Genomic DNA, 62,463 nt, shown 5'->3' on the forward strand with positions numbered 1-62,463 from the left:
TTTTTACTTTTGGGGTTTTTTATCTTTTATATATTTTTAATTTCTCTTTTTTCTTCTTGGTACACTGCCTTTAGATTCTGGCAGGGTCTACTGCATTTTTATTCTTGTACTACCTGTACTACCTCAACTCTTGAGTGTAGTCATTACTATGATATTGATATGCTCACAATCATTATAGTACCGATGAAGTACAGTAAACAAAGTAAACAAAATAATTATATAGAAGATTTAATAATGTAAACTATTCATTTATTAAAATTTCATTTCACTTTTTTATGGTATTCACCAATAGCTAACACTAACAATTTTAGTCGTAAGGTAAAAATTTTTACTCATCATTTTGGAATTGCATCATAAAGATATAATTTTGTAATACAATAATGCAATAATACATTAACGATAATACAATAATAATAATACCAACATGTAATACAGTTTAGAAATAATCAATCAAATTTACTTCATGCATCGTATTCTATACATATCCCTAAAAATGGGAAAAAAATGATATAATGTCATTTTAAACAAATAAACATCATCAAACCACCCGTTCTAAAGTTATACTAAGTCAATGAATTGAAGTCGCATCTAAAAATGAAAGGAAAACAACATCATTATTGAATATTGTTTCAAATGCAATTACTTACTGCCTATTCCAAGACATCATGTTCAAAATCATAAATTACCTCAGAAATCACTTTAATGTTTTATTCACTATTAAATATATTATATCAAGTCCAATATTTGTTATTTTGATCGGGCTATCTCATATATTACTATGTATTAGCATAATGATAAATTATTGGATAGTAACGGGAGTTTATTATAAAAATTGCATGAAACGGTCCCGTCAACTGATAATATTATTATTGAATGATTTAACCAAATAATAGTCTAATGCAGCACTACGTGCCGCTATTAGACTATTATATAGTTTTCCAAGTAATTGTAATGAAACATAGTAAATAAACCATAGTATAATGCTCTCTCTTCATCTCATTTTTGACTGTTCCATTTTTCTATCATCACGATGATTCTATTTCCCATAGAGCGTCTAAAATTTCTTAATTAATTAACTTTTTTTAAGCAAGTTTATTGTCCAATAAAATATAACTACGTAATTTCAGGTTTCGGTTAGGATTTCATGTATATATTTTTGGAACACGTTATTTTTATTTTCATAAATAAAATTAAAAATCATAAAAAGTCTACAAAGATTCTAATAACGTAAATAACCTATTTACTAATAATATTATTATTATAAATGATTGTTTATATAATCATATGCAAGAATACATAAATCATTGTATTTTTGAACTATAATATTATGTGACTTAAATTCATTTACTTCATCTTTTAAAAAAAATAATTCATCATCAAACTTATCATCATCAGAACCCGATTCTAAAATAGCCAAATATTTAACCTTTTCTTTCTTCATAATATATTTCTTTATACAAAATAAAATATTTTCACCTTTACCTATCACTATATTTCTAATTAATAATTTCTTAATAAAAGTATTTTGTGAATTTTTTAAAAATATTTCCAGATCACTTGTCTTAAATGAAAGGGATAAACATAAATATTCTAATTTAATAGGAAGAACCTGTCCTAAATTCTGTAATACAGTTGAACTTAATTCTTTATAATTAGTATAATTATCAATATCTACTTCAATAGTAATATAATTAATATTATGTTGATTATTTTCAATGAACAAATAAATATTATTATCATCATCAGGTATTCCTGAATCAAAATATCTAATCTTTTTACAATATTTCGTAATAAATTTAAATAATTGTCGTTTTGGTTCATCATATTCATCATATTCAAATCCAAAATTTTCTAAATAATCAATAAATTTCTGTAATAATAATTGCAATGATTCAAAATGTAATATTTCATTCACAAATAAAGATCTTAATTTAAAAGGTTTATTAACCTTAATAATTTGTTGAACAAAATCAGAATTTAAAGAATCACAATAAAGAATATGAATAGATTCTAAAACATTCAATTGATCAAAAGCCTCTTGCAAAATATTAATTATATTTTTAAAATCAATGAAACAAAATATAATTGTATTTAAAGTATTTGAACAATTAGAATTTTTTAATGATAAAAGTGAATCATGTGGATTAATATAATATCCAAATGAAATTTTTTTGAGATTATGTTGTGAAATAATTATTTGTGTTAAACAATTTTCAATTAATGATAATGAATGACCAATACCATATGTAGGAAAAAAAAAGATAATTGATGAGATTGAATTGCAATTAGAATATAAAAATTTCAAAAATGAAATAGTATTTTGAGGTGAAATAGCATAATGATCAAAATTTAAATTTCTGATATTATATGTAAGTTTTGGATTTTGTAAAATCAAGTCTATATTATCATTAAAATATCCATCACAACCATAATCTGTAATCATTACAACTTCAAAAGAAAGTAAATTTCCTTCACTTTCAATAAATACTTCAAATAATGACCTATAAACTAAGTTTCCTAACTCATTATTATATATATCCACTAGAGTATCAACCCAATATTTTATAGACTGACAAATTTTACTTGTATCTAAATATTTAATAAAATTAGGATAATTGAATAATAATGTACTATTTGAAAGTAACAAATTATCAATAATTATGTATTCATTAAATTTTGCTTTGCTATCTTCATTTAAAAAGCATAAATAAGTTTCAATACAACGATAATGTTGGGTAGGAATTGAAAATGGATCTTCCCATAATAATGGAATGGCTAAACGACACCATAATCTATTAACTAAAATACATGAATATAATGTTGATAAATCTTTTCTAAAATACTGTATAATTTCTTCTATTAATTCAGGTAAATCCCCTGAAAATATTTTCGAGCATGCCATGTTATCGGTAAAGTAGTTTACCTTCATTTCAAAATGAATAAATTTATTAATTTTCGGAGTTGTACAATTATTTGGTATTCCATAAAAAGGCAACAATAGAACCAAATATCATTCCTTTTTTATCACTGGTTTCATAATTGTACTACCTTTACAATTGTCACGTAATAGTGATCACGTGATCAAATACAAAAATTTGAATTTACTGTACATTCAAAAAGAGAATGAATGTTTGCTCTTACTATTTACTATCATTTATTAATCTTTGAAATAATATATATGAATAAACTTAAAATTCATTTAAAATTACAACTAGAATACATAAAAAATCATTTTTGGAAGTACCGTATAATTCCAACTTGTTAATTCAGTCAGTTTTCCTGAAAAAGTTTTGAACATGCCATATTGTAAAAATGAAAAGAAGTAATATTTTATATTAAAATTTCCAATCAAAATAATTATTATATGTTTCGGAGTTTGAGATCCCGTATTTGAACACAACAGATAGCTTTTAGATCACGCGACCCAAACGAGGATTTACTTGCAAAGGGATCCTTAACGTGTACCCGGGGTATAAGATATTATCCTATACCCTTTTCCTTCAAAATGTGGTACAATTATTCATTATTAGCCTCAAAAATTAATTGGGTGTTATTATCATTATTTTTGTAAAAATATTTGTTTCACGTGCGCGCGTGAAAAAAATGCAAAAAATGATTTCACAATATTTACAATATTTTAATTTCAAATAATACAAAGACTCAAAATTTTAAGATCTTTTAATTTTTAACATCTTAAATCAAATAAAGTGCTTTATAATTATATTGTTTATCAAAATTTTAATAAATGGATACAAAAAAATTCTAACAACATTTGTATAATCGAATAACTTTTATATTTGTATTGAGTAATTTATATTAATAATACGCTAGTATGATCTCATCATACTCTCAGCATCCAAAAAGTGAAAATTCCAGGTTATGGTAAATTTTTAAGAATCCAATAAGCGGTTTATTTTAAAGGCATCTGTTAAAGCCTGCTTGCCCAATTTTAATTAAATATTTATTGATTGACTCAATGGGTGAAGTGCTTGTTAATTTTCAAAAGTAGAATCAACTCTTCCACAAAATTTAAAGATCTTCATAAAGCAGGTATAGTAACTTCTTCTTCAATTTATTAATCATCTCTCCAACAAATTTCATCCAAATAATAATTAGAATATCTAAAAATAAAATAGCGAGATTGAACGTTAAAATTCATTATAAAATAATGATAATATAATTAACAAACCTTCATATCAGATCCACTAAAAATTTTTCCCTTTTTTACACGTTACAAATGGATTTGTTACGAATTGCATCTTGATATAAATATTTAAATTACAGAATAGTCGTATAAAATAAATGCACTGCCCTCCATTTTATATCCTAACTTGTAATATGTCTTATTCCTTGAAGAATAACAGGACCCAGAAATATATATATAGGGGTCAGGTGATGAAAAAAAATTTTTACTATGAGCTGTACGCATTTTTTCAGGGCCGGAATTATGATAATGTCAGTCGGTTACTATAATGGGAATTAAACTTCTGACTGGAATTATCGGAAATTATCTAAAAAAGGAAAGATTTTCATGATTTTTTTAGTTCAAAATACGCAAACTCAAACCTGACCCTTTTATATATATTTCTGGGTCCTTGTAAAACTGCAGATTATAATGCATCGGAAAATCCAAAAAACAGTATATATGGTGTTTTACCTTATATTGCCTGAAGTTTTAAGAGGGCAAAATTATACTAAAGCTGCTGATATTTATAGTTTTGGTATAATTACGTATGAGGTAATTTCTGGACTACCTCCATACCATGATGTAAGCCATGACAAAAATTTAGCAATAAAAATTTATCAAGGACTTAGACCAAGATTTAGTAATATTAAAGTACCTCAATTGATTGTGAATTTAGTCAAAAGATGCTTGGATGCAAATCCAATAAATCGACCGGAAACAGTAGAAATTGAAAATATTATATTTCGATAGTGGTCTGGTAATGAAGAATTACAAAAACAAATTAAACAAATTGAAGAATCAGAAAAAATCAATAATAGTCTACCAACTAGTAGTATACCTTTGACAAGATTATCATATGAAACTCATTCAGAAGCTGTTTATACAAGTAGATTACTTAATTTTAATAATCTTCCGGAACCAAAAAATTCAATGACAATATAATTAGTGATAAATTTTCAGGTAAATAATGTAATAATTTTGTAAATATGTAAATTTAATATAAAAAATATTAATATATTTTTATTTTACTAAATAGAATCTTTACAAATTGATATTTCTCAATTGAAAATTAATGAAACTTAATATAGATGGTAAATTTAAAACATACGGTATATTAATTAAACTCTGATTTTTTATTCGTATATTTAATTAAAAAATTCTATTTTAGGTTAAAATAGTAAATCTAAAGGTTAAAATATATATTTTGAGAGGTGATTTTCGATCAGACTATTTAGATTGCAAGTAACATTTTGCGTAGTTCGTGATATGTTATCGTGAGCAAATTTTCATCAATTTTTTTACAAATTTCTATTTAATTTACTGATTTGGGTATCTTTAGAATAAATGTCAAACTATAAAATAATTTAATCATACACAACTTTTTTATTAATTTATAGAGAATGACAACGGACTATATCAGGATATGCGATTACAGGGTCTTTCCCACTTGTAAATTTGAACAATTGAAAAATAATATTTTATATTAGTTTGAGACTTTAGAGGTATAAAAACTATTAATATTGAATTCAATTACCTCTTACTTATAGACAATTATCAAATCAACATTGCAATAAATACTATTAATCCGAAGAATGTTTCGTCGAAAATATTTATTTCAATAACACTATATCCATAAAAATTGTTATTTTCTCATTTATTATTAGGTGAATTGTCAATGTAAATAATTTCATCATAATGGTCACAATAAATGAGAAGTTGGCCTTTTTATAACGAATTTTAATATAAGAAAGATTTTTTACAAGATAAATTTAACGATATTCTTGAAATAAGCATTATTAAAGGTATCATGACATTCTTAATATTTTTGATATTATTGCACATTCAATGATTTATCATACTAAAAATTTGAATCTATGGTTAGATAGTTTTTTTATTCTAAGTAGTAGTTATCAATGAGGCAGTTTTTTTTTTCTGTTTCAAATAAATCTTTTAATCGAATTTAAGTAATGAATAAAATTACTTTTCTTAAATTCATTAGAATAGACAAAAAAGACATATGACTAGCCTAGTCTTTAAAATTCTAATGAAGTTTAAAGTTTTAGTTGTACTGAAAGATACGTTTGTATACTGAGAGATACGGAAAAATTGCACAATTCCGTATCTTATGTGATACGTTTTTCAGTACTCTCGCTCGGTATACAAAACGTATCTTAAGAGATACGGAATTATGCATTTCTCCGTATCTTTCAGTATACAAAAACGTAACTAAATGTATCTCTCAGTATACAAACGTATCTTTCAGTATAAAAAACTTATCTACTTTTTTACAGGGAGACTTTGAATTATAGATCAAAATTAATTAGGTCATTCTGTGGTATAGTGTATTTGGTGCATTAATTTGTGTTACAAAAAATAATATATACATTGACTTTTAAGAAAGTAATTTAATATAATATTTTTTCTGAAAAATAAAATATTTTTTCTTAAGGGGATCCTCAGAGACTAAACGTGGATTTGATTTGATGTTAATAATAATTGTGACAAAAAGAAAACAATATATAAACTTAAAAATATTAATAAGATGTTATTTATTTAATTTGCTCAATTACAAACCAATTTATTTATAAAATACAAATTTACATTACAATTTATAATACTATAACTATATATGCTATAATCAGTGTTGAGCAAATAATATAAAATATATATTGTAAATAATTGTAAATGTTCCGCAAAAATAACTGTGATAACCCAAGTATACTGAATTTCGTTCTTAAATATTTATATACTTAATTAAACCTTGCAATCTAAACATTCAGAGTTATCATTATATTTGGAAAGATCCTTTGTAAAAGGGTTAAGTAATCGAGATACATAAATAGCCTGTGGATGAGTAGCTGCTTGGTAATTTTTAATGGATGAAAGATTTGATTTTCTATATTTTTCTGCCTCATTAAATTGAACTTCAATTTCTTTATTTTCTACAATAAAAAAATCTACCCAGATGATTTATAAAATGATGTGATTAAATCATCTACTTCAATAATATTTGGTCTATTGTTTAGGTCTGAATCCCAACACTTTTTCATTAAACTAATATAACAGCTTGGCGCTTCTGGTTCATTTATTTCTGGCCTAACTCCTTTACAAATATCTAATGCAAGAAGATGATCATGTGCACGATCGTAAAAAGGTTGTCTTCCAGTTGCTACAAAATACATGATCATACCAAGGCTATAGATATCTGCTGCTTGAGTGTAAAGCTTTCCTCTTAACACTTCAGGAGCCACATAAGGCATAACTCCATAAATTTTTGTTTCATCTTCATTACCAACTTCTCCAAATAATCCCATGTCTGAAATTGATATACTATTACCAAAATTATATATCTTCTCCCTTAAAAATAATATATTTCCCGTATGAAAATCATGATGAATATATTTTTTTTGATGAATTTCTTCAAGACCACAAATAATATTATCCAATACAGATAATTTATCATGCCAATTGAAACATTCATAATTCTTATTTATCCAATTATTAAAATTTCCTTTTTTTGCATATTTGAAAACTATAATATATTCTTTTGTATTTGGATTTTGAGAGATTCCATATATACTAAGATTATTACTTCTTTTATTTATTGGAAAATTTTCGATCTATTAAGATAGGTAAATAAATAAAAAAATTTATTATTTATTATGGATTTTTAAATTAAATTCATAAAAAATTTTCTATAAAAATTACATACCTCATTTAAAAATTTATTGTTAATATTTTGTGAATTATGTAAACATTTTAAGGCAATTATTTTATTTGTATCACTTTTATATATTTTATTATTTTCATCATATTATAATAAACCATCTTTCCATTTTGCTGAATATACTGTAGCAAATCCACCTTTACCTATTTCTTTAATATTATTAAACTGATTGTATGGTATCCATTCAAATACTATATCATTATGATCATTTATTTTAAATTGCATTTCTTGAATAAAATCATCGATTATTTCATTTCCACTCAAACAATTTACTAAGTTTATGAAATTATTTTGAACCAAAATATAATCATTCGTATTTGGATTTTGAGATATTCCATACAATACAAGAGATACCCATATTTTGTTGAATATTTCTTAGCCTAATAAATAATAAAAAGAAATTAATATACTGTTATTAAAAGACACTATAAATATTTGTAAGAAATTTTATACCTTATTTATTAGGAAATCAATAGAATTTTCTGAATTATGTAAGTATTTTAAAGCAACTTCTTTATTTGAATCTCTTGTGTATCCACCATGATGATAATGCAATGGTCCATCCCTCCATACTGCTGAGTGTATTGTTACAAGACTGTTTTTGCTTGTTTCTTTAATGTGGTCAAATTGATAGTATGGTATCCATTCAAATATTGCATCCTCATAGTTGTTTATTTTTAATTGCATCTTTTGAATGAAATCATCTATTTCTTTATTTCCACTTATCCAGGTAAAATTTTTTTGGACTAAAATATAATCATTTGTATCTGGATTTCGAGATATCCCATATAGTATTTCACCAAATTTACTTGCTGAATATTTTTTTACCTGAAATATAATCATATAATAATAGAAATAAGTATAAATATATTTATAAGAAAAAAAATAACTTAAAATTTTATACCTCATTTATTAGAGAATCAATAGGATCCTGTGAACTATGAAAAAGCTTCAAACCAACTTTTTCCATCTCTTTACTATAAAAATTATCCTTCCATACTGCTGAATATATTGTAATAGAATTATTTTTGCTAATTTCTTTAATTTTGTCAAATTGACCATAGGGTATCCATTTAAATAATGGATTATTTTTGCTATTCAGTTGCATTTCCATAATGAAGCCATCAATTTTTCCATTTCCACTCACCCATTTTAGAACTAAAATATAATCATTTGTATTTGAATCTTGAGAAATTCCATATATACCACGATTTTTTCTATCAAACATATTTGTTAAATAATTTCTAACCTATATAATAAAATGATGAGTACTTATTCATATTATTAAGAATATTTATAAAATGTTATACCTTATTTATTAAAATGTCAACAGAATTTTGTGAGTTATGTAAATATTTTAAAGCAACTTTTTTATTAGCATCTCTTACATAAATTTTACATAATGGACCATCCTTCCATATTGCTGAATATACTGTTATAGGGCCATTTGTGTCTGATTCTTCAATTTCATTAAACTGATTGTATGGTATCCATTCAAGCACTATATCACTATTGTTATTAATTTTCAATCGACTTTTTTGAATAAAATTATCAATTTTTTCATTTCCACTGTCCCATACACAAATCCTTTGAACCAAAATATAATCTCCTGTATCCGGATTTTGAGAAATTCCATACAATACTTGTAATGCTTTATGTTTCATTGAATATTTTTTAGCCTAAATATAAACAAAAGAGATTGTAATTTACTAGTTTCAAAAAAATTACTTAAATATTTAAAGAAATTTTATACCTCATTTATTAAAGAATCAATAGATTCTTGTGAGTTATGTAAGCATTTTAAAGCAACTTTTTTATTAGAATCTCTTACATAAATTTTATCCCGTGTATCAATTTTCTTACATAATGGACCACCTTCCATATTGCTGAATATACTGTTATAGGGCCATTTGTGTCTGATTCTTCAATTTCATTAAACTGATTGTATGGTATCCATTCAAGCACTATATCACTATTGTTATTAATTTTCAATCGACTTTTTTGAATAAAATTATCAATTTTTTCATTTCCACTGTCCCATACACAAATCCTTTGAACCAAAATATAATCTCCTGTATCTGGATTTTGAGAAATTCCATACAATACTTGAAATTCTTCATGTTTTTTAGCCTAAATATAAACAAAAAGATTATAATTTACTATGTTTAAAAAAATTACTTAAATATTTAAAGAAATTTTATACCTCATTTACTAAAGAATCAATAGATTCTTGTGAGTTATGTAAGAATTTTAAAGTAACTTTTTTATTAGAATCTCTTACATAAATTTTATCCCGTGTATCAATTTTCTTACATAATGGACCATCCTTCCATATTGCTGAATATACTGTTATAGAACCATTTTTGTCTATACCTTTGATTTCATTAAACTGATTGTATAGTATCCATTCAAATACTATTTCATTATTGTTATTGATTTTTAATTGGCTTTCTTGAATTAAATCATCAATTTTTTCACTTCCACTTGTCCAGGAAAGAACCAAAATACAATCTCCTGTATCTGGATTTTGAGAAATTCCATACAATACTTGAAATTCTTCATGTTTTTTAGCCTAAATATAAACAAAAGAGATTGTAATTTACTAGTTTCAAAAAAATTACTTAAATATTTAAAGAAATTTTATACCTCATTTATTAAAGAATCAATAGATTCTTGTGAGTTATGTAAGCATTTTAAGGCAACTTTTTTATTAGCATCTCTTACATAACTTTTATCCCATGAAACAATTTTCTTACATAATGGACCATCCTTCCATATTGCTGAATATACTGTTATAGGACCATTTTTGCCTATCTCTTTGATTTCATTAAACTGATTGTATAGTATCCATTCAAATACTATTTCATTATTGTTATTGATTTTTAATTGCATTTTCCGAACAAAGTTATCAATTTTTTCATTTCCACTGGTCCAACATATAAGATTTTTTTCTATATATGTAAGAATGTTTGATGGATTTTTTTTAGAAGACATTATATAAAAGCTTAAAAAAAATTTATTAATAATATCATATTGTGACCATTATATATATAAATCACACGTAAGAAATTTGAACACAAAAATCCAAAAAAGATAAGCTTATGTAAGTATTACAAGTATTACATAAGCTTAGTAATAATTTTTTTTAAATGACTTAATCACATTGGATAACAAAGGTTAATATATTAAAGCCACAATCATTAGAGTATTCTCAATACATTATATATATATATATATATAAATTTTTTATTAATAATTTAATAATAAATATTTATATTTGAAAATAAATATAGTAGGAAATATTTTCACTGGTTGCTAATATATATAAATAATGTATATAAAGCTTACTTTATAATATTATGATTGATTTTATAAAATTATCTAATTAAATCATATTTTATATTTTGGAACTTGAACATTATTAAATTGAAATTTAGTGTAAGAAATTAAAACAGATATAATTAAAGTTTAACTTAAAATGATATATTCGAATTTTTTATCAACTTGGTTTATTATTTATCTTGTACATAACTTATTAAAATCTTTATAAAAATGCTAAAAACGAGCGTGAATATAAAAAAAAATAGCATTGAATCGCTTTATTTGTGTTGCGTGATCGACATGAATTTTGTAACTTTGAAAAAAAAAGTCAATTAAATTAATTTTTGCAATATCCCTTGTTGCATTTCAACAAAAAATATGTATAACAATTTTTTTATTTATCTCATTTATAATAAAATCATAAATCACTACATGATAGTAAATTCGTATTGACTTTGATGACTTTTGAATGACTTTTTGAAAAAAATTACGACATAGCATTCACGTGATTAAAAATAAACATATAAAAAAAATGAGAATATAAAAAAGGAAACTTTTTTTAATAATTAATATAATTTTTTTCATTGATAATTTGATTAAGAAATTAGAATAAAACAAGAAAAACGATTCAAACCGAAAAAATAAATTATTGTTATATTATTATTATTTTCGATTTTTTCAATACCGAAAAAAATTTTTTTTTAATCATAAAAGGCTTAAATAATAATATAATTAATATAAATAGACTATATTTTAATATGACAATTATTATCATTACAACACATCATCATTTGTTAAATACTACATAACAAAGGATAAATCGCATAGGAGATACAGTAAAGATAAATTTCTCGATGATGAGTACAATAATATCATGGCTGTAAATAGGAAATTAGGGATATGTTTTAAACCGATTTTAATATGCAATAAAATTACTAATTATCATTTTCACGCCGCGTCGCCGCGAGGACATTCTATTGATGATCATATTTTAAAACAAAAATGTTTAAAATCAAAAAAAAAAAGACTGTTATAAAATATAATGTTTTATGCATATGCATTAAATGAAAAGTATATATGCATTCACAATATTTATTAATATGACAATTAATCTTAATAATATAATTTCACTCTTTTGCTCTTTTGCAGTCATAGGATAGTATTTTTTGGATTGTGACATTGATAAGCTCTTTTTTGATCATCAGATTAGATAAACTTTTCATCAGTAAATAAAAATTCAACAGTCGAGACCAAATAAAGTATTGAACCAATCATTCTATGAGAAAATGATCTCATCATCACAATTAATGATCCTCATATAACCCTTAATAAAGTAAATACCGATTACCAATAAAATTGTACCTTAGTTTAACATCATCTTTAATCCCCATTTGATGATATTCCGGACCGCAGTAAATAAAAGTACTTAAGAATTTTATACACTAAAACAAGATACTATAAATATTTCAAAAATATTAATTGCCGCTGATCAACTTCATCTTCAAGAATTAGTTGATTATTTACAAAAGTATTTAATTAAAAATAAATCAGAATGGATTGAATAATATTTTGGACTTATTCATCAAATAAGTTTTCAATAAAATTTATTATTAAAGCTTCAACAATTTTGTACTGATTATATCGCTGAATTTCCCGAAAAAATGTTTAAATCGCTTAATATATCCCATATTATTACATTTATTAAAGTAGAAGGATCAGAAGAAATTATTGAAGAATTCATGTGATGGTGAATGGGATAAAACGAAAGATAGTTTTATATTTTCTTTTAAAAATAAGAATAATGTTAAAGTTACAATTTTAAGTCGTGTAAAGGATTTGGATCGAGCTTTATTTAATTGTGATGAATTTGGTCCTGCATTTGATACTGATCTTTTAGTATATGTGAATGATGATGATTGTTTAAATGAATATAATTCTAGTGGGTGCAAACAACGTAGTTATGAAAAAAAGATAAAGGATTCAATAAAATTTTCAATAGATGATTATGAAGTATTTCAAATCATGAAGTAAGAATCTTGATAATATGTATTGATGGAGTTGGATGAAATAAATCGTGTGTGTATATTACTATAAATTGGAATTGGTTTTCTTTTACGATGTTTTAATAAAATAAAATTCATAAGTTGGATAAGGGCAATGACATATATTAGCTAATATTTTAGGGGGTGGGGGAGTAAAAGAATATCTTAGGTTACACATAATATAAACTATGTGAAATGATTGGATTGGTCATAAAATCTTACCTGGGGGTGGGGGAGTAAACGTTACTATTAAAATAATATTAGCTAATATATGTCACTGCCCTAACTAGGTCTTTAAGTAATAATCTGTCAAATTCGGCCGCATTGAAGATTTTGCCAGAATTAAAAAAATATCTTAATTTTGGCGATCACAAGATTGTACGACAACCAAACTTTTCAATTTTTTTTTTTTCGAGTCGAGCGAAATATCTATACTGTACTTCTACTTTCGCGACTGAAATGAATAACCTCTGTCTCTATTTTTTGAAAAAAGGTTTGAAAAATGGTGAATACCAGGTGGGATTTGTAATATTACTAAAAGGCAATGTTTGCTCTCCTCTTACCACAAATGTTGATAAAAATAATGACTCAAAAAGTGAAGCTACGAAAGTTATTCGAACCGCAAATCCATGAACGATGGCAAAGCATATATGGCGGATATTTTGTTCAAGATGAAAAATTCTGATTTTTAGTTTTAAATAATTTAGGAGCTATGCATAATGAATAATACAATTCAACAATGCCTTCATCATCAAAAATGAGATTGATAGTGATATCATTTTGTTGAACTCCATATTGTTGAAAGGCGTTACGTAAACAAAGTTTAGTTTGAACACGAGTATATGAAATAATTAGAATTAATTACGCAGTTAAGGTATGAAGATTATTTTAGCGAATTTCATTTCGTTTTCAATTTTATGGTTTTGAGACTTAGTATTAATGAATTTACAGGTCTTATTAGGAAGTCGGAACCTTATACGCGTTACAGAGGATAATGTAAAGAATAAATTGGTTAAAGGCTTCACTCAGAATAGTTCATACGAAACGAACGAGGGTGGATTTACCATTATGGTATCGGTTACATATGCTATAAAAAATCTTTTATTTCTTATACCATTAAATAAGAAGAAATAATAAGATCTTGAAAAGAAAACCTTGGAAAAAGGCTCTTAGGAACGTCAAGTTTTATTAAAGGTGTGAAAAGAGTTTAGAAATAATGATTGGTTAAAGATAGAGCGCGTCGAGATAGATCCCTGAGAGTAAGAGGGTTAGTTCTTCTTTTTATTAAATTATTATTCTTATTATTCAATGGTTCTTCTTTTTATTAAGCTCTTCTTGTCGAGTCTGGAAAGGTCTCAGTTCTGGACAGAACATTTCAATAACAATGAAAGTGATGTTCCTTTATCCCCTTTCGGGTCTTTATAGACCTGACAAAAGCCATTTAATAAAAATTGAGCGCATATAATCTACAGTCATTACTCATTAGCGTCATTAGCGTCATTAGCGTCATTATAAACTACCCAAGAACACCACCAAAAAATTTTTTCGGTAACGTGACTTTGTACTACTAATCTAAAAATAGTAGATATATCTATGAAAAGTAATATTTTTCACAGTTCTTACTTCTCGCCCCAACTGTTTTGTATTTGCTTGTGTTTTTCCCTTGAAATATATATTATTCTTTTTTATTATAGTCTACTTTATTCTATTTCTTAATCTTATTGTATTTTATTTTGTTGTAAAAATAAAAATGCATTTTTTTTATTAAATACAAAATTTATTTACAACCTTGGGCTCTAAAGGTAAAATATCAAGTTTTGAATAATAATAAGACTTTCCATTTAATACATTATAAAAATTATCTTTTTATTACTATTATTAAATTATATACAGTAAATAACACGAAGATTTATCGTTAAACTTCTAAAATAATAAATAATTTATTCACTTATTTTAATTAAAAAAGACCAACAAAAAAATACTTGTAGATTTTATAAAAAAAAAAATTTAAAGAAACGTTTAATTTAAACATTTCTTATCAGTTATAGTCCTTTTCACTTTATAAAATTTAAAGATAAATGTTCCCTCACTTTATTTTTTTTCTTGAAAAAAGCCGCGAAAATTTTTCTAAGATAATGTTGTACAAAATAAATCTGTCCAATAAAACTCATCCAGTCACGTTACCGAAATTTCTTGGTGGTGTTCTTGGAGTAGTTGTCATTATATGGACAACATTTGACAATATATTTTATATATATATTGTAAATTATTGATAAGCTATGAACCCATGTAATCTATTTAATACATTTAATATCACTTTTAAAGCGATTTATTTGAAAATGAGATCAAATAAAACGAATTCAATACTTCTTTACAGTTGTATAATCCTAAATTAAAAAATGTAATACTCCACTTAAATTAAATTTGAATAAAGCTAATATATTGCTCACTGACAATTACTTCACCGTTAATATTTTCACCAACAAACGTTTCACATTTTTACATATATCTTTATATGAAATATGGAATTTTTTTTGTTAGTAACACGTTGTTATATTTAATAAAATACAAAATAACTACTACTATAGATTTCCTTAGGGGAATAGCACATACTTTTCACAATATTTTATTTTTTAATAAATGTATTAATGTTTTGTTGTGATGACCAATAACTAAAAAGTTTATATATATATATATATTTGTTAGTAACTCTCATCATGGCGGATTTATGAAGTACCCCAGTCATGTCAAATTAAATACAGTATTTTAGTCACCAAATTTCTATTTAAGTCCCAAATTTATTAGTGAACGGTCAAAAATGAGCTCTAAAAAATTTTTTTGTACCCCAAATATTGCGTCCAACCAATTTTTTCTCAGTGTTAAAGGCGCGTCATTATTTGACATTTTTTTAGGAAAAAAGCTTAATGTTTCCGTAAGTCAATTTAATTCCCGAGGGCGCAGCAGGGTTTTTGCCAAATTTCATAAATCCGCAAAAAAAAAATAAAAAAAAATATAATAGATATAACTACATGTTATTCTATCTACTAACCCGTCTAAAATGGAAGTAAGTATCAATACTTCAGTTATTAGATATAAACTAAATATCCAAAAAAGTTTTTATAATAAAATATCTCATATTCAATATTTATTTTTTATGTTGGTGACACGGTGAAGTGATTGTCGGTGAAATGAACCAGACCCGTTGCCAGCAACAAAGTACGCATAATAAAGTAATAACAAACAAATTATTCTTCATGATAGAATCACAGATTTATAACAAGTAATTGGTGTTGTTTTGAAATTTATATATATATATATACTTTTCTAGGGATAGGAAATGAATTTTTTGGAACTTTTGAAAAGAAGACGAACTTTATATGTATATATATATTTATATATTTTTATAAGGATAGGAAATGAATTTTTTTTTTGGAACTTTGGAAAGAAGTGGACCATATTTATAAGACTAACCACGGTAGAATTCGTAATAAGACAATAATTGTGTTTATTAAGTGTAAATAACAATATTAAACTTATGATAATAGGAGGTTAACGTCTATAATAGAAACGTGTAATATAAACGCATTTTTTAGATTTTGCTGATCCTGGCCGAGTTTTAACATTTGCCGAATGCCGGTGAATTTTTAAACTCTTCAATAGCAGATCGTAATGAAACGTTTCTTATACAACGTGGGACAAAAAAAAATTGATTCTTTGATCCAATTTTCAGGTCTCAATGAGAAAAATTTAAATTAGTTATTAAGAAATCTTGAATAATAATAAATGATCATAGATCATTAGTACACTTCTATTACAAGTTATTTACCAATCACTGTTTATTGATTTGATATATTATTATTTAAAGAAAATTTGAATGAATTTAATTGTATCAAATATTTGTAACGTATATACCTTCGTTTATAAGATTCATTATTGTCATTTATTATCTTTTTAAAATTCCCAAATACAAATACATTATACTCAAAATTAATTATTGACTTATTGACACAAAATTGTAGTAAAAGGAGAATCATAAATTGTAATAAAAATCAAACTGGGAGATTTCTCACAATTATTATGAAAAACTGGTAATGAGATTTATTATTATAGAAGTGGATCAGATCAACAAAATGTATGATTCTTAAAAGTAAATACATTTTTCGAAATTAAACTTACGACAAATTGTCTCATTATGAAGAATATTTAAAAGGGGGCTAAGTTCTTTTTCTAGAATGGTACTTTATGAAAATAACGATGATATTTATGATAATCCAGCAACCGAAGCGGTTATCAATTTTCGTTGGCAAAAAGCAAGAAATTTCTTTTTTTTTACTTTTCATTCGATTTCTTGTCTATGCTGCTTGTTTCGTATTAGTTAGTTGGGCATATTTGAATCATAGCATTATTATAAATGAAAGATTTTTATTTGCATTAATGGTTATATTCTATTATTTGGCAACTTATCAACTTATCACTGAAGCGTTACAACTCCAATATCGTGGATTTAAAAAATATTTTGGGGAAATATTTAACATTGTTGATATGGTTTCTATTATGCTTTCTGTTTCGGTAATGTCAATGATGCTTAGGAATTTTAATTTTCCTGATGGTTTTGGGAGTGTTGAAGAAATTGATATGAGAACAACAGTGGGAATATCATTCTCAATTTTCTTACTTTGGATTGAATTAGTAAGTTTTTTTCAAGCTTGCAATTATTATAACTACCTATGTTAATACAATTAATTGATTATAATTATAGATTTTCTATCTCCGCCCAATACCAGGTAAAAATACGTGAATTTTTTTTTAAAAAAAAAAACTACTATCGCCCAACGTTACAATATTAATAATTTGCTTTTCCTCTCGATAGGCATTGGAAATTATATTTATTATGTTATAATTATTTTCAAAACCATATTTCCGTTCTTTTTGTTTATGTTAATTGTGATGATTGCGTTTGCACATACAATGTACGAAAACTTTTTTTTTAATCTATTCGTTTCGTTTTAAATATTTTAAATTCAATTTAATTAATCTTCCTTATTCTATATAATTTATAGGTTTGTGTTACTTAGAAATCCTGTGCAAATTAAAACCAAAGATTCCACGTTCAGTGGAACTGCTACAAATTCTTTAACAAATGAGACGCTTAATGTTGAATTTAAATCCGATTTTGATCCTACTTCTGGTGATAATCCATTCACATCATTTTCTCAAGCAATAGTAGCTACATATTTTTGGCTTAGTGGTGATATGGTTCAAAGGGACGAATTTGATAATTGGGTTGTTGATGCATTTACTTTGATTGCAAGTATTGTTCTTGTAGTTGTCTTACAGAACATGCTGATCGCTTTTATGAGGTAAGGTTTTTTTCGTCAAATTATAGTCGCTCATTTATTTTATAATCTCTTTTATTTATACATTCGTTTGTTTTAGTGGTGTGTACGAAAATGCAGAAACTAAAGGTAGACAAACTCTATTACGACATCAAGCAAATCACATAGCGGATTATGAAGCGTTACATCACATTCATTTTTGGGGACATGAACGTGATCCTAAATATATTTATTATTTTGGTCATTCTAAGAATTTCGAAGATTGGTAAGAAACAAGAAAAGATCAAGGTGCTATTCATGAAGAACTTGAAGCAAAATCAACATTTATGAAACAAATATATAAGAAAAAATGTTTTGATGAACGTTCAATTATGAAATATAATGATTGTTTTAAATCAGAAATTAAAGAAATTTCAATTATAAAAAATGAATTGAATGATAAAATTGAACGTTTGAATAAAAAAATTCATGATCCAAAAAAGGGGACCGATGATGAGATTAAAAATGAAATTAAAGAATTTGATAATATTATTATTAAGAAACTTGAAAATTAATGAAAGTGAAAGACCCCTTTTCAACTAATGTACATAATTTCATGTATCAAAAAAAAAAAAAATTTATTTATTTATTTATCTATTATTTCTTGTATTTATTTGTATTTATTTATTTATTTTTATATTTATTTATCTAGTATTTCTTGTATTATTTGTATTTATTTTATTTTTTAAATAAAGTTTAGTTTGTTATTTATTTATTTATTCAATTTTGAAAAAGAAAAAAGAAAATATTAATAGTGTATTAACTATTAAAGAAACTTATTTTTGCAAAAGTCGCACGAACATTTGATGATGTCTTACGCTAGGTTGTTTAACAAAAAAAAAATATCATGAGATCAGGATTTATTACCAGAGTGCAAAAATCTATTCAAATTTTTGCCGGACTTTATCGAAACTTTTTGAGAAAATTTTTCATTGTAAACCCAAATTTTCGGACGTGGCGTAGCAAATTTCCGGCAAAGTTTTATAAAAATATCGGAAATTTATTAATAAATGAGAATATTAATTTTTCAATAATAATTCATTATTCCATTTTAATAATAAATATAATCTTTTAATATCATTGCATCTCTTATCATTATTACAAATAGTATGTATATGCACGATTGATATCGAATATCAGTAAAGAAAATTAGACCAAAAAAAAAAAAATTTGGCGAAATGTTAAAAATATATTGATTTCGGTCACATGTTTTGATGACCTTCCGGAATTTTTAGATCTTTATGGCCTTACCTTTTACTATACTTAACGAATTATTTAATTCTAAACAACTAATTTGACTACATTGTTTTTTTTTTTAATTAATTGTTTGAGTTACTAGGATTGCGTTGAAATTTGATTAAATGTTAATGTTATCCGTCAACCCGTCACTATGTTGTACTACAATTGTGAACAATTTACTACGCAAATCTCTAACCCCTAAGACGAATCAAAACGAATTTTTTTAACTCTAAAGAAAAATCGACCATAACTTTACCGAACCGGAAGAAGCATATATTTTTGACTAAAAAAAAGTAGCTAAAAATTATACCTTCAATATGATATACGTCATATTGCATTTAATATCATAATTTATTTTTTTATTTTTAAATCACAAATAAAGCGAACCGAGCTGTAGTAAAAAATTACAAAGACTCTATACACTAAAGTCTAAAGTAATTAAAACAACTAATAACCAAAACACGACTGACCCTTACGTGTTGCCACCTTGGTTGGAAAAAATGAAAACGCACAGGATCGGGGTAAACCTTCTCCTGGACGTGCGTATAATTGAACCGTATAATTGATGTATAGTGTCTGTAATTTATAATCACGTGATCTTATTCTAACTCGCCGGTGCAAGGTAATAATGTTATTCGGACACTGTAGTAACGATATAACGGAATAATTGAACAATGTATGGGACTTTTTTTCGATTTAATAATTCATAATTAATTTAAAAGTACTTACTGCTAGTTATAACTAATGGGTTACGGTACATTTCGCCGAAATCTATTTCACCGAAACCATTTAGCCGAAGCCATTTCACCGAAGGGATATTTCACCGAAGGGACGTTTCGCCAAAAGTGCTTTTATCGAATTCATTTCGCCGAATAGTCCATTTCGCCGAATTACATTTCGCCATATGGACATTTCGCTGAAAATGGTAGCGGTTAACATTTTAATAAAACTATTCATCGCGCAATGAATATAAAAATTAAATTACTTTTAGAGATTTTTTTTTCCCAGGATATCATCACTTTAAAAATTAAAATTCAAGTAACTGATATTAATTGTTAAGAAATAAATAATTTACTTTATTTTCCTGAAAACATTTATTCACGAAAAAGTAAGTAAATAAAGACTATTAATATATTATAAACAACGATAAAAATCAGCTAATTCAAAAATTTTTCTAGAAAACATTTCTTTATATATTTAGTATAAAAATAATAAAATAACCAATAATTTTTTGGCGAAATGTCCATGAAGCCAACAACGTTACGATATTACTGCGTTATTATTGTTATTATTTCATGTTTTCCCTTGTGATAAACCATGTGATTGGATGATCTACAATCACGTTAAGTGGTCGGTTTATTAATTTTATTGTGCCAACCAGTTCTGAATTCGAGTTAGTGAATCAAAGAACTCTTTAGACATAATTCTCACAATTGCCAATTAAAAAGAAATTAGAAATATTTAGTTTATTTTCAAAACAACACATGTATTCTTTTTCTGGACTTGTAAAAATAATAATAATTCATTTTTTTCGTATGATTGTAGATCGTCCAATCACATGGTTTATTACAAATAAAACATGACATGATGATGATGCGGCAATAGTAATTTATAATCCTATTTTTTAAAAAACTGGTGAGATCGTTCCACGACACTAAAAAGGAGGAATTTTATTTTTTTGGGATGTTAGGATGTTAAGGAGGGTATATGTAGTGGTATAGCGGGTGTGGAGGAGCTTGTCTGAGGAGGGTACTAAGATACAGGTTAACTCTAGGTTATTTTAAAAATTTAGGCAGGTGGTGGTGCTACTTGGGAGTTTACAGGCGTTTCCTCTCATAGTTTATACTCTAACCATATACTTCTAAAAAAAATTAATTACGAATTATTTATTTATCAATATATACAGATCATGATTACGTTATATTCTAAAAATATACACAATCAAAATTGCGTGAATAATTTAAGCCACATATAAAGTAACTATAAATAGATTAGTACTAATGAAATTGCACCATTTTTTATCACATATGGCGGATTTGGCTCATTTGATGATCGGAATGTCGATCATTTTGACGTTAGTTTTACCGCCCATATGATCTTAAAAAAAGACCTATAATTATTTAATAATGTATTTTTTTTATTATTGTTTAGTTATATTGTAATAAAATCGTAATTTTTTTCATAAATTGTAATTTTTTATAATTATTTAGTGATTCATAAATTTTTTTTAAAAAGACTCATTTAAATGAGAATACTGCAAATATCACAATTATGTATATACCTGACGAAAGTATCAATAATGATATCTTATAATAATATATAGGTATAATAAAATAAAAAAAAATATTTTTGTACATATTTACATTTTGAAGGTAAAAGGAAACTAATTTTTAAAATAGGATACGATAAAAAAAAAGCTTACATAATAAATCATAATAAATAAACGGTAAAAAATAAAATTAAAAAAAATTAAATTTTCGACGAGATTTTGCCGATTATTAAAATGCCAACGAATAATATTTCCGATACTTAAAAGACAGATATTTTTGCAATATTGAGTTGTTATGTAAGTTCTAAAAGGATTTTTGACAATTCTTCTTCTAACTCACAAGGAATATTGTTTGGAGTAAATTTTACATTGAAGATAGAAAATTGATTGACCTTATTTTGTTTTACGGGATTTTCATGAAAATTGTCAATAACCTCTTCTATCTTATCAAGGTTGTTCGTTTCCTTTGGACAAAGTTTTTGAGGTCTTCTCCTAGTTATTAATGGAGTTCCTTGTTCTGATGACATTATGAAACGATTATTATATTAAAGCTTATTGTGTTGAAAAATCGGAAAGTATATATGAATTTGAGAATGTTAACATGGTATTTATATAAATTTATTGTAGACTACGCTATAAATCAGCCATGAGCTTATTTATCGTTATAATTGGCTTTGTTTTCGTATGAAGAATTAATTTGTAATGACATATGTAATTATCATATATATCATTAATAAAGCTATTCAATAGCGCCGATTATTCAATTATTACGTCCTCTACGACTAATTTTTAAAATGAACTTAATCATCGGGGTAGAGATTTATGGTCAATTTAAAGTTAGTCTTAGCCGATGAATCATGATGAATCATTGATATCTGGTGATCCAAATGATAAAATTGCAAATTTCTAAATTTCTATTTGACATATTTCCGAAACTTGAACTTCTTTATATACTGTCATTTATAATCCTCATTAATACATTGTCCATTCATGATCATCGATTGTGGCGGTGGTACGATAGATTTTATCAGGAAATATTACTAAGAATAAATTAAGTATAGAAATTATGCCGGGAAGTCGGGAACCCACAACGTTATTTAAAAATAATGAGAGAATGCTGTGTTCACAAAAACATAAACGCTTTCCATTATAGGCTGCACTGTCTACAAAATTCTTTCCTTTATTCTCTTTCCAATTTCAATTTAATGATAACACAGATAAAACCTAGTTATGAATACCGGCCTTTTATTGAATACACAAAACTTTACTATGGTTGTCGGCAGATAACGCTATAATTAACTAAAACGTTCAAATCTCGAATAGGACCGCCGATGCAGGTCCTCATACTGATCTTTATTTAAATTTCAATATAAAGTTGTGTAACTATTTAACTGATTTATCCCGTACCATAAAGCCCTTTAATATACTTATTTTGACTAATTTTTAAAATAAACACGCAGCTAGTACTTTCAATATTCTGAGCAAATTGGGAATTATGGTTAGGTGAAATCTATTTCATTTCAAGATATGATTGGTGTTTTAAATAGAAATGATCTAGAAAATTTATAAATAGTAATTTGTTTGTTTTTGTCAAATTTGCTTTATCTTAAAAATAGTAAGTAAGATACTGTAGAAACCCACAACGTTACGATATTACTGCGTTATTATTTCAATTTTTTTTTACAAATGTGTTGTGATTATATGACTTTGATTATGCTACATAATTCAATCGAAGTAAAGTACTCATTTGAAAAATGAGAGTTAAATGACAAACTATAACAATACATGTTCTTTAATATTTCATTTGTCGGACTTGTAATCAAAAATTTTATTTTAAATTTCATTTTTCTTATTTTTCTCAAGTTTAACGTAGATCGTCCAATGGGATACGAATAACAGCCGCCTGAATAAAATAATTTTTTTTACGTATAGATAGATTTGTAATAACATATGTTTCTAAAAAGATAATTTATAATCCTATTATACGAAAAAAAACCTTAACTTTAATTTAACTTTACGTGTTAAACATTCAACAAAAGCGTGGTATTACAAAATAAAATTTTCTTATAATAAATAAATTATAATACTAGGAAACGGGAACCGTTGTGAGTCCGAAGCAAAATATCATAATTGTCCGGAGCGAAGCGAAGAACAATATACAGTGCCCAGAAAAAAGTCACAGACCAGCAGTAAATTACGATAATCGTTATAAAAATATACTTCTATATAAAGTTTTTTTTTTAATAATTAACATATCTTTTATGTAATAAGTAATGTTGATCATCGAATTGAATTGCGCTTACTCTAAAAATTTTATGAACTTCTGAAAAAAATTGATTGCTATATTTTACAAGTTATTAAATAAATCAGATTTTCAATGAAAAATGTATAGGTATAATATAACATTAAAAAATTTTGTTTTACCATGCTTCATTTTTTAAATAAAATTATTTATCGAAACTTTTGGCATATTTTTACAAAATTTCATTAAAATCAATGAGGTGATCAACAAGTTATATTCATTTTACTGTAATTTGCCGATCATTTGTCGATCATCATCAAATTAATTACCGAAATTAAACATTACTGACACATTAAATTCGGCCCAATTTTTTTTCATGAAAACTTAGGATTTTGATTATTATTTCTAGTTTTTTTTATTGTAATGAGAATTCAAAATCAATAATTTGTTCTTTAATTAAAATTTTATAAATAATAAATAGATACCGATCATCTTTGTTAAATATGTGTAACTTACAAACTGTTTCGTCTATTTTAATGATATTTTGCAGTAATATGTTACGAACTTTGATAAATAATTTTATTTAAAAATGAAACATAATAAAACAAAATTTTTTAATGTTGTATTATACCTAAATACTTTCCATTAAAAATCTGATTTATTCAATAACCCATAAAATATATCAATCAATTTTATTCAGAAGTTCATGAAATTTTCGGAGTAAATGCAATTCAATTTGATGATCAACTTTACTTATTACACAAAAGATATGTTAATTATTAAAAAAAAAACTTTATATAGAAGTATATTTTCATAACGATTATCGTAATTTACTGCTGGTCTGTGACTTTTTTGTATGTCTACGCACTATGAAAAAAAATCGATCATGTGAATTTCTCTGTCCATCACGTGATCATCCAATGAAATCACATCTTACCCAGTATCACCGACACTTTTTCCACCCCCACGTGATTTTGTAATATTCATCACCGGCATCACACCCCACCGCGTTTTCACTGTTTATATTTATCTCCCGTTTCCTAGTAAATAAAGATGTTAACATATATCAAGAATTGTAGCGATTTCTACTAATTAGCAGCATAACGCCTCAGAATTCCAGTAATTTTCTGCTGATTAGTAGCATAACGCCTGGACAGAGAAACTCATGTGATCGCAACTTTCTAGTACTGATTAGCAGCATAACGCCTTGGAATTCTGGGACACGTGATCGATCATTTGTTCATAGTGCTAGACATATATAGTCCTTCGCATTCGTTCCGGACAATTATAATTTATAAATAATTAATTAATGATATTAACTAGTTACGCCATTTTTTTAACGTCCCGTTAGTAGCGTCAAATTATCGTATGACGCCATAAATGACTTTTGCCATATGGATTTTTTTAGACTTTTAGACTTTATATAAACTTTTAACGTAATTACTTTTCAATTTTTTAGACTTAATATAATAAACTTTTGATGTAACTAATTTTAAACTTAATATACTTAATATAAACTTTTTTTATTTTTTATTTTTTTTTATTTGACAACTGCTTTTAAGTTTTGAAATTTAACATATCGCCATATAATTTTATATGGAGAAATGGATTGCGTGAAGAACTAAATATACCTAATACTAATAAAGAAATTAATAGTAATATGGAATTAAATGCTAGATTAGAGTAAATTGTTTACATGCTATCATTATGAATTTATATTTTTCGTTTAAATATTAGTAATAGTAAAATTGTATATAGAAAAATGTTAAATAATGCTGTTAATTAAAAGAAGCAGTAATTGTTATTATTTATTATTTTTAATTATACTGTATATAAACAATAAAAAATATGCTAATTTATTTAATATTTTTATTTGTTTTAATTATTTAATTATTTTTTTAATTACGTCAAACGTCAAAACTGTATGACATGACCACTAATGATAACGTGATAAAAACCGTACAATTCTTGTAATACATGTCGTCAACTTAGTTAATCGGAGTAAATCTCGGAGAGACAAATATGTTATGTTTCTTATCTATAACAAAAAGTAAAGAATGTATATCCTCTTCTGATTAGATTCGTGGACAGAATTACAATTTCATTTTATCGGGAAAACCATATAATTTTTCCCTACTGAATTACCGCTTAGAAGTATCGACTATTATTATAAGTCTGAAGCGAAAAAATTATTATTTGTCAGTACATAAATCTTTTGAGCTGAAATTTAAATTTTTTTTTCAACCAGAAACTCTACGCAATCATCAATTTTCACTCTCATCCTAAAAGTATAATGTCCGCTCTTGGAATTACGTATTAAGAATAATCACAATTATTCCTAATTATTCCTGCATATCACTTATTGATCTTTCGAAATTTACGATTCCAAGAGTTTCACTCTCTTAGCGAGACGATGATTTAGCAAATAAATATTAAATATGATAAGAACCATACATTATGAAATTAATGTTATTGAGTCAATTTTTAGCACAATCATGTGAATTCGAAACCATGCAGTCCAGTGATTCGCTTAAAACTTCTGGATCTATTGTACATTTTTTTTTTATTAATTTAATGAAATAATAATTATTTGTAGTAAGCTAATGCAAAATGTATTCATAGATACAGTATACATTGCTAGGAACCTCTTGTTTGACGCAAGCCTTCTGTATCCCCTATTACGCGAATTTTTGCTATTAATAGAGGGTGTTTAAAACTTATAAAATAATTAGGTATTGTTACACATCACATCTAAGATATTTGTTGGATTATTTAAATAATAAAATCAATGGAGAATATGACTTCTTTTTTGAGGGGTACTATACATGGGAGGGGTACTATGACCCGCAATATACGGTACTTGCATAAGCTATTTTTAAAATTTTTGTTATGAAATTCTAAATATTTTATTGCCCATCCTTATAAAAAAAATATTTATTTAAAATCCAATTGTAAAAATTAATAATAATTATCAATTCTCTACCTCACATGACGACTGCTCAAAAAGATCTACAAAGAAATTGCCAGTTACCCAGACGAACTCCCTGACTGCCGGACCTTCTAATACTAAAATTTGACCTCGTAACGAGTCTCAACCTTGTTTGATAACAAACAATTAAAAATAGTGTGAACAACTCCACCTCTTACAGTATTTACAGGTGGCGGCCTTGTGCCGAAAGAAAAATACGGTTAATTTACACAACCATCATATCTATATGATACTATAAATATCATTATAAGGGCTTGAACCCTTTATTCTCTATTTTTCTTTTGTAGAGCTCCCAGGTTTCTCTCTTTTTTTCTTTTAATTTAATTAACTAGTGTAGTCCTACTTTCTCAAATAGTTCCGAAGGGTGTGGTCCTATCTTGATGGGATGAGTTTAATTAAATACTTCGGTGCTAAATACATGTTATTTATAATAGATTTTAATTACCACTCTTTTGAAATAAAATAAAATAAAATAAATAAATAGCCTATCATCGGACTGAGTTAGCTGTAGGGATGTGGACTACTATATCATATCAGTTCGGTTTCGGTTCCACGAACTGGAGCGAGTTTGACAGAACCGAATTGACTATTGGTGAGTACTGGTCGAACATTCATAATCTGCACAAAATTTCCCTTTTTTGGAAATTTATGTAACACAACGTGATCCGGTTTGTTCGACTTCCCTCATGGAGCCGTTCGTTTTGCTGAAAAGTGGCTCCAACCCCGACTTGAGTCACTCCATTTGGAACTTGAATACAGTTAGCTGCGCGGAGTCCTGCTGTGATGTTGATCAATCGGACTGTTGCATTCATTTAAGCGATAAATGCGTCAAATTTTGCAATCTCATCTTTTGAGTCAGCTGGGTAGTCTTTAAAATTTTAATATTATGAGAAATAATTACTTCTGTGGTATCAGGTTATATATATTACGGACGAATAAAATCAGGTACTTCATATGAATCCGCCAGATCCATGTTAGGGGGAAGAGGGTAAATGTTTTTGAATGCGTAAGGATTCGCAGAGATCGGTAAGAACAAAGGATCTGATGATATCACTTTGTCCGTAGGGTTACTAGTAGAACCCGAATCCATTAAGGAATGGTTGTGTGATGTTGATGCTTTCGAAGGATTGGTCGGGGAGCAGACTTTCGCCTTGATGGTCAACTTTAAAGAAAAAAAAGGAACTTTGAAATTATAATCCTGTTTTTTAATGGATTTAGTTTGTTGCGTGTAACGTAAATGTTGAATAGATTTATCAATCAACTGCAATTGAAGAAATAGAAAACGATGACGTTTTCCTGTGAGAAGTTGTTGTTTTAAAGTACGCGCTGGTTTATTGTTGTCCATAGTAAATATGCGTCTGCATTTTCGTTTGAAACGTGCTTCCTGTTTGTTCTTTATTGAAGATTTAATTGATCGTTCGAATTGGAAATGGGCTAAACGCTTTTTGTACATTTAACGTTTGCCGTCTTTGAAGATGTAACAATGGCCATTAGCAAGATATTTAACGGTATATTGTTAAGCCAGTTCTTGTATGCTTATAAAAATAAGCGTATGGGTGTATGGTAAGCAGAAGGATAATTGAATAAAATAAGTGTATAATATTAATGAACGAAAAGTGAAAATAACTATATGTAAATATTAATAAATATATCACTGTCGATCAATTTACGAAGGTTACACAATAAAATAAAATGTAAAATTCAGTCAAATGCGAATACGGTATTGCACACACGGGCATATACACTCAGACGCAATATTGACTCACAAAATATAACAATTATGAAAAATAAACAATAAGATAATTTATTTAATAAATGCTTTATTAAAATATAACAGAATTATCTATCTTTAATACATAGAAAAATAATGCATCTATTTATATGTAAAAACACTAAGCTAAAAATGTTTAAAATGTTTAATATATGCCATATATACCATATGTGCAATATGTGCAATATATGCCATATATTTAATATATTTGATATATTAAACATTTCGAACATTGATCCTCCCGTTATATGACGTTGATCATTCAACAATAATTAATCATCCCGGAAATTACCATTGATCAACGATTATATCACGTGACTTCGTCGCATTGTTTTTCATCGTAACAATATTTGATTCCTAGTCATCTAGAATGAATATCTTTAACTAGACGGGAACTCCAATTTTTGTAGAGGGTGGTGACGTGATCTTGTTTGGTGTTAGCTTTATATTGTTCGGAGGATTGTGATTAATGAGTATTCTAATGAATTCTTTTTTATGTGCGCCACAAGCACATCGGTTGTTAGAATGACGAAAGGTGATGGGGTTCCGCATCTTACCCAAGCGCCCGGATCTTTTCTATCTGGTTTAAAATTATACAAGGAACGTTTATTAAATATCTTTACTGCGCCATAATATGTAAAAAAAAAAAATTTTTTTTTGAAAGGAGGTTTTTCTTTTTCCGATGCGATCAAAGTTTAAATTTGATCGGTATCAAAATTCACATGACTGCAGATCATCGGACCGGACTCATAAAGATGCTCGTAATTTGTTTCGAGTGGGTGGTTGACCGATTATCGTAAAATGTTTACATTCTGTAAAACCAGATGATTATTAAATAATGGTGGGAAGGGTGCGTGTGAGATGATGAACAGGTTAACATGTCTAGGTTATGTGCTACATGGGAGCCTACACTATTCAACGTTTTTAACTTTCAAGATGTTTTTTCTCGTAGTTGCCCTAAATATGTACTTCTAAAAAAATAAAAATTAATTCGTAATCCATGTAACAATCGGTGAAAACTTAAGGGCAAATAAAAAAAATTGGCTTTGCGATTATCTCGAGATCCCGTGATTCAATTTCGATTAACATTATTTTGATCGCTGAAATTAGGCCAATGGATCGTGAGATAATCATTAAAATGATTTTTTTTCAGAACATATCGGATTCAAAATATGGAATCCAGTCATCTTCCGAAAAAAATCGGTTTGCGATTATCTTGTGGTCCAGTGATCCAATCTCGATTAGTGTAACTCTCTACGGGATAATCTTACCACACCACCTCGCGTGTTACGAATATTAATAGTGTTGGTTACACTGCATAAATGGTGTGACATTTTATGCAAGTGACAAATAGAGATCAGACCAGTCGCTGATACAAATATAAACAACGCGTCCACCGCCATCACGTGACCAAATGACAAAATCATCACCTGTACTACGCGAGGTGGTGTGTTAAGATTTACCCTTCAGGACTTAATTAATTTATAATTCGTGATTCGTGTAACAATCGGTGAAAATCAAATTAAAAAAATCGGTTTTGCGATTATCTCGGCGATCTTTTTATTTTATAATATACGGGACACCGGACACCCATCATTTTTACTCCATGCCGAGAGAAACTCGGTAAGATTCGGTATAAATCAGAATAAAATAAAAACTACACACTCCAACAATATGGTTTTACTTTATTCCGAACTTTACCGAGTTTTACCGAATGTACCGAGTTGCCTCTCGATAACTATTGTCCCGTATATTATGAAATATCAATTTAATTCGGGTTTTCTTTCGATTAATAACGAAAGTTCGATGACAAATAAATAAAAATAAATAAATTTGAAATGAAAAGATCTATAATACTAGCGATAAATTGTTAATTACATGACTCAAAACTAGAAAAGGTTTGAAGTTATTTGCGAATAGAAAGCTAATTTTTTAAAAAGCAGTTTAAATAGAATACAATAAAAAAGTTTACATAATGAATAAAACGAAGTAAAAGTAATTAAAAAAATTTAAATGTTCGTCAATTATTAATTTGTAAAGGTTATTCGAATGCCAATGAGATAGTAATAATATTTCGAGTAGGCCGCCACTACTGTTCCACTGTTATATTTCACTACGAATCATTTAATTTACATATCCAAAGCTTCAAAGTTTTAAACATATCATTTTTTACGCGATACTTTGAAGACGGATACTTTTGCAATATTGAGTTGTAATTACTAATTATATAAGTTTTCTGAAAGAATTTTTGATAAATCGTCTTCTAATTTGCTAGAGACATTGTTTAAAGTAAATTTTGCATTGAAAATAGAAAATTGATTAACCTTATTCTGTTTTATGGGGTTTTCATGAAAATTGTCAATAACCTCTTTTATTTTATTGCAGTCGTTCGTTTCCTTACAGCCTGGGGGAAGGTTTTGAGGTTTTTTTTGAACGTGTGGAGTTCTTTGTTCGTAATTATTTTTTGATGACACTTCTTCTACTTTATTGCAGTCGTTCGTTTCCTTACAGTCTGGGCGAAGGGTTTGAGGTTTTTTTTGAACATGTGGAGTTCTTTGTTTGTAATTATTTTTTGATGACACCTCTTTTACTTTATTGTAGTCGTTCATTTCCTTACAGTCTGGGCGAAGGTTTTGAGGTATTTTTTGAACGTGTAGAGTTCTTTGTTCGTAATTATTTTTTGATGACATTGTAAAAAGATTGTTATATTTAAAATTTTAATTAGAAAGGCGACACGTCTTATATAGATTATTAATTGATCGACATTAAAAATTGTACACGAACACAAGGAAGTTTACGCCTGTCGATTAAAAAATTAAAGTTACGGTTTTTTATTTTTGATTATTATTATCCGTTATCATTTCTTTATTAGGCTTATTATACGCCCATTCACATGGTACTACTTTATCATTGTGTACACAGGTTTCCAAAAAAGCGATTCTTTTTAATCTTGGTTCCGGCGGTACTCTTAGTGCATCTCCGTTCTTTTTCATTTTTACCACCAAGTTGACATCGCCTTGTAGCGGTTTGGTTATTAGCTATTGGAGTTACTTTCGATTTTAGTTATTAATTTCTTTGTAATTTGTACTTTTGTACTGTAACCTCGTTCACTTTGTGAAAAAATTAAATAGGTTTCAATTTGTTAAATAAGTCATTCAAAACCAAACTTTGACACTTTAAGTAAACTTCCAGAGTAGACCTAAATACACATACTATATGTTACTTTTAAAATTGATTTATATAATCATTTTGTAAAGCCACGTGATGCGAGTATGAACACCATTAAGATTTCGTGAACATATAATTTTATTGGTTTTATTATATATGGTGCAGTTGTGGCAGCTCTGTATAAGCCTTATTTTACTTGGAGTTGGCTTATAACTCTTAGTTTAAATTTCATAGTGACTTGAACCAACTTGAACTGGCTTGGCTCAACTGATCTGAACCGATTGCTTGTCCTTGAACTTTTAATTATTTATATTAATTTAACATTTAATGTAAATAAAATTCAGCTGGCTTAAGCTTCTCAAGTTAAGCTGAGCCAAGCTATATTTAAATTGGTAGCTTGCAAGCTGGTACAAAAAAACTTGAGCCTAGAAATGGACTTGGTTTAAGAATGATCTATTGAATAATCTATTAATATTGTTTAAGCCATGTAATTAACTGCTAATTTAGATAAGGCTTTTTCTAAATTTATTAATTTATAAATTCTTGTATAGGTCATGTTCTTCAAGATATATATAACTACTGTGCTATTATTGTTTCTGCTTTAGGACTTTCTATTTAACCTACTATTACTATATCTTCTAGATTTAACTCTTTACCTTTAGAAAGTTCAATTCCTATTACTCCATTTTCAATTTCATCTTTTATTTCTTTAAGACTAGAATTAATAGCCATGACTTTTAAATGACTACACTATTATTATTTAATAATAATTATGGTCCGGTGCGAAAAGATTTGTACCTCACCAAAAAAGGGATGGATTTACGCCAATAAAAATATCGTATGACTTAAATAAGGTGGGCTGATATTCAAGAATTTGTTAGAACATATCCAAACACACATTCTCTCAAAAATTTTTTTCCATACCATGTATTCTCATTTCCTGAAACGAAATGGTGCACCATTAACAGATAACGAAAAATCAATGATAATTAACATTCACAACTATCTTTTGGGGGATAGCTCTACAAGTAATGATCATCATAAGCTAACATTACGCAAGCATATTGCTGAGATATTGGGTGTAGCTGAGGGTACAGTTGGAAGTGTGGTGTCGGACTGGTACAACCGCAGTGATGATACTTTTACACCACATAAAGTCCTCAGAAGACCTAAATTTCAACCTGATGAAAATGTTTCAGAACTTTTGCGTACAAAAATTTTGGATGCCAACAAAAAGGCTGAGCAACTTTCCACAGTTATCCTACGACAGTATCTTCTAGAACAAGGATATAATTTTCTAAATGGAAGCTTCTTCGAGTATTACATCACTTGGGTTATTATTTTGGCCAGGGAGAACGTAGAAACATTCTCCATGAGTCACCAAATAATGTTGCATACCGTTGCTGTTATCTTCGATTTCGTTTTGCTAATTTAGAAGGAAAAAATGATGTTCCACGTCGTCCAGAAGTCTTTCTTGATGAGTCTTACTGTCATTTACATCATACTTCACGCAATACATGGGTTCCCCATCAAGGTGTTGTTTTAGCACCTGGACATGGTCCATTAGTAGTAATTTTGGAGCAATTATTGTATTCCAAAATGGATCTTCCAACAAACTATATGGTGAACTTGTTCCCAACTCTGTTCACATTTGGGACCCAACAATTAAACCTCCTGGAAACTGGGGACGAAAAAGAAACAATGCTGATGAATGGGATAACATTCCCGATGTTGTCAAAGATGCAAATATTATGCCAAATCAAGTAGATTATCATGGAAATTTTAATGCAGAAATTTTTGAAGACCTTTTTTCAACTCTTTGTAAAGCACTTTATGAAAAATATGGACCTGTAAATATTCATATGGATGGAGCAAGTTATCATAAACGGCGGGTTGAAAATATTCCAACTTCAAATACAAAAAAGCAGGAAATAATTGATTGGCTAAATGCTCACAATATTGTTTTTTCTGATGAATTAAGAAGACCAGAACTTTTGGAGCTGGTTCAAATGAACAAAGAAAAGGTGACATTTGCTTGTGTTAAAATTGCAAAACAGTATGAACATGAAGTTTCATTTACCCCTCCATATCATTGTGAACTTCAGCCAATTGAAGGTATTTGGTCAGTTGTGAAGGGTGAAGTTGCACATTCAGGCCCACATCCAAACCTTTTATCTGTTCGAAATACACTTTTAAATGCTTTTAAAAAAAAATTACATCACAGGTAATCATTGGGTTCTGGAGAAGAGCACTTAAAAATGCTAAGGAATACTTAGAATTTGACGATAACGCACAATTAATGGATGAAGATTTTGACGAATATGATAATTCTGATGAAGATTGCGTTATTTAATCTAATATTCATATTTTGATTTTCCCAACATGTTATTGATATAATTAAATAAATAAAAAAAATTTACATAATAAAAAATTTTTTTTTCGGTCCTCTGTTTGAGGTACAAATCTTTTTGCACCGGACCATAGCAAATATTAATTCATTACATAATACTTATAAAGATATCATTAATTCATTTGCTAAGGTTATAATAGTATAGTATTATATATAATATTAAGGGATTGCAGTTATGACAACTTTTCATAACAAAACTTTCAAAAGGCAATTTTAATTTCCACAAAAATTGGGTTTTACGAGTTTTTAAAAAGGAAATTTTTGTAATGATCCATAATTTTAGCCAGCATTATAATCTAATTATAGCATTACAACTTCTTTTACAAATATTTTGGCCAAATCCCAGTCCCAATTCTAAATTTCAAATTCACAAATTACTATATTGTATTTTGGCAATATATATATATTGTATAATATTATGTATAGCATACAAATGCCTACTAAATACAGTAATGTTGCCACTATTTGTGATACTTGAATTCTTTTAAAATAAATTGAAATTAAGAAATATGTTTACTGATTGAGTATATTTAGTAGTGCAATTGGCTTTTTTAAAATAAATAAAACATAAAATTCTCCAAATATTTTTTCAAATTATATATATATATACCATATGATCAGTGAATATTCTTAATCAAATAAGAATTTCATTTTCCATAGTTTAACATTATTATGAATATAAGTACAAAGTACTATACTATTGCAACTAATATTATCTAAATTACCTGACTATATCATATGATTTTTATTGTCAATTCATTTATTTGATTTTTTTAAAATTTTCAAATTTTCATTTCTATATATACTGTATCCTAATACCTTTTATTTATCACCAACTTTAATTGTTAGTTTCTATATTCTAATGTCTTTTTCTTTATCATCAATTTTAATTGTTAATTTTCATCTATTTATATATTTTTCATGGTAATTTTGCAATTATTCTTAGCATTTTAAAATTTGCTGCTTTTTAAAAAGCTATTTTTTTTTAAAAAAAAATCTCTTTCATTTTTTTTTATATTGCAACCCAATTAGCCGTTTTTTACATGCACAAGTTACTTACCAACATTTTTTCAAAAATGCTGGAATTTCTATATTATATGAAATTTCACTTGTTTAGGCAATACGGTGGTCAGATTGCAAGACTACTAAAATTCAAATATAGCATTTTCAAAATTATTCAAAAATATTATCATTGCATTAATTTCCTTTTGTAATTACATCACCAATAATCTATTGTTAATTTTCCTATTTGTCCATCAGTTTGCCTTTTTACATTTATATTTACACTGGAATTTTCAAATTCAAACTTTTAAATTTTTTCTTTTTCCTTGCCATATAAGGATGCCAACTGCATTTGTAATCTACATTAATGGTGCATACCATTTGTAGTCTTGAGTTCTTTTAGAATAAATTGGAACAACAATCTTTACAGAAATCTTGTTATTTTAAATGATATCATTTTAATATCAAAATGTTATCATTTTGATATCATTATAATATTTGTCACAATATAACTACTATATAATATCAAAATGATGATAAATAATATCTTAACAATATTGAAATTATATTGTAATAATATTGTTAATGATATTGTTAAGATTATCTTAATGACCTTGTTTTGATATTTATTATAAGATATCAAAACAATGTCATTACAATTATGTTTATATCATAATGATAAATGATATCATGATGATATTGTAATGCAATTGTATGATATTATTTTGATATTATTACAATATCAAAATGGGTCATTAAGATGATCTTAATGGTATTGTTTGAAATTTTAGGATTTCAGTAAAGATATGTCTTATCACATATATTTAGTAATTCAATTGGTTTTCTTACAAAAGTCTTAAAATAAAAAAATTTAAAAATATATTTTATCAGGCATTTACATTATTATTGGTGATTTATGTTAGTACAACCAGTTACTAAGTTGTATAAAAAATACCTATTACATAAGTCTAATAAAACAGTTACTTGGCACTACGTAACCTCATAACTGCGGCACTATCTGACTATTATGCCTTATATGTATTTGCAATAAGAATATGATTAGTGAAATTTGCTGAGCTGTGCTCAGTAAATCCACCAATTATATTGCTTATTGCAAATACAACAGTTACTCAGCACTTTGTGCTAAGTAACTATTAAATACCCTTTAATATAATATGATTAGTGATATTTTTAATTATTCATAGTTTAATATTATCACAGATGGAAATACAAAGAACTGTGCCATTATACAACTAATAATTTACCTGAGCATAATAATTACATTTAGTATGTGCAGTTATATACATAATTGCTGTTAGAAAAACTTAAAAACATGCTAAAATAATATAGAAAATTTAACTAACAGAAATTATAGGCAATAATATATAACTCATATAGGTGATAATGATAAAGTAGAAATTGGAACTGGTTAAGCTTAACTGGTTAATTAACTGGTTAATTAACTGGTTAAAACATTTGTTAACCAGTTAAGAAACAATTTTTAACCAATTAAATTAACCAGTTAAATTATCCAGTTAAATTATCCAGTTAAATTAACCAATTAAATTAATTGGTTAAATTAATTGGTTAAATTAACTGAAAATATTTGTAATTCTGGCCAAATTTATAGTGCCGGCCAGAATTATAAATCACGGGACTTCGGATAAAAGTTTAGCTACCAGGTACGGAGAATTTTTTGTGTTATATAAAATTCATAATGCGGGCCAAAATTCATAGTGCCGGCCAGACAATTTTGGCCTGAATTTCGTCTTTCAGCTAGAGTTTCATTTCAATTAGTTAAGAGTTTGGTCTGGCCTAATTTTGGCCGGATTAAAAATATATTTGATGCTAATCCTGGCCGAATTTTAATGCTGACTAGAATTGAGTTTTAACTGGTTAAGACTTTTGGGATTGGTTCCAACCTCTATGGTAAAGATTAGTTTAATTCTTGGTGATTTTTAATTAGTTTTATATCTTTTTTTTCAGTTTTCCATAATAGAAGATACTAGTAAAACAAGGTAAATGAATAGTAGTTAGACATTTTATAATTCTTTCATTCAACTAATTATAATCAGAAATGAGCTTGACAGAGTCAAACTGAGACTTCACACTTTATTTTATAATAAATTTTTATTATTGAAATTAATAATAAAATTTTATTATCGGGTCTAGCCAACTCTTCAGGGGAAAACGCTCTTTTCGGGAAGATAGACGTTTCACTGTGGGGCTTAGCCAACTCTGCAGTGATTTTTTTTTTTGGAATAGATAGTTGTTAGGAAGATTTTTTTAGTTTGGTTTAGAATTAGGGTAGTTTTTGTTGTTTCGTTTTTCTTCTGAGAAGTGTGAAATGCGTAAGGTAGGATTTTTATGATTAATAAAGTATTTATGTGTGGTGAGTTTGAGTTTAGCATTGGCGCAAACGCTTGGTTAAAAATTTGTTAAACCAGGAGTATAAATAGCTAGTGTTAAATTTCGTGTTTTCTTTTTGATGTTGGGTTTAATTTTAGTTTTTCTTCTTGTATGTTTTTTGTTTTGTTTTTGTTTGTAGTAGATAGATACTTTATTAGCAGATGCATGTCGTCTAGAACATGATGCGCTGTTTCTGCGATCATCATGTTATTAATAAAGTTTTTTTTAAAAAAAAAAAAAAAAAAAAATTTTTATTATAAATTAATGAGAAGTGTAAAATTTATTAATAATAAAATTTTTATTATAAATTAATATGAGACTTTAATTTCACTCTGGACTGATATTTTCATATTAGAATCATTAATTATTAATCGTTGTTCATAGTGAAACCACTATGATAACTCTTTATTAATATTAATTTCATCCTGAGTCAAGATAGAGAAGTGTAAAATTTTCTAATGGATTTTACGTCCTATTTATAATAAAATACTATTACATAATTATTAATTATGTAAGAACTACGTAAACATTCTAAAACTTTCTACAAACTTCTTTTACTAATAATTATTAATTATTAATAATCCTTATGACATAATTGTACAGTACTCCATAACTTATTATGACTAATCTAATCATCGGCAAATTTTTAAGGTAAAAATCTGCGAATCTAAATTTCTGCGCAGATCTGCTAGTAAAAGTTTATCCATGTAGATTGTAGATCATTTTATGTCAGTGGCGTTCATTCCCTACTGTATTAAGGTTCATTGAAAGACAAGTAGACGCAAAATTTAGTTTTAGTAGGTTGATCAAAATTGTTAAAGTTGCACAGCTATTAAAAAGTCATTTTGAAATGACCCTTGTCATAAGGCCACGCAAATTAATATTTTCGGTTCACGTAACATTGAAATTTAAAATTGACCCGGGACTCGGGTTTTATTTTTTATTAATAAAAAGTTTTTTATTATATTTCACGTGATCGGCTAGCTTATAATCAGAAATTGATTTTTTTTTTGTTCCGTTTAGATACTAAAAATGCCTACAAATAAGTTGCAATTCTGCATCTTTAAAAGATTGGGAAGGCTTAAAATTCATAACTTTCCCGATCCAATTCCAACATTAGATCACATATGTATTAAGCACTCGTATATTTTTTTTTTAAAAAAATTATTTACAGTGTGTTGCAAAAAAAAACCGGAAAACTATTCACGTGATAAAAATGCATGTTATGCGCCCAAAATAAATTCAATTTACATTGTGTAAATTGTATAATAAACCTGAGACCAAGGCTACATATTGATATCTTTTGAAGTTATAAACACTTCATTATCTTTTGAAAAAATCAGCAATAATTATTTATTTTAAATTAAAAAATATAACAGAAAATTAAATTACATTTATAAACATTGTGGATTAGATTTAATTTAAAATACTCAAATATTATTTAGAATAATGCCAAAAAATAAATATCAAAAAATTTTGCAGTAAATAAACCTTTACGACAAAATGATGAGAGTTTTATTCTTTAAATTATCTCTTTAAATTATCACAATTTCGGTATATAGTAAAAATGCTAATAAATGGTTCAAATTACAAAAATGTATGTAGTTTACCAAAATAAATAAGAAAAATATAATTATAAGCTTAATTATAGAAAAATTACTAAAATAAATTCCATATTAATTTATTATTGATAAAATTTATGGGTTTCCATCTTTCAAATAAGCTACTTTATGTATAATTGGTGATGTTATGGCCGATTTTTTAATTCCGGTTTTTTTTTACAACACCAACACACTGTATATAATATCAACGTGATTGACGCGTGCTAAAAAAAAAAAGATCCTTCGTGTATTTTTGTTTAAATTATTATATTTATTATATTCCATATTTTTCATTTTTTTTTAATAAAAATTTTGGTATTTACAGTATCTTTTATACTTTTTTAATAATAAAATATTAATTCTATTTTTCTAATAATAAATTATTAAAAAAAGTCCTATTTTCTGTTTTTACTTATTTTTATTAAAAAATTTTATATATGTTTTTAACTTTAAAATAAAACCTATAATAATTTATAATATAATAATAGGCATTGCTAAATCTTACGGCAAGTGATTTTTATTGCCGTTAGATGGTAAAAATATAAAAGTTTCGAAGAGCTAAATGGTTAAGAACTGAAACTACAGAAGAATATAGACCTTCTTTATGAAAATAAGAATGAAATGGGTCTTAGACCTAGTGCACAATACTGCAAAAATGTAGGTACACTTATTCAATGTGGAGAGTGTGACAAGTGGCGTGTAATCTATTCAAAATCAAAGTTATCTTCACATGAAAGTGATGAACCACAAGAATTTTAAATGAAATACTTATGATATATACGAAGACAAATGACTCTTTAAAAAAATTATTTTCAATTGTTAAAGCTAATAATACTTTAACATGCAATAGTCCCATTGAAATTCCATATTTAATATTCAATGGAATGTTTAAAGAAGCACTTTGTTTTAACTGTGAACAGAATGTGAAGAAGAGAATAATTGAGGAGAACTTTTTCCGTATTGTGAAGATTAATCGAAAATAAAAGAGGAGTAAAGAAAAAATTTTTCTTTCTATTAAAAAAAATTCCATTAGAGAATTTTTCGTCTTGTGGTTAACACCACCCGGAAGTAAGTTGTATTTTTAGTTTTATTTCCTCTAAAAAGGGACGTTCAATAATAATTGATAAGCATGACTGCATGAGGTCTTTTTTTTTTGAAAATAAAATAAAATTAATATTAATTAACAAATTGGGTGATTAATTACATAAATTACTATTCGTAATAATAAAGTTTTAACCAATAATAAATTACTTAAAATCACGTGATAAAATTTTTATGTGTAAAAATTTCTTGGTCAAATTTTTGAAAATTGACTCTTTATATCTTACAGGATTGGGGTTTGTATCTGAGTATCTTATACTAGAATGGTTCTTCTTTATTTCTTCGTATCTAAATACATATATAGATCTCTGATCACTCCTCTTTATGAAATAAAATAAATAAATAAATTGAAAATTAACTCAGCCGGGTGAAATGAACCGAAAATATTAACTTGCGTGGCCTAAATAAAAAATATAGCAGTATTCCTTGTACATCTTTAAAGTGTAGCTACGAAATTTTTATATTTGGTAAGTTAAGATAGGGTCGCACAACAAGCAGAAATTTTCTTATTAGTTTATCATCTTGGTAAAGATTTATGGTCAATTTAAATTTAGCCGATGAATCATGATATTTCATGAGTTCATGAGTATCTGGTGACCCAAATGATAAATTTGCAATTTTTCAATTTCTAAATTTTGACATAGTTCCGAAACTTGAACATTTTTGTATTTATCTTCTTTATATACTGTACACTCACAATCCTCAACTGTCTACAAATAAATTCTTTTCTTTTTTCTCTTTCTAATTTCAATTTAATGATAACATTGATGAAGTATGTTTCTTTATTTCATAAAAGGCTAATAATTGATTACTACCATTAGTTTATGAACGGATCCGGTCAAAATCGCGACGGGTCAAAATCTCGAATTCTAATGCTGGTCAAAAATATCACGTGATTACGCATAACTCTGCATAACGCTGGCCAACTGTCGGGATTTTGACCCATTCGGGATTTTGACCCGTCGCGATTTAGACCCATAACCGTATATTTAGAAAAGAAAACAAAAATCATATTATTTGGTGCTTAGTCCAGCGACTGGGGAGTCATTAGGGGAACCGGTCATCATTAATCTTATACGTGTATATTTGTAAGGTCAATTAATCACGTGATGATATACAAAATCCAAATAAGGAAATTTTACTACGCCGATCATATAATTCCGGCCAGAATTACAGCTCTGGTATTACAGGGGTTTAAATGCCATATACTACATACCCTAATTTTAAGAATCTATTGAATTGGAATTTGATAAAATTTATATCATTAGATTCGTCTCAATGAAAGGAATTCAAAAGTACTAAGATCACATTCACACCATTGATATTGATTGAGTTATCATAAAAATGTATTTTTTTATTATATAAATATATATATTTTTGCATTATAAAATTATAAACTTTTTATAACAATAAATAATAAAAATAAAAAACTAATCCAAATTATCAAAACAGAACTGAGCCAAATTATACTAAACAAAAAAGCCGTTAGTTAAAGTTAAAAAAAAATCATATTAGAATTAATTTTAATTAGTATCAATATTTGCTATTTAATAATTACAAATTAACTATAAATCAGAAAAATTAATTCTATTTATTGATTAGTGGCAGATATTTATATTAATTAGAATTTTTACTTTTAGCTGATTTATTCAATTTATTCTACTTTGATAAATAAAAGAACTAAAAAAATTTCAATTTTTTATATAATTTATTGTTCTTCCTAATATTTAACAGAAAATGGGACTCTCATCCCATTTATTTGGGCGGCAAGTATACATCTACGCGTATTTATGATATAGCGATCGATATGCGTAACACCACGTGATATCAATTCAGATGTTTGTGTCACAAATAAGAAATTTTACATTTTAGTTGCACAATTATGCTCAATTTTAATATATTGATAATAAAACTGACAATTTTAATTCAGATACCACATTCAAATGTTTACGAAAAATTTTGACTTTTTTGAGTCAAATTTTTTTTTTATTACGAAAAGAGAAGAGAATAAAAAATTAAAAATGGTAAATGATTTCCTTTTCTAACAAAAAATAATTTAAAGAAGGTTTCTCTATCTCTCTAACTAATAATATACAAAATTATTTGCGTCCAAATTGGAAATTATAGTTAGATAAAAAAATATGAAAACTAATCCACAAAAATACTAAAAATACGCCTAATTTTTCTTTCAAAATATGATTGTCAAAATTTTAATGCATTTCTGGATATGATCATCAACTCTCACAAATTAACTAACCAAAATAACCATTATTAACTAGTCACCCAATAAAAGCGTTACCTGTAGTAGACTTTTTTGGCATAATCATGAGCTTAAGACATATGTGCTTTTTGTCATCAAAACGTCATGAAATCCTTACGTATAGTCACGTGATATTATTTATGCAAAAAAAGTGACTACTTGTATTCGTTCCACTATATTTACTTTTTTTTCTTGCAAATCAAACGAAGAGTGTTTCATCTTATTACACTATATAAGAAACAAGTCACCTAAAATGTTATAATATTTTTTTTAAAAAAAATTAAAATTCTAAAACTTATTCAATAAATATGAATGAGCGCAAAGCTATTGTCATATAATAATCATTATTTTATAATAATAATGTATGTCGTAATCGTCACAAGACTAAAATAGGATGGTTAAAAAGCTGGTATCTAATATTATAATGAATGGTCTTTATTGGTGTTGATTGGTGTAAATCTAAATCATGCGATCAGCTGTTTCACATAATTATAAATATCAATATGAATTTAATAAATTAATAATAATTTCTTTTTTTTTCAGACTTAGAAGAAACGCCGCCCAATTATAAATTGAAAGTTAAGTTTGTGTATTTTTTCTTTTTTCTTTTCTTTTTTAATTAATAATTAATATACTTGCTATTTTCAGCCTTCGTTTGGTAAGATTTTGCGTGCAGGGACTTTTTTATTTGAATTTACCAAAAATATCTCAAAAATATCTCTGTGTACCGATCATTGTTTCAGCCTCAACTATGATTAAGGTATCACAAATTCCTTGATTTTTCATCGTTTGGTAGATACATATGCATGCATGCATATCTGCATTGTTATAAAGAACGAATGATCATCATCTGCAAATTTTCATATATATCTGCTTACGTTTTTTCTAAAAGTTACCAATTTAGATTTTTTTCAATAAAAAATTTTTTTTACAAATTTCAAAAATAACAACAATTGCATCGCTATAATTTCTAATCTGAGATTCTGTACTACCGTATTTATTAGATTAAGATTTTATATGTTAAGTTGTCTTTAAATAGTAACTTTAGTGTTTTTTTTAAAAAAAAATTGAGTACTTTCCCCTATTTCTTTTCCCAAATAATCAAAAAATTCTTTTTTTAAAAAAAAAAAATTTAAACAAAATCATGACTAATATCTTATTAAATAGAATCAAAACTGTAAAAAATGTTGCAAACGTATTTAAGAATCAAGTCTTGAATGAAGAAATATATTACGGAACTGACTATGCCTCTGAAAAGGAAAATTATCAAATTGCAATTTGTCAAAATGGAAAATTTGCTGTTACATTTGATACAGGTAAAAAAATAAATTTTCAACATTTAAAAATAATTTATATACTTTTAAACCATAGTTTTTTTTTAAAAAAAAAAATTGAATAGCAAACCTTCGGATTAAAATATTGGAAAACACTGATCATAGACCATTCACGTCTAGTAAAAAAAAAGTCAATTCTAACAACAAGAATGAATTCGACGGACCAGAAAAACTTGATGAGCAAGATGACATTAATCAAATAATAGCTTATTTTAAAATAAATGATGACTTCATGGTTGAAAAGTTTTACAAAGAAAACTATAATCCTCCCTCATCGGGTCATGACACAACAGCAACAGAAAACAAAGCAAGCAACTTAAAATGGTCTTTTGATATATCAAATGTGCAAGAGAAGAATGGCGAATCTTTTATTTTTGTCGCTATATCTCGTATAGCTGACGAGGATATGAGACGAACTAGTAAGGAGAAGAGAAAAGATAGAAAAGATGATAATAAAAAACCCGATTATGAAAGAAAAGTTCTTAGTAAAATAAGATATAATTGTCCATTGCCGCCTGACGAAGCTATTGCAGTTGATATGCAAAATACGCAACCAGAACTTACAAGAGTACTTACAAGCAGGAATAATAGTGAAATTAAAAAAGGAATCGCTATTTATCGTCTTGATCTAAAAAAGAATCAAGGAGAGAAAATAAATTACATTTTTAGCACTGTGACTTATCATTATTCTGATCAAATTTCAGGAATTTGTAGATTCATTGAAGCTTCAAGCGAAGACGATTCAGAATCTTTATACGATTTTAAATTAAAAAGATTTATAATATTGAATTATCGTGGAATATATAATTTTGAATTTGATGATCACTTTGATTTTTTTACCTTGAATGAAAAATTTGAATATCCAGCTAGTATTAGACGTGAACTAGATAGTTGGTATGTTGACGATGATTGCATGAAACGACTTTTATCATGTATTTATGATAAATATTTTTTGGTTACACAATACAAAAATAATGCGCAATCACTTGAAGGTAAAGCTTGAAATTGTTTCTTTCTTGAGGAAATAGTAGAGTAATTATTAATATAACGATAATTTAAACTTACAGTTTATGATCTGGAAAAAATGGAATTAGAAACTACTGCAAAAAAACTTGAAAATAAGGATAAATTCGTAAAGAGATACAATTATGACACCTTTTCAGTTAGTAGATTACAACTTTGTTTTACTCGAGGAGTAAACAATATTAGGTAAGTTACATGTTATACGATTAGTAAATATTTTAAAACTTAATTTCACTCATTTGACTTCTATGATTTATTTCGCATTGATAAGATTATATTATATAGAAAATGGTTTACAAGTTGCAAAAAAAAAATTAGAAGTAGATCGAATACATTTATTGGAATTTATTGAAAATGATGAAAAATTACTTGTAATAGGCGAAGGTCCGAAAGAAGGAAAAGATCCAGAAGGTAAAAAAGAGCTGAAAACTATGGTTTGGGATTTATATGATACTGGTAAAGTTGAATCAATAAAGCTAGACATTCCAATGGATATCATAAAAAATCTTGGCACTCGTTTAGCGAGAACTTCTGGAAATATTTTACAAATAGGTGATGACGGAAAAGTTTCATCGGTCCTTAAAAAAATTGAAAAAGAGTTAAAAAAGAAAAAGAAAAATGAGAAAAGGGTCGATAAGGAGAAGACGGATAAAATTACAGATTCAATTAAAAAATTAATAGTCGAAAAACCAGATGGAGAGCCAGACGAGAGCCATAACATATATTACGATCAGAAATATATAAAGTTTAAACCAATAGTTGATGAGAAAGAACCGTGGGTGTTAGGTGATTATGATAGACACTCTTATTGTCTTTATCATAATCGAAAAGAAACAGAAGTAGAAACTTTACAACTTATTGTTGGCAGATCCACTGTTCAAATTTGGCATCAAATCCAAGATAAAAAAAACAAAGATGACCTTCCTAACAAAGGAGAACCATTTCTTGAATATATATGGACAAATCGTATTCCGATAAATCAAGAAAGGGAAGAAACAAAATTACGAATTGAATATTTTAAATATGGATCAAATGTTGGATTACATGAAAAATTGGATGATTTTCATTTAAAGGTTTATTGGTATGAAAGAAAAGATAATGAAGAGAATTCAAAAAAGGAAGAGCATGCAAAAAAGAAAGAGCGCGAAATAACAAAGGAAGCAGAAGATGAAATAAGTAAAATAGAAGATGAAATAAAAAGGATTAATGAAGATGGAAACATGGACGAAACGGAAAAAGAGAAAAGAAGACTAGAGATAATAAATAATAGTGTAAAGGTGAAAAGGAAAGAAAAAGTAATTAAACTAAAATATATTATAGAAAAATTTCACGCAGTAACACACGCTTGTAGAGCATTAGAACATCTAAATAAGCGTTATAAAAATAAACGGCTCGCAAATAATTACACTAGAGCACATAAAGTAGGTTAAACTTTATTTTTTTTTTTAATGAAATAAAATTAATTCTTTCTAATTAAAAATTAAAAAGTACGAGGAGATTATCACCTACGTCAAACATATAGTTTGGAGGTTTGCTAAAAACGAGCCAGAAAATTTTAGACTTTTGGATGTCCGACGTAACATTATGAAAAGTTTAATTCTTGGTGATTGCGATTATTTGATAAAATTTATATTATTTGGAGATGATGAAGAAATTAATGAAAACAAAAATGGGTGTAAAGAAAAAGAAAAAGAGAAAAGACAAAAAGAAGACGAAATAAGGTATATACCATGTAATAAATTATGGCCAGGAAAAACATTTTTAAGGGAAGATGATCTTGATTTTGATGAAAAGATTGATAAGCTAGAAGATAATGAAACAATCGTGCCGGAAAATATTATGGAATTAGCAATATATCATTGCAAAGGTAAACCTCTAATTAACTTTATGACACAATATTACTGAATATTGATCAAATTTATTTTATTTGCAGGACGTGAACTTAATGATACGATTATGATTGCTTACCTTTTGGAATTTTACTCTAGACATGCAACTGATTGTGCTGGATGGATGTGTACCGTTTCTAAGGCAATTCCTTTATTATTTAAATATAATTATGGTTCGTTTTTTATTCCAATTTTATTATTCTCATCTAGAAAAATTTGTAAAACTTACATTATTATCCTATAAAATAGATGATTATGCCAGAAAGTTATTTTTCAAAGAATGTTTTGCAGTTCAGGATCATTTTTCAGCTCAAGAACCTGACGAAATTATTCCAACAGAATATCTAGCAAGGCGTAATCATGACATCAAATTTAGAGCATTCAAACCTCTAGTCAAACTCGAAACTGATAAATACGAAGTTTATGTTAAGATTGTAAACCCAATTAAAAATTTTAAAAATATTATATTCAAAATTTATGAAAATTTTGATAATGATCTTGGAAAATCACCGTTAGCTTTACGGGTAGTTCCTCTTCCCGGGTTTACTAAAAACAATATTGGAAAAAAAAAAGCAGAATATGGGTTATTAAAAATTATTTTAAACCTCTTCTGGATTATATTTTTACCGCGATGGTATCAAATTGGTCGGCATGATAGGACTAAGTTGAGCCCTTTTTCTAGGATGATACTGTATGAAAATAACGATGATATTTATGATAATCCGGCAACTGAAGCGGTCATTGATTTTCTTTGGCGAAAAGCAAAAATTTTCTTTTTTTTACTATTCCTGCGTTTTATTGTTTTTGCCACTTGTTTTGGATTAGTTAGCTGGGCATATTTGAATTATAGCACTATTATAAACGGGACTTTTTTATTTACATTAATTATTATATTTTATTATTTGGCAATTTACCAAATTGTTACTGAATTGATACAATTTCGTTATCGTGGATTTAAAAAATATTTTGGTGAAATATTTAACAGTTTTGATATAATATCTCTTGTACTTTCTGTTACAGTTATGTCAATAATGGTTAAAAATTTTCAATTTTCTGATGGTTTTGGAAGTGTTAAAACAATTGATAATGGATTAATTGCAGGGATATCATTTTCAATTTTTTTACTTTGGATTGATTTGGTAAGTTTAGTTTTCCATCAATTAATTATTCCTCTTAATGTTCAAAATGTTGAAATCAATAATTAATCATAATTTTTAATAATTGTAGATCCTTTATCTCCGTTTAATATCAAGTAAAAATATGTTTATTAATTATTTGTTTAAAAAAAAACCGTGCCAATTTATTAATTAATTTAATTTTCCACGATAGATATTGGTATTTACATATATTATGTTATAATTATCTTCAAAACTATATTTCCATTTTTTTTATTTATGTCAATTGTGATATTCGCATTCGCACATACAATGTATGAAAAATTTATTTTTTCCTAATTCATTCATTTATTTAAATATTATCATGATTAATCTTTATTTTCTACACGTAGGTTTGTGTTACTTAGAAATCCCGCTAATATTAAAACCAAAGAATCTACATATAGTGGAAATGCTACAAATGTTACAACAAATGAAACACTTTATGTCGAACTTAAATCTGATTTTGATCCGAAATCTAGTGACAATCCATTTTCAACTTTTTCTGATTCATTAATTGCTGCGTATTTTTGGATGGGAGGTAATTGGGTTCAAAGAGATGATTTTGATTTTTGGGCTATTGATATATTTACTTTTGTTGCTAGCATATTTCTTGTAATCGTTTTACAAAATATGTTGATTGCTTTTATGAGGTAAGTTTTTTCTTAAACTTTTTTCGGTATTTTATAATATAATGATATATTTTATTTATTTGTTTGTTTGACTTTTAGTGGTGTATTTGAAAGAGCAGAAATTAAAGGTAGACAAACTTTATTAAGACATCGAGCAAATCATATAGTAGATTATGAAGCGTTACATCATATTCATTTATGGAATCTTGAACCTGAACCAAAACATATTTATTATTTTGGTCAATCAAAAACTTTAGAAGAGTGGTATGCTACAAGAAAAAGTGAACAAGGTGCTATTTATAAAGATTTTGAAGAAAAATCTACTTTTACAAAACTTACTTTTAAGGGAAGATGTTATGATAAACGTTCAATTTGGGAATATGTTGATAAAAATTTAAAAATGGAAAAAATCAATATGAAAAATTATTTGAATGATATCATTGAATGGTTGATTAAATATCATAAAGATCAAAATAATGAAAAGGAAATTAATATCGAATCTATTAATGAGATTATTAAAGAGGTTGAGAATATGAAATTAAATGATGTAAAAAAAATATTTTTATAACACTTAATATTATTATAAATCTTAATTCTTCAAAACCATATTTGCTTATTTATTGGTTCATTCATTATAAAACTAATGAATTGTCTTTTAGCTATTACTTTAATTTTTATTTTAATTTCATGACATGAGAAAAAAATTTGAGTTGGTTATTCACACAATTCCGAACATAATTTAAAAACTAGGATTGTGCTACTGCGGGTTGTTAATTTTGACAGTTATCGGAAGATACTTTGACTAAATTATTTTTTTATTAATTAAGAATGGTTTATTACCCTTATTTTTTATTAATAAAAAAAGCTTTTTGTTAATCTTTTTTTTTACCGAGTATTTATATATTTTATTGGACATACAATACGATCTACCCTTCCTATAGCGAATTTTGATATAACGAATCGCGTGATGCTTAACGAAGCAACCAATAAAATTCTTCAAAATTTTCGCTAACTTGCTATAACGAATTTGAGGTAAGGACGGCTTCTTCGCTATATCAAGAATAGACTGTAAAACAAAAACCTTATATCATGAAAACAATGAATTACAGATAATAAATTACAAATAATAATTGTAATAATTCCAGATAAAATATTGCGTATAATAAATCGATAAGTTGCAATAATAAAAAAAAATGGGATCACCTGATAACAATAATAACACATCATGATCTGTATATTTCTCTTTTGTATAATTATCGTTACTATTTTTAGTCGCATTTTTGGTGTTAATCCGAAGATGGTATGGAAATTATTAATGATAAATCGAGCATCTATTTGTAAAAGTTTAAAATAATGTTGTAAGGTTGGATTGGCCCTAGAAAGACCGGCCTTCACGGTCTTTGGTCCAGGATTCCGGACCAGGACCGATTATATATGTTGTGCGTCAGATGCCGATTTGCGCTGACGAGCGTCAGATGACGCTCGCCTCGTAATACTGCCAACCCACTTAAGGAATTATAATATTAGGCAATATTAGGCCGATAATGTAGGCCGACGTCATCTGACGCAAATCGGCATCTGTCGCACAACATATTTCATTTTGAATTCTTAAAATTTTCATATTCTGTTATTTTATAATATCAATATCATTCGATTCCTTATTGATGCTTTATAAAAAAAAAGTTAAAAGTACGAGAAATAAAAATTTGTGTTACGTGATCGACATATAGTTTTACAATAGTTTACAATTTTTTTTTTTTAATATTCCTATAAATGTAAAGTTTTGTCATAAATAGTTATTCTTAAACTTTGAGATTTTATTTGAGCCATATTTAGATTATTGCAATGAAAATAAAGGTAATAAATAATCAAAATTTTTAGTGTGATCTGAATTTCGTCTTGTTGATCAATGATCATCAACCGTCGTTACGTTATAAATAAAATAAATTTGAAGTTTAAGGGCCTATCTTACAAATGGTCAAGGACCGGTCTTTTTTAGGACCGGACCGGTTCAATCTTAATTATTTGTAATTAAATTTTTAAAACTTAATTACATAATTTTCATCGTTATTGAAAAATTGGTCATGATCGCATTTTATCACTATGTTTATTTTTTAAATTCATTTTCTCATTTTTTAATTGAACAATAACTATAAAATTTACAACTGTATGTGTATCTGTGCTAGTGTTCTGCATGAAAGAATTTCTTAGTACTGGGAGAAGGAATATAGAAAGGATAAACGTATTTATAAGCACAAAAAAAATATCCTTTGATCACCACATACATATAAAGTTAAACAACATTCTTTTCTTAAACGTATGTCAAAATTTAGATATTCATTTACAAAATAAAAAATTGTTGTGTCCGTACAAATTAGAAACAATTCCTTCTAATAAATTTATTTCGATACCCAAATTCTAAAATTATTTGTAAATTTTTAAATATAAATGAATGGATACAGGGATGTGATGTCATATAATTAATTTTATAGTATTTATTTATTTAAATTTTTTTTTTTTTTTTGATACACCTACTTGTATTTTTGCAGATAATAGCGTCCTATTTATAATACCTACCAATAAAATTTCCTAGAATTTTAAAATACTAAAGCTGACGGTAGATTTGAAGGTTAAGGGGCTATTTTTAGAAGGGATGTGATGTCATATGATTAATTTTAGTATATAATATATACATCTACTGTATTACTGCGCGACATAATAAATAACGGTATTTTGCAGATCATAGCGCCCTATTCATAATACCTATATAATTTCCTAGAATAAAATACAAAGCTGACGATAGATTTGAAGGTTAAGTTTGTGGGCGGGTTATTTATTTTCTTTTCATATCCTTTTTTAGAAAAGACAATAAAAATTTTTAGTATATTTTTTAGTGAAATTCGTGCAGGAAATTAAGTCCACTAAAAATGTCTTAATATGCCTCAACTGTATATAAGTTTAAAGGATACATACAGTTGTGTCATGAATTCCAAATTCTACTCATATAATGATAAAAAAAAAGTCAATTGTCATTATTTGTCATGTTAACCCATTATTGATTTATTCAATAAGAAAAAAAAATTCGTCGTTTGATTCTGATGAACTTTTATGTTGTATGCAATGTAATCTGCATTATGATCATCATGCAAAACAATACTGCTTAATTTAGATTTTTTAAATAAAAAATTTAATCACTAATAGCTGCAGTAAACAGAATTAATCTCAAATCGGAAGTATAATAAAGTGGATTATGTGATGTTGTCATACTGATTTTGTAAAATTTTTTACATTTTTTAAATAAATTGAGCATTTTCATGAATTAATCACTTTCATCTTTTTCGAATTATCAAAAAGAAATCTTTCTAAATAAATTCTTATAAACAAAAAACATGGATAAAAATTCTTTTCACAGTATCAATGTTGACAATGATGAATATCGCAATATAAAAAATATAAAAGCTTATCAAATCAAACCTAAAAATACATTTAAGGATGTTTTAAGTTTTATTAAAAATGAAAAAAAATATGAGATTGAAAAAGTAAAATGTGAAATTGAAGATGACGTCACTGAGAAGGAAAAAGATTATCAAATTGCAATTTGTCAAGATGGAAAATTTGTCATTACATTTAATACAGGTAAAAAAAAATCGATTTTCGTCATTAGAAAATAATTTATACAATCATATAGTATAAATATATTAATATTTACTTTTTTTTAAAAAAAGCAAACCTTCGGGTTAAATTATTGGAAAACACTGATTATCGTGAATTCGTTTTCCGCAATAGAGATGTTTATAATAATAAGAAAGAATCATACGATGAACCAGACACAGACACAATTGATAAAACAATCGCTTATTTTAAAATAAAAGATGACTTAACTATTGATAAGCTTTATAACACAGATTACGATAAGTCTTATTCAACTAAAGAAATTCAAGATGAATCGCAAGTTTCTGAAAACAGTGGTTTGAAAAAGGATGAAAAGAACGAAACATTTGAATGGTCTTTTGATATATCAAATATGTACGAGGAGAATAACAATGAATGTTTTATTTTTGTCGCCATATCTCGCATAAATGTTAACAAGGATATGAAAGTAACTGAAGAAAATAGCGAAACTAAAGGAATTGTTATTTTTCGTCTAAAATTTAAAAAAGAGAATAATAGTTATGTTCTTAGTGATCTTAGTGATGTGACTCGTTACTATAATAATGAAATATCAGGGATATGTAGATTCGTGGAGGTTTCAAAAGAAGAAATTTTGGACGATACTCAACAAAAAAGACTTGTAATATTGGATTTTAATTGGATGTATAGTATTCATATTAATAATAATGATGATTTTTTTTATTTGAATGAGAAATTTGAATACCCAAAAAGTATTAGACGTGAATTAGATGACTGGTATAGTACGGAAAATGATAAAAAAAATTACATAAAACGACTTCTCTCGTGCATTTACGATAAATATTTTTTGGCTACACAATTTGAGAATGACGTACAATCTCTCGAAGGTAAAAATTTTAAAGTTATTTACCTCTTAAATACAATCGAAAATATATTAATGCATTTTATTTTAGTTTTTGATCTGGCAAAGATGGAATTAGAAACTACTGCAAAAAAAGTTGAAAAAAAGGATGAGTTTGTAAATGAATACTATTCTAGTACCTTTTCAGTTGGCAAGTTACAACTTTGTTTTACTCAAGGAAATAATATTATTAGGTATGATAATTCATTTTATTAATCAATTATCTTCTAATTACGCTAATTTTACATTATCTAATTTGTATTTATTAGATTATATTATAGGGAGAATGGTTTACAAATTGCATCAAAGGAATTTGATGAACTAGAAAAAATAGTCCTATTAGAATTTTTTAATAGTGATGAAAAAATATTTATTATAGGTAAATGTCCGAAAGGCGACGTAAAGATTATAATTTGGGATTTATATAATACCAGCAATTATGAAATAGTAGAGTTAGATGATTCTCTAATAAGTATTAAAAAGGATATTAAAACTCGCCTAGCAAGAACTTTAGGGAATATTTTACAAATCGATGATAATGGAACAGTTTCATCATTAATTAAAAAAGTTGAAGAAAAATTGAAACGGCAAAAGGAAAAAGAGGAAAAAGAGAAAAACGCAGTTCTCATAAAATTAGACGAAAAACCAGATGGAAAGTCGGATGAGAGCCATAAAATATATTACAATAAAAAATATAAAAATTTTGAACCAATAGTTGACGACACGGAACCATGGGTGTTAGACGAATATAAAAAATCTTCTTACTGTCATTATCATCATCAAGGAACAGAAGAAGAAACTTTACAACTTATTGTTGGCAGATCCACTGTTCAAATTTGGCATCAAATAAATGGTGAAACAAAGAATAAAAAACAGAAAGAGCAACTTCCCAACAAAGGAAAACCATTTCTCGAGTATATATGGACTAATCATATTCCTGTAAATCAGGAAAGGGAAAAAACAAAGTTACGAATTGAGTATTTTAAATATGAACCAAATGTTGGATTACATGAAAAATTGGATGACTTTTATTTAAAGGTTTATTGGTATGAAAGAAAAGATAATAAAAAGAATTCAAAAAAGGAAGAACATGAAATAATAAAGGAAGAAGATGAAGAAATAGATAAAATTGAAAAACAATTAAAAGAGAACAATGAAAAAGAAGACATAGACGAGGCGGAAAAAGAGAAAAAAAAACAAGAGATAATAGATGGTAGTATAAAGGTAAAAAGATGGGAAAAAGTAATTAAACGAAAAGATATTATTGAAAAATTTCATGCAGTAAGACATGCTTGCAAAGCATTAGAACATCTTAATAAGCGTCATAAAGGTAAACGCCTTGCAAATAATTATATTAGGGTACACAGAGTAAGTTAAACACATTGAATTTCGTCTGCTGTTCTTTAGGAAATAAATTTATTAATGCTTATTTATAATTAAAGTATGAGGAGATGATTAGGTATATCAAACATATAGTCTGGAGATTTGCTAAATATGAACCAAAAAATTTTAAATTGTTGGATATTCGATATAATGTAATGAAAAATTTAATTCTTGGTGATTGCGACCATTTGATAAAATTTATATTATTTGGAAGTGAGGAAGAAACTATCGAAGATAAAGATGATTATAAAAAAAAAGAAGTAGAGAAAAAAAGTGAAAAAAAGGGAAGGAAAAAAAATTTTGAAACTAGACATATACCAAGAGATAACTCATGGCCAGGAGAAAAGTTCATAAAAGATGGTGACCTTGACTTTGAAAAAAAAGATGGGATAAAAGATAATGAAGATATCGAACCGAAAAATAATATGGAATTAGCGATTTATCATTGCAAAGGTAAGTAAATAAATCTTGAACTTAAACTTCATGACGAAGCATTATTTTTCACAATTGAAATTTATTGTTCTACTTATAGGTCGTGAACTTAAAGATACGATTATTGTCGCTTATCTTTTAGAGTATTATTCTAGTCATGCAACAGATTGTGCAGGTTGGATGTGTACTGTTTCTAAGGCGATCCCTTTATTATTTAAATACAATTATGGTTTGTATTTAGCTCTAACCTGTCCCCCATCTTAATTGTCCTTTCTACTGCTTTCAAATTTGAAATTAACATACAATCCTATATATTTATAATAGATGATTATGCCAGAAAGTTGTTTTTTAAAGAATGTTTTGCAGATCAGGACCACTTCTCAGCTCAAGATCCTAATGAAATTATTCCACCAGAATATCGTGAAAGACGTAATCATAACATCAAATTTAGAGCATTTAGACCTATAGTCAAATTGAAGTCTGATAATATTAAGTGGTACGATAATATACGAAACCAAATTAAATTTCTTAATAGTTATATAATTAAGAATTATGAAAATTTCGATAATGATCTTGGAAAATCTCCAATAGCTTTAAGAATAGTCCCTCTTCCCGGTTTCACTATGAACAATTTTGAAAGAGAATATAAAGAGTATAATTTGATAAAAATTATTTTAAACCTTCTTTCGTTTATATTTATACCACGATTTTATCAAATTAATCGATGTGATAGGAAAAAGTTGAGCCCATTTTCTAGGATGATACATTATGAAAATAATGATGATATTTATGATAATCCAGCAACTGAAGCGGTCATTGATTTCCGTTGGCAAAAAGCGAGAAATTTCTTCTTTTTTCTTTTCCTTCGATTTCTTATCTTTGCCACTTGTTTTGGAATAGTTAGTTGGGCATATTTAAATCATAGCAGCATGATAAATGGAAATTTTATATTTACATTAATTATTATATTTTATTATTTAGCAATTTATCAACTTTTTACTGAAGTATTACAAATTCGTTATCGTGGATTTAAAAAATATTTTGGTGAAATATTTAACAGTGTTGATTTAATTTCCACTGCACTTTCTGTAACAGTAATGTCAATAATGTTTAAAAATTTTCAATTTACTGATGGTTTTGAAAGTCTTAAAGAGATCGATATTAGGTTAATTGTTGGAATATCATTTTCAATTTTCTTTCTTTGGATTGAATTGGTAAGTTTTTTTCCAATTTATTATTCCTCTTCTATATAAAATTAACTAATTTTAATAATTTTAGATTTTCTATCTCCGCCTAATACCAAGTAAATATATATGAATTAAAGAAATATTATTCTTTTATTACATTATTACATAATTGACTTATTCTTTCCATTTGATAGAAATTGGCATTTTTATTTATTATGCTATAATTATCTTCAAAACTATATTACCATTCTTTTTGTTCATGTTGGTTGTAATGCTTGCATTTGCACACACAATGTATAAAAAATTTTTTTTAATTCACTCAATTTATTCATAATTTACTATGATTAACTAATTTTCTTTATTATACATAGGATCGTACTTCTCAGAGATCCTACAAAGATTAAAACTAAAGATTCTACATACAGTGGAATTGCTACAGATATCTCAACAAACGAGACACTTAATATTACACTTAAATCCGATTTTGATCCAACATCTAGTGATAATCCATTTTCATCTTTTTTTAATGCAATATTAGCTACATATTTTTGGATTAGTGGTGATATGGTTCAAAGAGATCAATTTGATTTTTGGACTGTTGATGTATATACTTTAATTGGTAGTATAGTCCTTGTAATTGTTTTACAAAATATGTTGATTGCTTTTATGAGGTGAGTTTTTTAGTCAAATTATAGTTACCATTTATTATTTGATAGTATTTTTTATTTATGCATTCATTTTTTAGTGGTGTGTATGAAGATGCAGCAACTAAAGGTAGACAAACTTTATTGCGACATCAAGCAAATCATATAGCAGATTATGAAGCATTACATCATATTCATTTTTGGAATCCTGAACCTGAACCAAAACATATTTATTATTTTGGTCAATCAAAATCTTTAGAAGAATGGTCAGATACAAGAAAAGATGATCAAGGTGCTATTTATAAAGGTTTTGAAGAAAAAACTACATTTACAATACGTACTTTTAAAGAAGAAAATTATGATAAAAGTTCAATTTTGGAATATTATGATAATATTGAAACGAAAATTGGAAATCTTAAAAATATAGGCAAAGAAATGAGTGAGAATATTGAATATTTGATTGAAAGATTTAAAGATAAAAATTTAATCAAAGAAATTGAAGATATGAAAATTGATTTAAAAGCTAAGGTTGACAAGTTATATAATATATTAGAGAAATTGGAGGATTTTTAAATTTATTTTAGTTTATTTTACAATTTTGTGATTTTTTTATATACTGTATATAATCTATCTTATTAAAAAAATTCCTGTGAAACCGTTATTCGTAGATATTAATATTTTTTTTTTATGCCGTAAAAAGATTTTGAGATATTCCACATATTTTGAGAATACAATCAATAGAATGAATAGAATATGCACTAATCTATTAAATATAAAAATATCATTATTACTTCAATTTGCTAAGTAAACTGTAGCAAATCCACCTTTACCTAATTTCTTGGATAATATTAAACTGGTTATATGGAATCCATTTAACAACCATATCATTATATCTTTCAATTTTTAATTGCATTTTTTGAATAAAATTATCGATTGCTTCATTTCCACTAGTCCAGTTTACAAAATCTTGTTTTAAATTATTAATTTGGCATGGTTTACACCATTTAACAAGTATATTAGTATATATTTCACCACATTTTTTGCAATTACAATCAGTTGGTAATACTATAACATAATCTTTTGTAACCGGATTTTGGGATATTCCATATATTTTAGCAATGTTACCTTCATTTATTTTAATAGAATATGATTTAACCTGTTAAATAAAAAAGTTGGTATATTAAAAGTATTTATAAAGATTAAATACAAAAATTTAGAAGTTTCATACCTTATTTAGCAAGTTATCAATAACATTTTGTGAATTATTTAGGCATTTTAAAGTAACTTCTTTACTAGGATTTCTTTTATATTTTCCTTCTTTATACTCTAGTAAACCATTCTTCCATTTTGCCAAATATACTCTAGCAAAATCACCATTTCTTATTTCTTCAATAATACTAAATTGGTTATAAGGTATCCATTCAACTATTATATCATTATGACTTTCAATTTTTAATTGCATTTCTTCCATAAAATTATCAATTTTATTATTTCCACTAGTCCAGCTTGAAAAATTCTGTTTTAAATCACTTATTTGACATGGTCTACACCATTCAAATTTTTTATCTGTACCTACATCACCACGTTCTTTGCAATTACAATTTTTTTGAAACACTATAACATACTCATTCGTATCAGGATTTTGGGATATTCCACACATTGTATATTCATTTAATTTAAATGAATATGCTTTAATCTGTTAAATATAAAAAGTTGCTATATATCTTTAAAGATTTAATACAAAAAAATTGGAAGTTTCATACCTCATTTAGAAGGTTATTAATAATATTTTGTGAATTATTAAAACTCATTAAAGTGACCTTTTTATTAGGATTTCTTTCATATTTCCTTTCTTCATAATTATATTTTAATAAAACGTTCTTCCATATTGCCGAATATACACTAGCTCAATCATCTTTCTTTATTTCTTTAATATTACTAAATTGGTTATAAGGTATCTATTCAATAATTATATCATCTTTTTCAATATTCGATTGGATTTCTTGAATAAATTCATCAATTTTTTCATTGCCGCTGGTCCAGTTTGCCAAGTTTTGTTTCATATTATTTATTTGACATGGTTTACACCATTTAACCTCTATATCTGTATATATGTCATCACATTCTTTGCAATTACAATCATTTTGAAATACTATAACATAATCTTTTGTATCTGGATTTTGGGATATTCCATATATTTTAGGAATCTTACACTCGTCTACTTCTAATAGAATATGCTTTAATCTGTTAAATATAAAAATGTTGTTATAATAAAGTATTTTTTAAAGATTAAATACTAAAAAAATTAAAAGTTTCATACCTCATTCAGTAAATCATTAATAACATCTTGTGAATTATTCAAGTATTTTAAAGTAACTTCTTTATTAGGTACTCTTTCACGTTTCCTCTCTTGTTTAATATATATTAATGAGCCATCCTTCCATATTGCTGTAGCAAAATCATCTTTGCTTAATTTTTTAATACTATTGAATTGGTTATAAGGTATCCATTCAACAATTATATCTTCCTCTTTATTAATCTTTGATTGTATTTCTTGAATAATTTTATCAATTTTTTCATTTTCACTAGTCCAGTTTGTAAAATTTTTTTTTAAATTATTTATTAAACATGTCTTACACCATTTTTCACAATATATGAATATATTTTACCACAACTTTCGCATATAATATCATTTTGAGATGACATGATTAAGGATTTTTTTTTTTAAAAAAAAATCGGCGTAATGAACGTTAATTATTTTTATAGAGGCGGCATCAAAACAGTTACATAAATATGTGATGATTGTTACAAAATTTCCGTGTCACAAATCGAATTGGAAATCATGACGTCATTACTTTTTAAGTGTAACTCAACACTGTTACTCAATAATAAAGAATTACACATTTTTATTTAGTTATAAACTTAATATTTATACTTCTCCCTTACCGTACCATTTTGTGCTATTTTTTTAAAAAAAATTAATTTATTATGAAAATATTTAAATTAATAATTAAATTATTATATAATAGTGGCTATTATTAAAATTATCTTAAAACTTATAGCATCATACATTCATACAGTATCTATTGGGAGTATTTTAATAAACATGAAATTAATATTTGATATCAATATTGGTATCAATATCAACTTCGATATCAACTTCAATATCCAATATTAATTAAAAATCGAAGTTTTATACAAACAACGGTTGGTTATAAGTTATATAAGTTATAACAACATGGTTCGGATTGACTGATTGGCTGAAATTATATTGAAAAAATCGATAATTTTAATAATTTTAACTATAAATAAATTGGTAACTTTTATATCAAAAAAAAAAAAAAAATTTTTTTTGTTATTAAATAATTGGTAGAAAAATTCAGGATGTAGTGTCAAAAAAAAGAACATCATGATATCATGTCCATAAAAATAATTTTGCTAAAAAAATAAATTTGGATCAGCAGGACAATTTTAACAGATTATCCAATACCCATCAAAGTTAACCATTATTTTTAAAAAAAATAAAAAAAAAAAAAAAAAAAGTTAACCATTATTTTTTATTTTAATAAAATTAAATAAATGTATTTTTATTAATTTAATATTAACATTAATTAAATAAAAAACAATCTTTTATTTTATCTCTAAAATGTAAATGAAAGTATAATAAAAAAAATGCACTTTTATTATAAAGGTAAAAAAAAAAAATGCTTCTTTTTATTTGTAAAAGGCAAAAAAAAAAATGCTAAAAAAATGCACTAAAATTTAATAAAGGTAGAAAAATAGCAAAATACTTCTTTTCTTAATATTTGTTAAATGTGCCAAAGAAAATACATATGATGTTTATCACACAATTGCAATGAAAAAGGATATAATGAATTGATAGACTATACACCATAACAATATAAATAATATTTCATGGAGAGAATAATTTATATTTTTGGACAATCAAGAAAAAAAATGTAATCAGACACTTGGCAAAATTTCGATGCTGAGACATTTTCAGTGACTTAAAAGCTTAAAGTATAATAATATTTCTGTAAATGACAATTATGAATTGTTTGTTTATAAATATATATTTCTTTAATACATCAATACATCATATTATTTATCGGGGAATTTACATATTAGTTATTTATTCTATAGCCGCCAATGATCTCTTATAAATACAATAAACTATTGATTAAACAACGTCAAAAATATCAATAATAATTATGCAATGGTAGTTTATTTATAGCTTAATAAAAAAATACCAGCATGATGAAAAAAGCATGATCTTATTTGGCTGTAGAATAAAATAATTTAAGTGATTCTATTCTGAATTTTGGAGGGAAAACAAATTAAAAAACTTTTTACACTTTTATAGTGCAAATTTATTCTTGTACAAAATCCTTAGATAGCGTTAGTAGCAGTTATTCGTAAAAGAATTTAATTGCACAAGCAATAAAAATACTAGTTCATATGTGTCATCTTACATTTCTGAAGAAATTTTGAGAAATTTGTTTAATTTGGCTATACCTGTGATAACAAAAAGTTTGTCCTATATAGTTTATGGACTTAATGGGTGAATGGTTAAATTTTATCACGTCACATTTAGATTGGTCAATTAATACATTCCCAATTATGTAACACTTTACCAATCATGTTTCATTTTCGGCCATTTTCATCCTCTCAGGATGATCAACCGCAGCAGATCGCGTTGATTTTAAAATCTTTTTTCTCTCTTTTCTTAAACTGTATCTTTTTTTTCGGTCTCTTTTTTTAAACAGGATCATTTTTTTTTTTTTTTGATCATTTTTTTTTTTGACCGGATCTTTCTCTTTATAATAATCTACATTATTACTGTATTTTATCGTGTATTTTTATTTTTAAACATATTTTTTTTTATTTATTACTAACTTATATATATATTATTTATTTCGTCTTTAGGCAGGCTTAGATCTAGATCAGTGATCAGATCAATCAGATTGATGATGTAATGATTTATTCCTTATTTTTTTTAGAATATTTTTTTTATTGAATAAATATGCTTTGTATGATCTTTTTTAGTTAGAATAAAGTATATTTTTTTTACCTAAAAATAAAAAAAAACATGTTAATATTAGTTTATGTATATAAAACAAAAAATTTATTGTTATATTGATT

At 26.4% G+C, this 62,463-nt stretch overlaps 9 protein-coding genes across 9 annotated transcripts; 4 read left to right on the top strand and 5 right to left on the bottom strand.

Annotated features, from left to right (window-relative positions):
- Positions 1-8,360: 8,360 nt before the first annotated feature.
- Positions 8,361-10,907, bottom strand: OCT59_015522 (uncharacterized protein; the record flags this gene model as incomplete). Its single annotated transcript, XM_066140071.1, has 6 exons — positions 8,361-8,741; positions 8,818-9,162; positions 9,224-9,592; positions 9,777-10,043; positions 10,117-10,485; positions 10,560-10,907. 6 exons carry the CDS (start codon positions 10,905-10,907, stop codon positions 8,361-8,363), a joined length of 2,079 nt encoding a protein of 692 aa, XP_066002887.1.
- A 6,803-nt stretch (positions 10,908-17,710) lies between these two features.
- OCT59_015523 (uncharacterized protein) lies at positions 17,711-19,166 on the top strand (the record flags this gene model as incomplete). The annotated part of the gene is made up of 6 exons (XM_066140072.1): positions 17,711-17,965; positions 18,036-18,060; positions 18,147-18,246; positions 18,337-18,636; positions 18,713-18,825; positions 18,883-19,166. 6 exons carry the CDS (start codon positions 17,711-17,713, stop codon positions 19,164-19,166), a joined length of 1,077 nt encoding a protein of 358 aa, XP_066002888.1.
- A 3,286-nt stretch (positions 19,167-22,452) lies between these two features.
- OCT59_015524 (uncharacterized protein) lies at positions 22,453-22,686 on the bottom strand (the record flags this gene model as incomplete). Its single annotated transcript, XM_066140073.1, has 1 exon — positions 22,453-22,686. One exon carries the CDS (start codon positions 22,684-22,686, stop codon positions 22,453-22,455), a length of 234 nt encoding a protein of 77 aa, XP_066002889.1.
- Positions 22,687-28,315: 5,629 nt separating this feature from the next.
- Positions 28,316-28,843, bottom strand: OCT59_015525 (uncharacterized protein; the record flags this gene model as incomplete). The annotated part of the gene is made up of 1 exon (XM_025325172.2): positions 28,316-28,843. One exon carries the CDS (start codon positions 28,841-28,843, stop codon positions 28,316-28,318), a length of 528 nt encoding a protein of 175 aa, XP_025182533.2.
- Positions 28,844-31,380: 2,537 nt separating this feature from the next.
- On the bottom strand, positions 31,381-31,851 carry OCT59_015526 (uncharacterized protein; the record flags this gene model as incomplete). Its single annotated transcript, XM_025325171.1, has 1 exon — positions 31,381-31,851. One exon carries the CDS (start codon positions 31,849-31,851, stop codon positions 31,381-31,383), a length of 471 nt encoding a protein of 156 aa, XP_025182532.1.
- A 1,403-nt stretch (positions 31,852-33,254) lies between these two features.
- On the top strand, positions 33,255-33,764 carry OCT59_015527 (uncharacterized protein; the record flags this gene model as incomplete). The annotated part of the gene is made up of 1 exon (XM_066140074.1): positions 33,255-33,764. One exon carries the CDS (start codon positions 33,255-33,257, stop codon positions 33,762-33,764), a length of 510 nt encoding a protein of 169 aa, XP_066002890.1.
- Positions 33,765-44,256: 10,492 nt separating this feature from the next.
- Positions 44,257-49,712, top strand: OCT59_015528 (uncharacterized protein; the record flags this gene model as incomplete). Its single annotated transcript, XM_025325170.1, has 11 exons — positions 44,257-44,428; positions 44,512-45,438; positions 45,514-45,655; positions 45,741-46,890; positions 46,958-47,336; positions 47,403-47,531; positions 47,608-48,497; positions 48,586-48,610; positions 48,688-48,787; positions 48,866-49,165; positions 49,244-49,712. 11 exons carry the CDS (start codon positions 44,257-44,259, stop codon positions 49,710-49,712), a joined length of 4,683 nt encoding a protein of 1,560 aa, XP_025182531.1.
- Positions 49,713-52,533: 2,821 nt separating this feature from the next.
- Positions 52,534-57,894, top strand: OCT59_015529 (uncharacterized protein; the record flags this gene model as incomplete). Its single annotated transcript, XM_066140075.1, has 11 exons — positions 52,534-52,780; positions 52,870-53,661; positions 53,728-53,869; positions 53,945-55,043; positions 55,118-55,511; positions 55,591-55,719; positions 55,815-56,704; positions 56,769-56,793; positions 56,872-56,971; positions 57,049-57,348; positions 57,423-57,894. The coding sequence occupies 11 exons, from the start codon at positions 52,534-52,536 to the stop codon at positions 57,892-57,894; spliced, it is 4,590 nt and encodes a 1,529-aa protein (XP_066002891.1).
- Positions 57,895-58,147: 253 nt separating this feature from the next.
- Positions 58,148-60,027, bottom strand: OCT59_015530 (uncharacterized protein; the record flags this gene model as incomplete). The annotated part of the gene is made up of 7 exons (XM_066140076.1): positions 58,148-58,477; positions 58,550-58,746; positions 58,894-59,017; positions 59,085-59,169; positions 59,534-59,565; positions 59,642-59,860; positions 59,959-60,027. The coding sequence occupies 7 exons, from the start codon at positions 60,025-60,027 to the stop codon at positions 58,148-58,150; spliced, it is 1,056 nt and encodes a 351-aa protein (XP_066002892.1).
- Positions 60,028-62,463: the final 2,436 nt, after the last annotated feature.

The sequence above is a fragment of the Rhizophagus irregularis genome, chromosome 23 (genome assembly GCF_026210795.1).
Source record: "Rhizophagus irregularis chromosome 23, complete sequence".
Classification (NCBI taxonomy): Eukaryota; Fungi; Glomeromycota; class Glomeromycetes; order Glomerales; family Glomeraceae; genus Rhizophagus; species Rhizophagus irregularis.